This window comes from Pocillopora verrucosa, chromosome 3 (genome assembly GCF_036669915.1).
Source record: "Pocillopora verrucosa isolate sample1 chromosome 3, ASM3666991v2, whole genome shotgun sequence".
Taxonomy (NCBI): Eukaryota; Metazoa; Cnidaria; class Anthozoa; order Scleractinia; family Pocilloporidae; genus Pocillopora; species Pocillopora verrucosa.
Window position 1 is genome coordinate 9,912,219 of NC_089314.1, and position 70,987 is coordinate 9,983,205.

At 37.3% G+C, this 70,987-nt stretch overlaps 8 protein-coding genes and 2 pseudogenes across 10 annotated transcripts in view; 5 read left to right on the forward strand and 5 right to left on the reverse strand.

Moving 5' to 3' along the window:
• Positions 1-283: 283 nt before the first annotated feature.
• Positions 284-1,245, reverse strand: LOC131784143 (trace amine-associated receptor 7f-like; annotated as a pseudogene).
• A 4,560-nt stretch (positions 1,246-5,805) lies between these two features.
• LOC131784147 (adenosine receptor A1-like) lies at positions 5,806-13,979 on the reverse strand. Of its 3 annotated transcripts, XM_059100939.2 has the most exons (3): positions 9,827-9,912; positions 8,713-8,789; positions 5,806-7,420 (listed from the first exon to the last, which is right to left on the reverse strand). In XM_059100939.2, the coding sequence occupies exon 3, from the start codon at positions 7,411-7,413 to the stop codon at positions 6,325-6,327; it is 1,089 nt and encodes a 362-aa protein (XP_058956922.2). In that variant the 5' UTR covers positions 7,414-7,420; positions 8,713-8,789; positions 9,827-9,912; the 3' UTR covers positions 5,806-6,324. The 3 variants fall into 3 exon arrangements, with proteins under 3 accessions (XP_058956922.2, XP_058956925.2, XP_058956923.2); XM_059100942.2 differs by lacking the exons at positions 8,713-8,789; positions 9,827-9,912 and adding an exon at positions 13,909-13,979; XM_059100940.2 differs by lacking the exon at positions 8,713-8,789 and having other exon boundaries at positions 9,827-9,844.
• On the forward strand, positions 12,845-16,989 carry LOC131784144 (adenosine receptor A3-like). Its single transcript, XM_059100935.2, has 2 exons — positions 12,845-12,967; positions 15,876-16,989. Exon 2 carries the CDS (start codon positions 15,892-15,894, stop codon positions 16,987-16,989), a length of 1,098 nt encoding a protein of 365 aa, XP_058956918.2. The 5' UTR covers positions 12,845-12,967; positions 15,876-15,891.
• Positions 16,990-19,329: 2,340 nt separating this feature from the next.
• On the forward strand, positions 19,330-22,468 carry LOC131783674 (adenosine receptor A2a-like). Its single transcript, XM_059100437.2, has 2 exons — positions 19,330-19,519; positions 20,489-22,468. The coding sequence occupies exon 2, from the start codon at positions 20,514-20,516 to the stop codon at positions 21,477-21,479; it is 966 nt and encodes a 321-aa protein (XP_058956420.1). The 5' UTR covers positions 19,330-19,519; positions 20,489-20,513; the 3' UTR covers positions 21,480-22,468.
• A 3,064-nt stretch (positions 22,469-25,532) lies between these two features.
• LOC131784145 (tachykinin-like peptides receptor 99D) lies at positions 25,533-26,447 on the forward strand. Its single transcript, XM_059100936.2, has one exon. It carries the CDS (start codon positions 25,533-25,535, stop codon positions 26,445-26,447), a length of 915 nt encoding a protein of 304 aa, XP_058956919.2.
• A 7,017-nt stretch (positions 26,448-33,464) lies between these two features.
• Positions 33,465-46,386, forward strand: LOC131783672 (guanylate-binding protein 6-like). The gene is made up of 11 exons (XM_066163889.1): positions 33,465-33,532; positions 40,230-40,408; positions 40,851-41,008; positions 41,519-41,691; positions 42,376-42,571; positions 42,893-43,157; positions 43,823-44,118; positions 44,441-44,695; positions 44,950-45,072; positions 45,604-45,651; positions 45,999-46,386. Exons 2-11 carry the CDS (start codon positions 40,264-40,266, stop codon positions 46,299-46,301), a joined length of 1,962 nt encoding a protein of 653 aa, XP_066019986.1. The 5' UTR covers positions 33,465-33,532; positions 40,230-40,263; the 3' UTR covers positions 46,302-46,386.
• Positions 46,387-54,215: 7,829 nt separating this feature from the next.
• LOC131777017 (adenosine receptor A1-like) lies at positions 54,216-55,038 on the reverse strand. Its single transcript, XM_059093237.2, has one exon. It carries the CDS (start codon positions 55,036-55,038, stop codon positions 54,235-54,237), a length of 804 nt encoding a protein of 267 aa, XP_058949220.2. The 3' UTR covers positions 54,216-54,234.
• Positions 55,039-59,041: 4,003 nt separating this feature from the next.
• LOC131776973 (adenosine receptor A1-like) lies at positions 59,042-60,026 on the reverse strand (annotated as a pseudogene).
• Positions 60,027-61,839: 1,813 nt separating this feature from the next.
• On the forward strand, positions 61,840-69,179 carry LOC136279532 (neuronal pentraxin-1-like). The gene is made up of 3 exons (XM_066163474.1): positions 61,840-61,999; positions 68,220-68,415; positions 68,804-69,179. The coding sequence occupies exons 1-3, from the start codon at positions 61,840-61,842 to the stop codon at positions 69,177-69,179; spliced, it is 732 nt and encodes a 243-aa protein (XP_066019571.1).
• A 240-nt stretch (positions 69,180-69,419) lies between these two features.
• LOC131777008 (adenosine receptor A1) overlaps positions 69,420-70,987 on the reverse strand; it is a 5,108-nt gene continuing 3,540 nt past the window's right edge. Inside the window, exon 2 of the mRNA XM_059093229.2 lies at positions 69,420-70,987. This exon is cut by the window's right edge and continues 259 nt beyond it. Within this exon, the coding sequence (XP_058949212.2) occupies positions 70,164-70,987 (824 nt within the window). The 3' untranslated portion in view covers positions 69,420-70,163.

Below are 70,987 nucleotides of genomic sequence, written 5' to 3' on the forward strand. Positions count from 1 at the left end.
CTACATTACCATCATTTCACGCTGTTACTAACTATTACTTTCATACAGACGTCTGCCCAGCAGGAAACAACAAACTAGAATAATATAAGTCATTTCATTGCCAACTTTATTTGATGTTGTTTTTCAGTATGAGGCCACCGTTACATTAAGATCACTATCAAAAACAGCAAAGAATTATTGTTGTTAACATAGTTCTCAATTTCTTCACAGTATATCTATATAAATTAGATAGTTTTATGCATTCTCTATAATTAATAGACTTTGTAGTCAATATATACAGCTTTCATTTTATGTTAAAGAATTTCTTGATTGCATCCATCACTTCTCTCATGCGGCATATATAAACCAGCGGATGCAGGGCCGATGTAAAAAAGATAAATGTTACCGTAAGGGTGTACATAATTTTAGCATGTTCTACCCCTTCTGTACAAAACGTAAGCTTTACAAAAGCTGACGAAAACAACCGGGACATAACAAGCAATGATAAGAGCAACAATGAATGCCACGGTGCACGCATACTTTTTGAGGCGACAAAAATCATAGAGGCTTCTCTGAGAACCACGGCGATCGCAGACAGTCAGTTGGTCTATTTGGATCTGATGACGTCGCACTAGTACAAGTATTTTTATGTAGACTGTTACGATAACGAAGAGACAAAGCAGTTTAGAAGCCTTGATGATGAAAAGAAAAGTCTTCGGGTCTAACCATAATTTTGTTACAGTTATCGAGAGAGACAGAATCCACGAGAATAACACTGCTCCTGTGATACGCCTGTTGGTGATGACTTCCTTATATCGAAGGTGAAGGTGAAGCGATAAATATCGATCAATAGTCATAAAAGTCAGTATGACGAATGACGCACTAAGCGTTGTTTGTGAAGTAAAGTCGTAAGCCGAACGCAGAACACAATAAGATTCAAAATTTCTGGTGATCTCTGCTATTTTGAAAGCAACAAAAGCTGGCGCTGCCAAAAATCCCAACAGGAAGTCACAAAAGGCGAAACCATCCAAGGAGAATATTCGCTGGCTTGTGAAGTGATTTGGTTTTACAGAGAACGGCCACAATAAGAAGGTTTCCAAACGATGAAAATATAGCAAATGAAGAGTTTAAAACACACGCGATAACATTTACGATGAGTGTGGCCGAAGACTCGAAGATGGGAGCGGTGAAGTAGAAACAAGTCACCGAGGAAACTGTGTGCGTTTGATCCTGATTAAGCAAAGAGGAATGGAGGCGTTCATCGCATTATCTTCCCACGAACAGCACTATTCAATATGATTACCAAAGGAAAACTCCAGATTTCAAAACTACTTAGCTACCTTTATAAAATGCAGTCCTGCATATTGGTCTCAAAGTGAATGTTGTCCATATAATAGATTTCTCCCAAATCACGAAGTGCCTCTTGACGACATTGATTTATGGAATAAGAACTAATCCGTTTCACTCGGTCAGTTAATTATAAACAGGTGATTCGAGAACTCGTTTACGTAAGTTTTGATATTGTTTCTGGCTTAACCTGCTTCTTTTCAAGGAACTTTTACCACACGATTAGGAACATTAGTTTAATAGCTGTGACGAGAAATGATGGTTTTTGAGGTTTAGAGAGTTCTATTAATAAAATCGATATTTCTCAAATACGAAAATAATTTTCTCCTTCAATGAGTGAGTTGCCAGTAATCGGATCCTTGAGTTTGTGCAAAGGTTTTTGGGATCGCCACGGGGCAAACATTGCAGCTCGCTGGAAACATTGCAGCTTGCTGGAAAGAATGTGTGGCGAAAGGTTGTTTTGACATCCGCATAAAACGTTTTGGCGAGATATTATCGCTTTTTCACCGCAGTTTTGTCTTAGAGGGATAAAGACAATCTTAATACGAGGAAAGTGTGAGTTTTGTTAGAATTACCACGAAATATGTTATAAAACGTACCAATTAACTTCTCTCCTTGCGTAAGGTCTATTGTGAAATCGTCATCGCGTAATGGTCTTGACATAAATTATTACAAAATTGGGCATAAATCGCTAGGAAACAACTCATTTAAGTCTTCTCAGTTGTATTTATATATGTACAGCCTGTTTTCATACTTGTTAACGTATTAAATAAACGAATTACGACGTTATAAAATATACCTCCAGAAAGGAGAGAAGTCGTTGTCAGCAGGGATGAAAATGTTTTTTTTACCAAGCTGCTGCTCTCTGAAAGGACAAGATAAACGATGAAAATCATAAGGAAATCCCCAGGTCAGGAGATAGTTTGTTAGAGAAAATCCAAAGGTCTTTGATTTGCAACTTTCTTCTCGAACTCCTTAAAGGATCTTGTCAGGAAAAGCAAGATCACGGTAACTCCGACAGAAACTGTGGATATATGAAGCGACACATTTGTACCTACTTATCGTCAGGGTTCAGTTTTGAGCCGGTTATCAGCGTTGGTTCGTTCTCATTGATCACAATAGAGAAGCAGGTGCTTAATGACTTTAATGAACGACGATAATATTTAACGCCCAAGCACACCGCTCAATCTCCTGCTGCCTCGAGGTGGCTGTTGTAGTGATTTTTTGCATTACCAAGCTAAGCAAGGAGCTAGAAGAAGACTTAACACACGTCCAAAAAATGAAAAGGCTTTTTTGATTTATTTCTCTGCGATTTATATTAGTTTTTTTAAATTTCGAGATCTTAACGTGATGTCAAATTCGCAATAAATCTTGCGCGTAGAGACAAGTTTATCGGTAGATTCTACTACATATTTCATGGTTGATCAAACAATTCGAAAAACTTACGCTTCTCTTGTATCAGCATTACCTAAATCCATTTCTGATAAAAAGGTGGCAAAAAAAGGAATAATCTCTCTCCAAAATCGTTTCTTTGGACGTAGGAACAAATTCTCGCCATACTTTCCAGTGAGTTGCAATGTTTTCCCCGTAGCGATCCCAGAAATCTGTGCGTAAACACAAGGATCGGATCGGATTACTTTCAAATCATTCATTACAGCGCAAAAAAGTCGAGCACTTAACGGAAAACAATTGCTTGGCAAGGTTGTTGAATTATTTTTCCTCAACAAGGAGTAAAATCAATTTGGTGAAAAAAATTCATTTTTTCCCCAACGAGACGTGGGAAGTGGCTTGCGACGGAAGAGCATCCTTGCAGCACAAGTCTGACAAAAAATATGTAATGTAATTAGTTCGACTAAACAATTTCATTTAATTTATTTTAAATTATTGAAATTCATTTATTTAGTTTATCTCAAAGTTCTTTTATTTATGTTTTCCCCGGAAGGGACTAGCATTTACTGCAGTAGATTAATATTTTTACATCCGCGAACTTGTTACACGATATCATAAACAAGGGCATTATCACTTATGCATATGAATTAAGTGTCAAGAAGGATGTTGTGTACAGCACAAAAATCGTACCTCTTCTTTCAGGTAGAACAAGGGAAAGCAAAACGAAGAAGAAAGGAAAAGTAAACGAAACTTTATTGTCAGGTTTAAGTTTACTGCCTGTGTGAAGAAATTTTCTTAGTCTTCGTTGAACCACCCTGAAATAGATATGGCGACATGAAAATTTTCCCACGGGATGAAAAAAAAAGGGTGTTTACTTTAGTCATGATTTTTGAGCTACAAAATTCAGTTCAGGCTCAAGCTGAAAGTTCTGGAATTTTGGTCATATGGTTGGATGAAATAAATTTATCAAATTTATTCAATTATTATTATACCTTTAAAAATTGATTATTTCTGCTTGAGTCAATTGTACAGCAAGCAGGCACGCGGACCTGTTGTGAACAAATATAGGTGCATCCGGCTGGCGAGTAGAATTTCGTTGTTATTGTCATAAAGCTGGCAGTTTCAAGTTCAATTTCAAAATGTAAGGATAGTGAAGAAGGACTTATGGAGCTTTTACGACGGCCAAAAACGTACAGTGTGGGCAGACACTGAGAAAATTCGTTTGAATCATCTTCATATTGTTGCCTTCTGCAAATGACCAATGTTCAAATTAGAATACTTGTTGGGCAAGAATCCTTTAGGAAAAAAGCTATCGTGAATGAAACGAATATTGAACAATCCATTTTGATACAAAAGTTCACTTTTACACCAAAGCATAGCAAAGCAAAGTATACTTTGCTCTCTAGGAATAATACAAAAACAGGCTCTTCATGAACGTAGAATGAATTATGACACCATTTGTCGTATCGTTAATGGTGACTTTATCAATAAAGTTGCCATTTTTTTATTATTTACATCCTGTGTTACATTCTTATCGACTCACACGTTTACTTATGTTGGCCTCTCAAAACAAAAGCAATATTGGTGTATTTAATTTAGGTACTGTGTTCTTTTTTCGTTGTTGTCGTTTTTTTATGTGTGTGTGTCGAACTCTTCTAGATGGGATCTTTAATTCGTCGATACGTAGGTATCTAAAGAAGAGAATTTTCGTTTTGGGAGACGTATTTTACATATCCGTTGTTGACATGACGTAAAGGTATTTTAAATGTGTGACTGAAATAGACATTACACCTCAGACAACAATATCATTGTATGAAACAGGCGAAGGGCAATATCGATGACGATTTGGGTTAAGTTTCTCATAATTAACAGTTGCTGCATTGGATGTAAAAAATGAATCTGTCTCGAATTCATCTGTGTGTAGTTTCACTGATTGTTTTTAAAATTGGTAAATAAATAAAGACACTCAAAGTCTGGGACTGAAATCGTTGCCCCTCGCAAGACATTACAGCGTTTTAAAATATCACCTAACGGAACGATCGAACGACAATATCATTGACGAGTTCCGTTGGCAATTGTTGCAGTATCAATCATTGAAAAAAAAATAGACCTGTCTGGAATGATTTTATATTTTGATAGTGATTGTCTCATTTGCCGCCTTTCAAAAATGTGAGTTACCTTGTTTTTGGCGAGAAACCGCTCAAAGTTGGTCATCATTGACAAGTAGGAATTATTGCGAGCTAAGAGACTAAACTGGTCCTACTCCAGGGGAAGATGGTCTACCTCGAGTCATTTTTTTAAATTCAAAGTATCCAGCAACCGAGTGAACCAAATTTAAGACTCAAAGAGGCTTTTTTAAACTGAAACTGTGAGTGCACTAAACATCATTTTATAGGAATCTTTTTGCATTTGAACCAACATGGAGGAATGAAATATCTCAATTTAATCCTCTCTTGTTCCAGAAAATTAAAAGTGGACTTAAATTTAAAAATCCCAACGTAGTCCTTAGTCCTAATGATATAATTATCATATTTCATGACTTAAACTTCATTTCTTTTTGCGCACTTCTTTTCTTCTTCCCGCTGCTTGTTGGATTACGATGTCTAAAAAACAGTCACCTTCTTTATTTTCTCAAATACCTTTAATTTTTTGAGGAAGAAGCTCTATCGCACTGCACCTATACATTTTTGTCGGTTTTTAAGATTCAGCCGTCAAGCATAATATTTATCTGACGAATTGAAATTAGCTGAACCCATCTTATCCCCCCTCTCCTCCTTTGTTAATTTGATTTTAATATGTTACCAGGCCTGCTGGTAGACAGAGGTATTTAGTAATATTTGAAAAACGTTTAAGGAGCTACATAGGGTTTTTGACCGCGCGAGATTTGGGTGCGAACATAGGGCGAGCGTCAACATGCAAAACAAACATGGTGGCTCGATACGATCGTGCCATTGTCATCTGAAAAGGTGCGTGAAAAACACTTTAACTCTATACAGTTTTTATGTGATAAAATCCAGGGTTTCCAGAAATTTCTACCGAAATATTCATAAGCCTTCTACACCCGAAAAAGAGGTCAACCGAAAAGAAAACACCGTGGGAAAGATTGCCAAAAGACTACAGATTCGAAAGTCTACGCATGCTTAGATACCAATCTCAACGAAGTTCTATCCCATTTCGTAATGTTTTGCGACAAAGAAAATAGGGTTCTTTCGAGTAAGATTTATCGCGTCTCCTTCGTTGGAATTCCTAACGCTAATTATCACTCGCGATCGCCTCCCTTCGTGGAGCCTTAGCTTAATGACGAGAATCATTTTGATTTTATTGTTACTACAGCAAACGATACTCCGAACCTTGGTTATTACCTTTTGGCGCCCGCCAACATTGAGCAAAAAGCCTATGGAGTCTTAAGGCTGATTAAAAAAAGAAGTCGAAAAAGAAAGGTCCGTAGAGGCTTGGTTGGCTACACAGAATTTAAGCTGGTATAGCATGATTAAACTAGCTGGTATTTTTAAAGAAAAAAAAGAAACCTTCCCCACACAAAGTGTAGTTGCTTTTTCACAAACACCAAACATTCTCAAACGGTTTGAAATTGATAAATCTCACGCCTCATCATACGTTTTCAGCAGCGTGCAGTTTACTAGGAGAATATTTTCCCTTTTTATGCATCAGAAATAAATCAGCTCTCCTCCTTGCCAGTCGTCTATGCCCTGTTGCACCATAGCTGCTCTTCAACTGGCTTTCACCATATATGATGTTTAAATTCACCGCTGAGCAGGAGTTGACGAGATTGGAGACAGATGTCAGAGTGATCCCTGCCGCGTTTCTGACCCGCATGTTGCCCCTGGAACTCAAAGAACCGCTGCGGAAGACATTAAGGATAGCTCTACGGAAGTCTTGCATTCGAAATGAATACACAAGGGTGTTTACGAACGAATTACTATACTGAAGTAATTTTATGACATAAACGAGCCTGTGAGATGGGTTTTTGCAATAGCGGCAAAAATGGACAATTATAATGATAACCTCAAAAGGCATCCAAGTCACGATGAAAATTCCTGTGATAAGAAACAACGTTATAGCGAGCCTTTTGTCTTTTTCAACCCCTCTTCGACGTCGTCTTCGATACTTGATCCGGAGCCACAAAGCACTGTAGGCAGAGCAAGCCACTGTAAGCGACACGGACAAAGATGCAACGGTTACTGTGTGAACGACGCCTGAGATGAACTTAAATCGAAAAAACAAATAGAGGCAGCAGATGGCCACTGCCAGGATCCAGGTGCCCGATACGGCAACTATGTAACACTTCAGCGGAGTATAATGACGATACTTCCACGGCCAACCAACGGCATACAGTCTCTCGACAGATACGACTGCTAAGGTGAAAACAGACGCCATGCCAGAGACAATATCGCAACTGTAATAAACGGCTTGAATAACTTCACTTGTACTCCACAAATCTGGATTTACAAAATGGAAGATATAAAGTGGCATTGCCAGTGCCCCAACCATCAAATCAGCCACCGCAAGGGAGATGAGAAAATAGTGGGTTGGTCGTCGGTTAAGGCTTGTTTTTGTAAAAGCTGCAATAGTCACAGAGTTTCCAATGATTATGGTCAGCGCAATCAAACCAAAGGCTGCGGTTAACGCGATAGACTCTGCCTTGGTAAGGGGTGTCTCCGTATCCTTGGAGCTTGGCATCTCTGCACTGAAAAGGGGAGAAAAATACAAAAACAAAGATTAAAAAAATAGAAAATGGAAAACATAAATCAATTAGCCATTAGGAATTTCCCGATTTAACTCTTCAGAACTTTTTTTTCTCAATAAACTTTTGGGTCATTAGGTTTCCCTTTTTGACCTTAATGTATGCGAGTTGCAACATACGGAGTGGACTCTATTATACTTCATAACCAAGGCCTCTGAGACCTCATGCGGCTAGGTTTCCTTGGAGACCCTGAGCCAGTATTTAAAATGAAATATTCATCAAAAAAATCCAAATTTCATAAAATATTTTTTTAAAGTGGAACTTCCATTAAAAGCCACCTTTCTATAACGGCCACCACTGCGTTTCCTAACAAGTCACCAAAAACTATTAGAATCACGCCACCCCCTTTTTTTTTTGTTTGTTTTTTTGATAAAAATTTTTACACTAAACTTTAATTCACGCTTTCTCTGCTATTGCTACATTATAACTGAATCGTTCGCATAATTACAAACCGAAGCAAGCCTTAATTTTTTTTCGATAAGGATACGCCAGCTTAAAAAGTGACACTTATTCATGGCAAGATCTTTCGTCTGTGCCCTATATGTGGACGGCTGTCGTGGAGAACAGCAGACTTAATTAATTTTCACGACTTGAAATTTTTCAATTTTCATATTGTATAATGAGCAATGAAAACAACGCCAATGTACGTATGTGACCACACTGAAATGTTCTCAGCAGTCAACGAAGCCCAGGCTTTCAAGGGAAGCTTTTAACAACCTTACCACACGAATATTTTCGCAACATCTTAGCTTGCATTAGAGCACGCTTTCATGTGGGTTATTATTGAGATTCAGTCTTGTTGGAAGGCGTAAAAGGTTAAGCAATCGCTACACGTCTTTGCCTTTACAAAAAAGCAACAACAAAATTTGTGAGGTTGGTCTAACATGTTTTTAACCAAAATTTCCCTCGACCGATCATTGACAGCTGCTTTTAGCAAAGTGCATAAAATCTCAATTTTAGAAATTTTAAAATAATCCTACAGGATGTATATATCATATGATATTTTATTTGACTTGAATTTTTAAAAGAATATTCTGTCATCCTTGTAGCTTGCTTTGCAATCAGGTTGAAGGATTTTCTCTCCTCTTTTATCCCAATAGTATTCAGGAGACATTAACACGCCCGTTTTTCACATTTATCTCTTATGATGAATAAATTTCTCTCTAAGAGCGTAAAGTTACATTCAAATGTAAACTAAGGAACTCTGCGAGACAAAACACATGTAAAATACTTACAGGCTGCTTTTTTTTCCGCTGTGGTTTGGCTGACGCTTGTCTATTGCTCCAAGCTAACTTGTTGTTGCGGTGAGAAACTTATGAATTAATGAGGAAAATAAATAAACCATCAGACAGGTTTGTGAAAAAAAACTGTTGACTTTAAACCTGATCACACCTTTGTCTTTGCAGAGTGAAATTTTCAGCTTGGATAAAAACCAGAGAAATGCTGGAAACCGCGTTTTGCAATGCGATATGGGTTGGTCTCAACAGCCAATTCCTGAGCCAGCTGGTTCTCTTGTTTTTTTTTTTTTTTCTCCTTTTTTACCATCGAAACCTTTTAAACGTCTTGGTTTGTAAACTAACATAACAAAAGGTAATGAATGGTGTCGTTTTTTTAAATTTCATTTGCATTTTAATTAAATGCATTTTAATTAAATGCATTTTAATTAAAAGTATTCTCCGACGATCATCGTTGAATTTTCACCAAGCCGAAGCATAAGTGGGTCTCTTTAGACTTTCATCATTTGGAATTTCTCGAAACTGAACTTCAAAGAAGATGCATTTCAGAATATAAAGTCAGTATTCCAAGAATCAGTGCCAACAAACATGAATGAAAATGAATTTAAATGATATAGAGAAAACTGGGAATATTGCCTTTGCGTTGACTCTGTGACAATTTATGTAAGCAGAAGAAACTGAATGAAATGTTATAAACTTAAATTTGCCTTGAATTACTGAGTATTTTATTTCAAAATCAGCCAGTTTAAACTAAAAAGCAATTGGTTTACGGTTTTGTCCCGGATTTCACAGAATAATGTGAACTGATTTGAACACCAAAATTCAAAGGACGCAAATGTACATTATTTCAATGTGAAGGGAGTTTTAGCATTTCACACAGTCAGTGGAATAAAATTTTCCTAATCTTTAAAAGACTGCGTTCTAATGAAACTGTATTCTCATATTTGTAAGCATTCACTATATAAAGTATTGTCATTTCGCCTCTTTTACACAGAGAAAAAGTAAAAATACACATCATAGAGACTTATCTCAAACTTCTCTTCCAAAATAATTTCTTTTTCTGTAATTTTTCATACCGAAAATTGGAAGTTAAATCGAATAATGAATACGTTACCTTTGTCGCGGAAAATGATTGTGGGATTATTTACAAAGACTCTATATGTACAACTGATTCAGCTCTGTGGAAACCGAACGCTTAGTCTGGACATCTGAAAGCTCATATGATATAAAATATTGAAATTCAAATTTTTGGTAATTTTGTGACAGCGAAGAAAACGATAACTCTCTTGATGGGAAATAGTCGCCCACATTAATGAACAAACACTTCATTTCTATCTGTCAAAGCGGTAGAACAGAACCTAAATATGTTTAGTTTCTGAAATTTCACCATTTCAGAAGATAAACTTGTTCTAAATTCGTGTGATTTGTGTGGGCTGAAAAAAATACTTTAACATTTTAGAAAAGCAGTTTTAAGCTTGGTCAGAATTAGGAGAAACAATGGAAAAACAAAGCTATTTATTCAACCAACGCTTTTAGGAAGGAAGTAAGCGAATGCGTCGGTCCTCAACGAACGCTCAGATCGACATTGCCCGTTGTGAATACCCAATTATGTCAGTATCTTTTTGTATAATGACAGAAGCTTATGAATAACGTATGTACTCGGATATCAGCTTCGACGCAAGCTGAAGGACAGCGCACCTAAAAACCTTTCTCGTTGTCCAAACAAATCATTACAGGCATTCCTCAAAGAAACGATAAGGTAAAATAGGCGCAGATAAAAATAACACTTTATCTAAATACGTGCGTCAGAGCTTTGATGTGGAAAAAGTGTCTAGAGACGGAAAAATAATTCCAGAAATAAATACTTGGACCTTAAAATCAATCAATCTCTGTCTTTGTTATATTAGACAGGAATTCGAACATTTTGCTGAGCGAAGGATGTCTTAAGTATTGTCAGAACCTTTGAATAATTCATTTATAAGGTAATTTGTAATTGCCAAAGCCTTGAGAGCAACGTCAGTGTATCTGCCAATGAAGCTTCGGACGTTGCTACTGGGTAAGAAGCATCTGACCTTGATCTATGTAATAATATCTACTTCTCTGTATGTGATTTCAAAGATATTTCTAACCAGAGGATGCGTAGGCTCCAAATTAACTTTACGAGCATTCCATTGATGACAAGACAATTGAAATGAAGTCAAAATAAAGTCAAGTTCGACAGGCCATCATTTATGTGCACACATGCGCAAAGCTCGAAACTGTTCTAATCGGGTTGATCCAAGTATGACGTCAGTACCGAGCATAATTTTTCTCTTGTCAAACAAAGAAGCCACGTGACAGTTCTAACATGGATAGGATTATTGCAATAGTTTTTCCTTTCAGAAGAAATAATAATTATATAATAAGTCCTTAGCATTTTGTTGAAATGAAATGTCTTTGTTAGCATAATACATAACACAATAGCATTTAATTCTAGATCTTTTCAGATTCCCCTAGGAGGGGAGAAAGATCAGAATAAAATGGGATGGAATTGATAAGAAGCAAGGCCTATATCGGGGAATCATTTTTATAGCATGCTCTAATGAAAGCAAATGATTTGCACGGCTTATTTTTTTTAGGTAACTTTCGTTTTAATTTGTTCTCATCTATGATTCTGTGATTCCCTTTTCGCTCTTATCAACAGGAGTGGAAAAACGACCGATATTTCTTAACTAATAATCACATTAAGACTATCACTCATCACTAAGAATTTGCTATCTATCTATCACAAATGCTGCAATCTCATTGGCTACTTTACTGGCCATTTACTTCGTAATAGGTGGCGATTAACCAAAAATTCTTGGGTGTAAACAAAGTTGGAAAAAAACACGAGCTTTTATGTTTTATTTCATACAAATCAAAAGCTCTTAACTATTTTTGTATATTTTTAGATAACATTATCCTTACAGTCTATAGGAGATCTGCAACGACCATATTTATGTTATTTAACCCCACGTAAACGAACATTAAAGGATACTGGGGTTAATTGTACATAAAAATTAATCTACAATATATCATTAACCACACAGGAACATAAACTCACTCCATCCAGCATTTCCGAGTCTGAATATCGAGCCAAGATTGTTATATTTTAAGAATATATGCAAAACACATGCGCCAATAAACATTTTGCCGGTGACCCTTTATGATATTTTTTTCTCTCTTTTGTGCCACTTTTTTATGAATTCAGTGCGTTTATTCAAAAAGTGCCGACAATGTTGACACAGGTGAAGATTTATCGAAAAGTCTCATCTTTAGTGGATGTTTCTTCAATTTATGTTAATGTAGACCTATAATGAAGTATCGTCAAAGCGGATAACGATACATTTTGTATTTCTTGAGATGACTCAGAGGAAGAGTTTTCTTTTAACTGTTTTTCTTTTCCGATAACATAATCATAGTCCGATTTAGCGGCTTTCAAACGAAACCGCCGGTGTGAGACTTTGTTTGTTTTTGGTCTTCTGATATATTTGCCCCTAACAGATTTAGGATTCAATATACTTTCATTTGCTGGCCGGATTTTGGACGAAGATTACTGGAAAATACTTTTATGTTATCTATTTAGATGACAAACGTGAAAGAGAATAAACAAAGCCGTTTGAATTTAACCTAGTATGCAGTTTCATTGCTTTCTTGTCTAACCTAAACTTCCTCAATTATTGTATTATTTGATTGTTGTCATGTATAAACTGTGAATCTAATACCTCCTAAAATATTCAAATGCCCAATTTATCTATCTAAAGAACTTAAATGCTTTCATGTGCTTAAATTCTGATTTCTTTCTTTGGGTGTGTTGTTACACCCCTTGAAAATTAAAGATGATTTTTGGTCTCAGTTTTTTTTTAATATTATGATTTTTATCTGAATTCAATGTCGGCTTATTTCTTGGTAGGTAGCTCCACAGTTTGCAAAACGACCACCTGTCTAGATTCAAAGCATACAAACTCTGTTGTCTTTCGAAATCAAATAGCAATCATTTCATGTCAGTAACTTGGCAACGATGCCATCTAAATGGATTTTTTAGTCCTCAAAGTAAACACTATTGCAAAACAAAAAAGCTGAATCGAATAGAAGAAATCAAATAATCGGGGTAACACGGTTGACCTTTACTTAGGCAAAACGGATGCTTTCAGATTTCTCTTGGAGTGGAGGTTTTTTAAGGACTACCATTTTATCGCGTTGGAAGTCAATTATTTAGCTTCCGATTGACTTTGAGGTACGTATGGACATTTAGTCTATTGAATACTATACTGAAAAATATTGCAGAAAGCGTATTCTTCGAATTAATTTTTTCTTACTCTTAAGAAGTAAATTGCTTTAAACTTAATGTATTTGGTTATTGCGAGTTTAATTATCTTATGTTAAGATCAATATGGATTTTAAAGGTACTTACAATGGATGTATTTAGTAATGATAATTTTCTTCTATCATTGTGCTCATAAAGTAATTAAATGGCAGACTTTAAGTAGCTTGACCGGTTGGCAGATTGTATAAAATCTTTTATCGTCCACTGTTTTTAAGTTTGATGGCGCCCTTCGCTTTAACACGTATATATTTTTCTTAGTCCTATTTTTAACTTTCGACGTACAAAACCAGGACTAGAGATTATTATTCAAGGAAGTTTTAAATCTGACCACTGGCAATTTTGAATTTTCTAATCTGATTCGATGTCAAAATATCACGTAGGGCCATGATAGTACAAATTACGGAAATCCGCTAAAATGCTGGATATCTTGAGAACTTCAAGGAGAAGATGTATAAAAGCTGAATAAATTTAAGGCTGCCGGGAATGGATATTCAATTCCTAACGCATAAGCCTATGTACCGTGAGCCAGCAAAGGCGCCCATCACTCACTGTATTAAGATAACTGTTTAAATTTTTTTTTGTCTTTTATACAGCCATTTCCGTATGGTCAAAATAACAGCTAATTTGGTTCACTCAATAAAAACGAGGGAATAAAAAAAAAGAATAAAACTCAATGTAGCGATTACGACATTTTGAAGCTTTATACAAACAGAAACTAAGTAGTCCGTAATGTTCACCATGCATCTTTCTTAACAAAAAGTGAACCGATTATGGATCTCGACATTCTATTCTGGTTTTTATATACTGATTTTCTTTTCCCCATCTTTCAACTCTTTTAGCTCTCTTCTTACCTTAATTCTAGAATCCCTCTTTTACCTCTTCCTGTTGCAAGTTGCTATAAAATTGGTTGACGGGAAAATGAAAACAATCTTAGTGCGATTTTAGTAAATCGAATCTTGATAAGTTTTGAATTCGTGACAAGTGCGTATGAAACGCTTTCCTCCTATAACTTTCGCAATGGTAGACAGCTGCAAGCAAATATAATTTGTTTTATCTTTAATGCATTTTAGGCGTCTTGCTGATCTTAAAGTCGTCTGAATTTCCGCCTATAATCCATTAAAACGACAAATGCATTCGTGGAGAAACCCAAGCATCTACTTTCTGAAACGTAAAAGTTTGGCCCTCTGAATTGTTTTTTTCCGTTGCAAAGCCCCCTGTTCGAGATTTCTGGCTTTTAAGTTACAAAAGGTCAAATGATTACCGACTAAATCATTTTTCACTCTTTCTTCACAGATTAAAATGTTTAAACTCCCGTAGAGAAGGGTTGAAAACCCTCCCTGGAACTGTCTGACTTTAATTGCCACTTTGGAAATGAAAACAATGTGCGTTTAATATTGATGTATGTTGCCTTTAAATCGTATGCGACACGTTATTCAAAGAGAAAAAAATGCGGTATTCTTAAGATTCGATATATTTTGAAGTTCTCTCTTTTGAACACTGAGTTTGTTTTATCCGCCAATAAATTGAAGATGAAATAGCGCGTAATGAAAGTATGTACAATCGGTAACCATGTTGCAATTGAATTCCCTTCCGAAATGTTTTTGTCATTTATTTGTTTAAGAGTTGAAGTGGATCACATCTCAGTAAAAGCAATTATGAATTATAAGTATTACAGCTAATACAAAACTGAAACAATATATATCAATAATTTCATGAGCCGTTACGTATCCTCAGCAAATTTGAAACCTAAGCGTTAAATATATGTACCAATCAAGAACAGAGATATATTTGTAAATTAATAATTATACGACTGTTTGCCATGCTGCTACACCAAACTCACTAACGCAGAGGTAACCGATGGGTTTTCATGCTGTAAAAATAAAATAACTTGTGATCCAAAAGAAACCACTCTATCTATGACAGTGGTTATGCTGACGTATCACGGGTTTAAAATTAAACTGGTGGAAATCCTACCTACTCATTCCCAGTCGACAATTTATTTTAGTTAAAAAACAAAGGAAAGAACATAAAATGAACGGGGGGATAAAATATTTTGAAACAAATCATAAAATATTGAATCGATCCCACTGTCTTGCACATGAAGAAAAAAATGTAAAAGTGTCATTTTTGGAGCTGCAAAACTTTTGATCGTGATGTTTCCTAAGCTGCATAGTAAGTACGGACAGTTTTACGCAAACTTTGATCGTTCGCCTCAGAACTCTCACTGAAATGGCAAACTAAAGTAAACAACTACCACAAGGCAATTTAACTATCATGTTATGTAAGAAAGTGACCCAATAATACACACTGAAAATCACAATTAATATATTATCTGACTAATGAATATTTTTTGGTTTTCTGTGTTTGTTTTTAGTTCGGTTGTTTTTGGTATCTTTTCCATTACCACTCTTCAATAAAAGTAAATAAACATAGCATTTTGAATATGAAAACCTAATAATATCAGTCGTTAGGTACTTATGGTAATCTCACTTATGTGTAATATTTTCAAGCTTTCTCGACGGAAGCCGGCGAAGTGGTTGCTTTGGTGTAAGTTCATTAAACGGTGGCTGTGAGGCTTTCTTTCTTCCTTCAAAGTGTCAAAAAGCATGTTCTATTTAATAAGAACAAGATAGTTATTAAATTCGACTTCACTGCTACATGAATAAGTCTTCCGAGAATTCCCTGTTGAAATATCGGGGTTATTACTTGCAGAGAAACTTCTAAATTCAGTACAGTGATCTTGAGGTCTGTATCTCTACAATCGTGTTAAATTATCATATTTTGGAACAATGAATAAATTTTATTGCTCTTTTTTCAGACTCAATTCATCCCATATGGCAAGCTCTTTAGCAAACAGGACACAAGAAGTCATCTTTTCCAGGAGAGCAAACATTGCTTGGAGTACCATCTTTGGCTTTCTCGCTGTAATTATTGTGGCCGGTAATGCTTTAACAATTGCAGCGTTTACAGCCAGGCGACTTGTTCGTAGACGTGCTGTTTTCTTTCTGATCAGCTTAGCTATGGCTGATATGACGGTTGGAGCAGTTGCCATACCGCTTTACATCTATTTGAGCATTCAGAAAACCTTAACAAAGAGAGCTGTCCATCACATCTATGAAGCAGTGGACATCCTGTCCGGATTGGCCTCTGTGTTCACATTGGCACTGATTTCTGTTGAAAGGCTGTTCGCCATTGGGTGGCCTTTGTTTCACCGCACCCTACGTAAACGAGCCTACTTTTATTTTGTGGGTCTGGCATGGATTTCTGCCCTAATCATATCCATCATAGACTTGCTTTATCACTACAACATCGTGTCTTACCTCGCTACTCTGGACATTGTTCTCACTGCTCTGTGTACTTCGTTTGTAGTTACTTGCGCTGCATATTTGGGTCTGTTTGTTAAGGTTCGTTCTCGAGATTATAGTGTAGTTGGGAGGGAACAGGACAAGAGACTAGCAAAGACACTATTCCTTGTAACTGGAATGTTTATGGTCACATGGCTGCCTTTTCAGTGCCTTCTGTATGTGGTACACTTTTGCAAGACATGCCCCTTCCCTTCTCAAAATACAGTGAACTTCATTAAACTATTACAATATTTCAATTCCTTTATAAATACGGTTATTTACTCACTTAGAATGCCTGAATTCAGGAAGGCAATTTCTGAGGCTTTTAAAGGTAGAAGAAGTCATAATCCTAACAAAGATAAGAATATTTACCTCAAAAACCTTCAAGGAGACACACTGAGTGCAGTTGGTGGTGTTCTGGGCTCCTATTCGTCACTAAATCTACGCCTTTGTATGGGAACTGAAAACATCGTCCTATCAGAATTGAACTCGTCAAATCTTCGAAGGAAGTGTTTTGCTTTTAATAGCTCTAGAAATTTGAGAAAGAGCTCCAGCCGTAGAACTTTTGTAACTGTATCAGTAGTTTAAGCTCATAGTCCAACAGATCTTTCGCCTGTTACGATCACGTGGACAATAGAAAATGGTCGTGACGCGAAAAAAGGTATCACTCAGGGGCTGAACAAGATGAAATACGATTTCTGATTTTGACGCCAGTGGTGATTAAGTGAGAGATCACTGGCTATTAAAATGGTTTTATATTCGGAAAAAAGCTGAACACGAAGTCATATTTGTCCTTCAAGGTGAAGTAACCGTAACTTAGCAGTTCAGCCGAAGAAGCTCAATTTGGTAATTCTGTAAGTTCCATAGCGTTCTTTCCATTACCGGGATCTATTTCTTACAACATGAACAACCATTTTATGATGGACAAGGCCATAAGATAAAGTCATGAAATAGAGATTTTCTGAAAAGTAGCTTTCTTCTGCACAAAGTTGTATTTATTAGATATGTGACGTGGGCTAAATGTTCTCTTAGGAGCGTATAATTGTTTAGGAATGGCCGTTGTAATTGAGCCTTTGCGCGTGCGTTTTACATGTTAACTAATTCCAGAATCAATGTAATTTGTATCTTTTACAAATTTCATTTAAATATCATATAATATATCAAATCGACTACAGGTACGGTTAAGGTGATGACTTAAAGCTGAAAATAAATTACTATACAATGATTAAATATCGTATAATATATCAAATCGACTACAGATACGGTTAAGGTGATGACTTAAAGCTGAAAATAAATTACTATACAATGATTAAACCAATTATTTGTGCATGTAAATAGGATCAAGCAAAAAATTTAGAATAAAAAGGAAGGAGGGCTACAGAAGAAATTTTCTCATTTCTCACAAAATTCTACCACAACAAGAAAATATCAAGTTAAATGTCTGCAACAACCAAGTCTTCCTTCCACGTTGAAGGCTATTTGTGTTGCTTTTGTTCCAGTATCTCATATATTCATAATTTTATCTTACTCCTTTCCTACTTTTTAAACAGAGGTCAGCTAAGTTGCCCTTGCAAATTAAAATGTATCACCCTAATCTCGGCCAGGGAGTAAAGTGCTTTTCAATGCTGTCATCCTGCTCAACCATAAATAAACAGTCTTATTAATTATTATCATCGATTGTTCTGTGGTCAGGAAAGAAAGATAAAGGTTTATACCAATGTGCCTATAATTGTATAGATCTTTCCATGAATTCCATAACATTTTCCTTTAATTTTTTAGTGGAGAACGATGCAACTTTTATTTTCCTTCGTTTTTCCTCCGATTGCGGTATAATTGTATAGATTTTGCCATGAATTCCATAACATTTTTCGTGGAAAATAACGCACCTTTTATTTTCCTTCATTTTGCCTCCGATTGCGGTAAAAAACACCCAATGACATTCATTAGAGAAAATTACAAATAACATCCTGTGTCAGCGTTTCGTAGGTTGGACCTCGGTTGCAAAAAAAATGAAATGAAACAACGGGGCGAGAGGGGAAGAATTTCTCAGTTTTTTTTTTTTATGTTTTAACCGATTTTTCCGTGATTCCGGAGGGTTTTTGTCGAGTTTTCTTACCGCACTGCTTGGTTTTAGTACATTAACTTATGGCCGAGATAGTCAAAGGCGGTAAGCCACAGTGGTCGGGAGATCTTTTGAATGGGATAGATCAAATATTTGTTTGGTTTCAAATTATCATCTTAATTGATTGTATTGCAGAAGGGTGAGTCTACCAATTGAAACATTGCTTTTCAAATTTTATCTGTTGACAATATTAGACCCTGCGTACGCCAGTGACCTATTCCTGTAATTAAACATAAGTTTTTCAAAAAATTATATTCTTTACCGGATGGCATTATGTCATTTCCTTGATTTCCTTTTCCTTCCAATGTTTGTATTGTAACGATGGTTAGCACAATAAAAACGTTTTATGTTTACAGATAAACATCCAGGCGCTGTATAAAGGTCAGTATGAATTGTGTCTGGTGCAAATTCGTTTATTCAGATTAGTCAACAATGTATTTTTGACGCTTTCTGATCTGCACAAATGATATAGCTAAGCATTCTTAAAATCAAGAGATGGGAAAAATATTTCAGATAACATTCTCACATCAACAGTCAGTCATTGGTATATCCGATAAGTGAGGAAAGCTCTAAATTGATATCTTTTTAAAAAGTTTCTCTCTTGTATCATTCTATTTTTCATTAAAATTTCACTCCTACTCATGGAGGGATCTGACTTATTTACCGATAAGAATTTTCCTATACTTCTATCTTAGATCCCGTCATAAATAATTGCGATAAAAAAAAGGAAAACAAATATTTGTTCTTGCTGTGTAAACGAACCCTATAATCACCCATGCAGACTCGCTTCAACAAATTCACTCCATGGTAGTCTAACGATTCAGCTGAGCTTATGCTGATACTTTGGCCGTTTTGCGGCTCTGGAATCATTTCAGAAGCTATAGACCTTGACTGATGTGACTTATACACCTAGTAGCCGTTTGATAATGACGACAAGACGATGGATATAGTCTGTTTGAGCTGCTGAGCAGTGGCAAATGCTCTTAAATAACCCTGGTAGGATTTCATGTAAATCTTAAACAAGATATTAGCAAATCTTAGAAAACTACCCTGATCAAAGCCGGGAAAGAGGTATTTTAGGGCAAATTACAGATAGAAAAACTACAATTACTTCGTTGATCAATCATTCAGATTAAGAGCTCCATGTAAGAGGTCTGGAAATCGAAAATCGTACGAATCTCAGAGAAGCGAAAATTAGAGGGGGTCAAGCGATTTGGCATCGTTGACGTCTTCGGAAAAGACAATTCATTGTAGCTCACTTAAACCACTTGGGCTGAGTTGATGTTCTAGGACACCAAAACACTTTTCTAGCTTTTGTTTTGTAGTAGAGATTGAGCCCAGTATGTTTTTTTTGAACTGCATTTGAGAAGAAAGCGATATTTTAAATTCTCAGCTTATCACAGAGATCGCGCCATGTTTGAAAATTTGGGCGAAGTTCACCCCTTTTAAAACGTGTATGCTACTTACTAACATAATCGACATAATTTTCTATTCATTTTTTTTTTCTATCGCAATAAAAAATTGCGTGGGAGAGTAACGACAACAGGCAAAAAGTAGCTTGATCGAGTGGTGTGTCGATTCTCTGTTTGATTCCTTCTTCTGCCCTTTTTATTGATTGATTGACTAGATGATTGATGAATGCTTTTAAGATTTTTTTCTAAATGATTGTTTTTCTCCATTAATTGCTTTGTTGATCGATGATGCTTTAAGCTAAATATGTAAACAAAATAATACATTTTTTTGTTGTTATAACCTTGGCGACGTACAGCTTATGATATTCCGATGGATTTATATGGCATGTTTTTAAAAGAGCACATCGAATCGATGAAGTTTTTAAAGAAAATTTACTAATGGCATTTATTTTATTTATTTCCCATGTAACGTGGATCCAGAGGTTTTCTCCACAAAATCATCGAACAAAAAAAGCTAAGTCATTTTTACTTTCTTTCTCTCTCAAAATCACAGACATCAATTCACAAAAGGACTCACAATGGACTTCAACCAATGGAATATTATTTGGAGTATCTGCTTTGGAGCAATTGCCTTCATGATAATTATTGGAAACTGTCTCTCCATCATAATCCTTCTCAAGCGCAGGCTTCGCAAACGTCCGCATTACTTGCTGATAAGTTTAGCCATTGCGGACCTGTTGGTTGGTGTTTTTGCAATGCCTATTTACATGATCATCGTGATGTCTGGAAACAAATTTGTTACAGTGCTTGTTTTTGATTGTGTGGACATGTTCACTGGATTTTCCTCGGTGTTTACCTTGGTTTTAATTTCTATGGAAAGACTGAGTGCAATCGCGCAACCTTTGCGCCATCGACTGCTTACCTCACGAAGTTACATCTTTGCGCTGATAATACCGTGGATCCTGGCAGTAGCAGTGACGTCTTCTCGCCTGCTGCTACAGTTAGCCATCATAACAAAACAGCAGTTCCTGTGCATTATTATCTTGAGTTTATCGACCCCACTGTTCCTGTTGTGTCTGGCTTATTGCATCATTATGCATAAGGAAGCCTTACGACCACAACTAGGTTTCAGAGCAAGGAGCGAAGCCAGGCTGTCTAAGACAGTGTGCCTAATAACCGGCATGTTTATATTAACGTGGATGCCATTCCAAGTATTGGTCATCGTTATTCATAAATGCACTGTATGTAGCAAAAGCGTACCTGTGTCAGTGGTATTCTTAATTAAGCTTCTGCAGTTCAGCAATTCGGTCGTTAATTTCTTCATATATTGTCTTCGAATGCCAGTGTATCGAAGGGCATTGTCTGCATTGTTTCGGAGCTGCAATTGCTTTGTCTCCCAAACTCAAGTGCACCCTTTCTTTCGGCATCAAAACACTAATGTCACAATAATTTCCCTCTCGAGTTCGGTGTCTGTAAACCGCTGCAGGCAAGGACAAAGTGAAAACTCAGAAAGTATAATGGATACGCAAATAAATCAGATATAAATCTGTCTCGTTCGCATTGAATCTTAAGCTTAAAGAGCAAATTCAAAGTGTACTCTCCCAAACGATTGACATTGCGTTTTTGAAAATTTGAAATAACTGCTTAATTTAATCGGATCTTAATTATCTGAAATTATTTGAAAAGCGGTATAGATGCTTTACAATGTAAAGTCAATCTGGTCATGGTTAGAATCTCAAGCTTCAGAAGTAATTAAGAGATAATGTTGACTTCCTCTTAATTTATTGAATTACACGTTATCGATCCAAAAAAAATGGCCTTTTTACAGCAGGAGAGGAACTTTCTAGCTCATGACGTGAGTCTAATCTGTTTATCAGGTGAGCGAGTCAAAATCTAATTACTGGCACCCCCCTTAGTAGCTGGCGAAAATATTGACTTAGCTGATCGCGAATATTGACTTAGCACTTTTCTACACAACTTCCAATACTTAAGTTCATTCCCGGCCTATTGCGTCAATCTTTTTAAAGTTGTTACAAGTCTGAACTGTCATGATAGCCTTCGTACAGCTGCCTTCAACCTTCAAAAATATTTATCTATTTGTATTTTTCTACTTCGAAGAGGACAATCTGTAATTACCTTACAAGATTTCGACGTATATTACTACTCAGCTAAGAATTCAATATACTGCGAAGAGGTGCATCTTTGATTTTTTTCTTTTTGGCTAAGTTTTAAAGAAAGATATGTACATAAAGTAGAATAACACATGAAAATAATTATATTGCATATGTGATCACTGAGGTATCATACGTAAACAACTGATCCGCCTTAAACTTAATCTCCATTTCAAAATAACTACTTTAGGTCTCCTCATGGGTCTATTGTTGTAAATAATTATCAAAATGAAAATAATATGGCGAATGAGAATGAAAGAAACAGATAAGAATAAAAGTTATTGAGAACATGTATGGAAGAATAGGGAACTTCGTGCCTGTGATCTTCAGCTCTTGTTTATCTTATAAGAATAAAATACTTAATTCGCGGATCATTTCACTGATTTGCCGGTTTTTTAAGTCGGTGATTCTCATTTGTGGTTGTAAAAATGAAAAATATGATGGAATGGGAACAAGAATGAGAAACACTAACGTATGCACCAACACACGAGAAACGCTAATGTATGCACCGACACCATGGCAAATGGAGACAATCTGTCGGTAAGTTCTGAGGATCATATGATATAAGTATATGGAAGAAAACAAAAGGGGCATAATTTGATAATCAAACCTTAGTCCTCAATTTTCACCTTCACATTCCTTGCCGTATTGACGTTTGTTCCAAAATATGGGATAGACATAAGAACTTTCAGCTTTACCGCAGTGGCCTCGCTTTATAATTACATGAGTGCGTGGAAATAAAAACATGCCACACCACTGTGGGCGGAAGGGATAAACATGTAGGCAGGGTTCAGTTATTAGAATGTTCTTAGCTCTGCCGAGGTTAGTGTCAAAACAAGGAAAGTTAGTAGAATTTAAAAAAAAAACACATACTTTCAGCATGCCCACAGCTGGGGGTTAACTACTTTAGTAAATGGAAACCAATAATAGCCCTCCATTGTAAGACTCTTAGAATGGTGGAGTAGCTTTTGCTGAGAATAGCATTGAAATAAGATGAGTTGATAGTGTAAAGCAAAAGCAAGCAATGTAATCATATTCACGAAACACGAACGAAACCAAAACAAGGGAAGTTGATTGATCCCATGAAACAAAGGCACGCAGCTGCAAAGCTTCGTAATGACTTAAGCAAATGGAATCTATAATAAACAATAGATAAAAATGAGGGAAATTCTTATCTGTGAGGAACTTCCCAAAATTATTAATTATGTGCTGTGTGATCCTTAGCTAGGCCGATGCATGAAATTTAATCGGTTTAAATTCACTGCAAATCTTGACAAGAATTGATGATTTGTGAATGTAAACGCCGCCATTTCATCGCGACTTATTTCCATTTTCAAGGAAGTTCCACTTGCTTGCATCACTTCACAGTTTAATTGAGGTGAAAAACAAGGCAAATGCTATTTCAAAACAAGATGATGGTTTCTATAGAATTTAGATAGTCTATAATACAGATGACGTAGTAGAGTGTTTCCTCAGTCTGCTATTTATATCATAGTGTAAAACGTGTAAACAAGGAACAAAGGGCTTACGCTTGAAACATTAGCTTTGGAAACTCTTTACGGTGGCCACTTTTCATACCTCCACCCACGCAGCAACAAAGCCTCTTGAGAACTTACCCCCTTTGTTTATCTTAGCCATATTATAATGATGGGCTAGTTTCTGAGACATTTTTCCGTTTCAGTGTTAGGCAGCACGTACGTTCACTATATTTAGCCCCCTCTGTAATAATATATTAAAAGATTATGCTTGCAACCCTGAATATTCTAATGGCAATAGTAAGTTTAGTCAACACTATGGGGATTTGTTTCAACGATGATAACAAGAAACCAATGCTTATAACGATTTCATATCCTTCAAAACATAAACCCGGCTTACTTGTAATTGTGAAGTTTTGCCTTCAATTGAAATCTGAATCAGAGATTAGGTACCATTTTACTTCTTGACTTGTCACGGCATGCTTTAAGGTTAAAAGTACTTTACTATTTTCCCCTGTGCTTTTCCAAAACATTGTTTGTCAGCAGGATATATCTCAACAAGCAAAGAACTATCGGTGATACAGGCCGAGCCATCGTGTTCCTTCCGGCGACGTCATTTGCCTTTTAAAATTTTTTTTCTAATAAAGGTTAACTTATCAATGCAGAAATGATTCTTTCCCTTTAACTTTGAGAATCGTCATATCAGATAAGCCATTAAAAATATTGGTATTGCTTTCAGTTTTGTGGAGTAAAGAAAACCTTCCTAACAGTAAAAAAATATATTGAAAAAATTGAGGGAAAACCATTTAAAAAAGAAAGGCAAACGAAAGATGACGTGAGCACGACTGCTAAGCCCTTCAAAACCTTTTATCCTTCCGTATTGGCTTCAGTATGTGGTTATCGCCCGCATCACGAAAAATTGCTTTTAGATTACCTTTATATTTCAGTTCCTCGTATCTGTGGATGCTTTATCAGTTTTCCTCCATCAGTAAAGATATCGTGCTTCAACTGACTCCCACGTTTAAGGTGAGAACTTTTACTCTATGATGGCAATTTTCTCCTTCTTGATTTAGATTGAGTTTGTGGTTTAGATTTTTATCTCGGCCATAACTATCCTTAAGCTCATTTCGGATTAGTGTCAGGTTTTCATCCGCTTTCAAACCCTTTAAATTTTGCCCCAAGGCAAAGGGTGAACCACTGCATTAAACTGAACATAAGCCTCAACACAAGACGAAGCTACTCAAGTTGAGGTTATCTAAGGTTAGGTGCGCTATGTCAATAATTATTAAGTTGAAATCGTAGGTTAGCTTAGAAGCAATTACACTAACCTCTCCCTATAGTTTGTTTCTTTTCCTGAAGCAACGGCAAATACAGAAATAACTTTGTAGAGAAGATTAAAAATCAATTTGTCAAAGGAACGATTTGTTCAAAAAGGAATTTTACACGCTGACGGTGAAAAATGAATGAAAATTGTACTTCTTAACTTCATATCGATAAACAATTTCCTACTAGCGATATGTTTCTTTCATATGTAACGAACCCCTGAAACAAACAGCCGTGCAGTCATTTGATTAAGCACGCATAAATCAAAAAATCTGTATCGCGTGGATCAGAGATGAAAAGAGGGAAGAAAAACCAACATTATCAAAAACAAACTTACGTATAATAATGATAGATGACAGTATTTGAGTGACTCTAGATTGAATAGGGCTTTTACCTATCTTACTTAACGTTGATTTTAATTCACTTGCCAACCTTCTCCATTTCCGGCAGACAACAAAATGGCAAATGGATTCTCTCCCAATTACCAAAATAACATATCTCTAATGGGCATCAAAACTTACAAACAACGGGTAGGTCTTCTCTCCTTACAAATTTTTGTTGTGTCATGATGAGTTAAAATAATTTTTCCTCCTTGTTTCAGGAATTGCTGCCCAACCCCGCGCTGAAGATGAACTTCAACAAATGGAATATATTCTGGAGTATATGTTTTGTATCCACAGCAGTCATAATAATCATTGGTAACTGTCTCTCCATTTCAGTTCTATTGAGACGAAGACTTCGTAAGCGACCTCATTATCTACTTGCAGAATTGGCCATTGCTGATTTGTTGGTTGGAATATTTGCAGTACCTATACTTATGATAACATCTGTCTCGAAGGAAAGAGTTTTGTCACGTTTCATCTCTGATTGCGTAGACATGTTCACAGGTTTTTGGTCAGTATTCACCTTGGCCGTAATCTCTGTTGAAAGGCTTTATGCTATAGCACGACCTCTCCACCATCGACAGCTCTCCTTTAAAAGCTACATCATCGCTATGGTAATGCCATGGGTCTTCTCTGTTATCGTGACATCAACGAGAGTGTTACTTTATTTTAGAATCATGACAAAACATCATTTTGTAGCTGTTATGATCATTAGCTTATCGACTCCGTTGTTGATGTCTTTTATCTCCTACGGCATCATCGGGAATTTGCAGGCTTCCAGACCACAAAGTGACCACAGAGCTAGAAGTAACACTAAGTTAGCTTATGTACTGCTTTTGATAACAGGGATGTTTGTTGTAACGTGGCTACCGTTCCAAATTTTGGTTATAGTGTTAAACGTCTGCATACCCTGTAGGCGTATCCCTTTTGCGGTTGTATACGTAATCAAGCTTCTCCAGTTTAGTAATTCTTTCATCAATTTTATCATCTATTGTTTAAGGATGCCAACTTATAGGAACATAGTTCATGAAACTATTTTGAGATTGAAATGTAGCCTTAGAAGGCAACGGCAACTTCACCCTACCACATTCAAGCAATCAAATATCTCACTTATTTCCTTCAACAGCACACTCACTTTACAAAACATAAAACGTTTATAATATGAAAACAGTCTAATAAGATTATATTGGAGGATGGTGAACTTACTTTAGCGGACTCAAAGAGATAAACTGGCAGACTGTTAATTACTTTAACTTTTTGTAACATGTAAAAGGAAGATGCAAAGAAAAGAGAAAAAAAATTGTTAACTGTTTTATTAAATGCACATTATAGAAATGACAGTGTAGCCCACAGATCGTCTCTCTGGTGACAGCTTCATATTTTTATCATGTATTTCTCACTGCATATAAAAACAAAAATGAAAATAAAGCTAGAGCTAGAAGTAGCATGAGGTTATCTAATATGTAGCGTTTCTAACTGGAACTTTTACAACATGACTGCTCTTCAAAATTTCATTTGTCCATTTAAGTAGGTGTATAACTCAAGAATCTCACATTTGCTGTGCTGTACTGGACCGATTTAGTCCATATTTCCTTTGCAAGCCGTATCAGTGATTGTGCACCAAGGTAACTGTACATAATCTGTTATTACACGGATCATTTTTTCGGCGCACGATCAGCAATAATCCCTTTTTCAGTGCCATGGCGACTTATACTTTTTGTTGAGCCAAGGATTAGCAAATGGATAGTACCTCAGTTTTAACACAGGTAAATGTATGACGTTAATATTTCTTCATGAGATGGTCATTTTAAAACGTAAGTACCGAGCAATGTTGAACCACGTCACTAATCCTACTGAAGAAAAACAACCCATCAAAATAAAAGAAGAACTTCCAAACTGAAATGTCATATAAGAGGGGAAAGGGTCCAGATAGAAATACAGACAACAGCAGAATACTTAATCTGAAGATCGCTTTCACATCCAGAACATTTACCCTCATTTTAAATTTATGCTGTAATGCTAAAAATAGAGAAAGACGTTTTTGGCCTTGTCACGAGCCAGTCTCCATGAGGAATCGAACCTCAGACCTTTGGATTCCGCGCTCCGATGCTCTACTACTAAGCCACAGACTCTACGGTGAGCGAGGTCTGACGGAGTTCATATGACAAGCGGGTTTACGTCAAATCGCCCGAAAGTCATCTCGCCCGAAACCAGAGTCATGTTGCCCGAAATTCATGTCGCCCAAAATCCTAAGTCGTGTCGCCCGAAATTTTATCGAGTGTTTAAACTTGAAGAAAAGTAACATCCTAAGTAAATCACAAGGAATAAACTCGTAAAATGTTGACTCGTGAAACTCAGGTTGTTCGTTTCGCTGTTGTTTGATATCACGGAGATAGTAATCTAAAATAGAACACGAAAAAAAAAAAAAATAGTAGTATCAGTTACAGTATAGTTCTAACTGTTGTTGTTTTATCTGTTGTTTTTATCCTACATACTGCTAAGACCAACAATGTCGATAGCGTCATGTTGACTGAACTTTGTAAATAGAATAAGAGAGATGGAAGTCTTGACCTCGGTAAAGAAATAGAGAAAGATGTCTTTTGTCTTGTCAAGAGCGTGGGACATAGAAAAATTTCTGAGTCCCCAGGCCATTCAGAATTTTTTTCTATTTCTATTTTATATATTTCGTTACCGAGTTCAAAACTTACGATCTCTTTTATTCTGTTTACAATGCTAAAAATGTTCCACACTTGACCTATGAGCTGCTACATAGAACAAATGAACATTAGAAACAATTTATCCAAGAAAATTCAACATAAAAAGCCAAATGAACAACAACAATAAGACATTAAAAAAATGCTTGAATATTTCCACATTTTCAGTTACTGATTTCCAATACCGGCCTTTGAAATCCTTTACTGAAAAAAAAACCTCTTTTTTATTCATCGTCCTCGCTCCACCAGCCTCACCTCATATCTCTTCATCGTCACTAAAACTATAGAATCCTACTGAAAAGGTATGTAACCCTTTGCCACACTCCTTTTTTTTTGTAAATCGGAAGCAAAATACCGAAAACACGTGCATGAAGCACGTAAAAACAGTTAAGATTTCATAAATCTTACCTCTTGACAGGCTTTACTAGTGATCCATTGCTATAATATCAAATTCCTATAGTTCAAGGGAGTGTTTCAGTATTCCATGATCTTGTTGAACGCCATCACTACAGTAACGAAAAACACTATGGGAAAGCGTCGCTTTATTATTATTTTTTTTTTGTTCTGCTTTGCTCCATTTTGGTTTGTTTTGTTTTGTTTTTTTTTTTTGGTTTGTTTTTTTTTTTTACTGTGAATATATCAAAATCATTTATGTGAACTGCAGATAAAGACGTGAATATGAAAGCGATCTTCGCAGTAATGAACACTACTTGAGTGATACGTTCAAAAGGATAACGCTCTCCAAGAGAGGATGAACTTACTAGATTGTCAAACACTTTCATACTGACAGACTTCATAAACAAAACACTGAAATAGTTAAACTAATGCGACAATTTTAAACTCTGGTTATTTCTTTATTCGTTTGCGCAGACGGATAATCTGTTCTATGCGCTACTCCATCTCATTTTGCAGCTCCAGCATTAAAGAAGGCAAAAAAGGCTAAGCAAAAATCGCTTAGATCTAAACATGTGTAAGTTCGTAGAAAATAAAGAATTTTCAATTTAATTCCGGAACCGTGTGGATTAAGACAGCATCAGTGATGATCACGAAATATGCGAAGACCCTAATCAATCATTTAACCCCACCTCTGCCTTAAATCCTTGCTCGATAGCGCTCTAGCAGCCCATTACTTCAGCAAACGAAACTTGATAAGAACTAGATATCAAGGTGTTGATGCTTAAGGCCAAGCAGTAGCTGCTTACAGCTGTCCTTTCTTAGCTGTGAGTTTCGTTCTTGCAAGCTGTTCAAGCCATTTTCCATGTGCTGATAGCTTGCTGATAGCTTTATTAAAAAATCCATTGCAGCCAAAAGGCTGGATTACGGACTGTATAAATGTTTACTTAATACTAAATACAAAAAGAATAAAAAACTAAATAAAAAAAGATTAAAAAATACTATATATGTACATTAAAATTCATGAACGGAAGAGCAAAAATACTATTGATATATATTATTGTATATATCATACGTAATGAAATTTAAGAAGTAGCCGCATCATACATGATAAAGCCATAACGAAATAGCCGCGTTGTACATGATAAAACTATTCTTCAGTTTATTTGTTCTGCAAAAAGGTACGTTAAAAGCGCGATTTCTCCTTAAGGCTACGGTACTAAGATTAGATGACGGTAAAAGGCCATGTAATTTGTGGCAGGTGTTGTCTTTGATCTCACTGAATAGGCGCTCCGTCATCAATTGGCGCCGTTGGTAGAGGGTGGCAATATTGCACTCTTTTAGAGCTTCTTGGTAGCCTAAAGCTGGGAAAATTATTCTAAGTGCACGGCACTGAATATTCTCTAGGTCTTCAGAGAGATACTTAGGTAGACCGTTGTGGCAAGCATATTCAGACACGGGCCGGATACACGTAGTATAGAAACAAACTAACTGCGCAGGATCTCCTTTTGCACGCTTAAGTTGACTTAACTGATAAAGCCTGGCGAATCCTTTTTTGATAACATTTTTGCAAGGACGGCAGGCTTGACGTAGCCTTCAACGACAAACTCTTCCCCAACTTTAGAAAGAATTGGGGTCAGAGAAATGGGCCTCAGGTGTTTGTTAGCATCACTAACAGGTGAGGTCTTCGGGAAGGGTGTAATGTCCGCTTCCTTCCCCGAAGTTGGAAGTCGACGCTCCAAAAAGGAAGAATTCAAGATGTCTGCCACTGGTGCAGCCAATAAGTCCGCGTTTTCTTTGAGTACCAAGAGGGGATTCCATCAGGTCCGGATGCTTTGTTCGTGTTAAGCGCCGATAATTCCTTGAAGACTGAGACTGACGGGGAGGTTCTTGTTGGTGTACGTACGCGTGCGCGTGTACATCCGGCATGGCTAGGGGGGGTGAATGCGCTTATTGGTGACAACAAGGCGTCATTGATAACATTGACCAAATGTTTAGGATCTTCCCCCTCGTCAGCCAGGTTTGGAGGTCTGCGATGGGGCTCGCGCGCTCGACTTTAGAAAAGCCACTTAGCTGTTTGATTTCCTTCCACCACTGGGCAGGCTTGCAAGCCTTGAGATCTTTGACTTTGGCATCGTAGTACTTTGCTCGACACGCTTTCCGATCTCTGTTCACTTTATTCCGGAGCTGATTGTACTCGGCCAAACTGTTGTTGGTCAGTGCTTTTTTCCGGCGGCGAATAAGGCGTTTACGAGGGTTATTCATCCACGGTGCCTCATTCGCTGATACCGACTTTTCTTTCAGGAGCATAATTCCGTCCATACCGGAAATAATAGCTTCTTCCATCATCTGCATTTTCTCGTCACATGTATCCTTGTTCTTTACAAAGTCGGTGATGTTAAATTTTTCTAAGTATGAGATCAAAGTGACCCTGTAACTTTCCCGCTAGTCTCTTGTAATGATGGATCGTTTTGAAGGTTGTGTTTTGTTTTGTTTTTTGTTTCATCAAATTCCGGCAAAATTTACTTGATAGCGACTATGAAATATACATGGTGCGCCTACTTGTCGCCACCGTTAACTGGCATAAATCACTACAATTTGCAAAAAAATCTAACATAACACTCTTACCTTGTTTATTTATGATTTTATTAGCTGTTTCGATGATCACGTTAATTACCACATTCTGGCCAGATATGAGTTCCAATTTATTTATCTTCTCTATCTTATTACATCAGTTGCGTGACAAGTGTGACACAGAAATTCAAAGATGAATCAACCTCCGAAATAACAAGAGATGGGGGTTTTTTTTTCCTCTTTATATGACATCTAGAAAAACCTTTCAGGAATTACTGCATTCAGAAAACTAAAATGTCCAGATCCATCGATGATTCCTTTTCCGGCTGAAGTCAAAGTATGGTTACAATAGTCAATTTGATTGACAAGTTACATATTGGTTTAGCTAACTGATCTGTTTTATAAGCGTCTCTCTTACATGCTAAAAGGGAGATTTGCTGTTTATTAAATCGTTTGCTTGTGGGTTTAGTTATCGAAAAGACCAAGTCGTCCCCTTGCGTGATTGTTAAAGAGACACTTGCGGAGTTGCAAGTTTTCAGATCCAGAAAATGAAGTTGATCTTGTTTTGTCGCGTGCCTGCATCTTCGAGACACCAAAAGATATCGATGATTTTACAAATTGCCCCACTCACAAATCAAATCTCGGTGTTGGGTGGAATCGTGGTTCCAATAGCAGATTTAGGGTACGAAAAGAAATGTCCGGCCATGGTAAAGGTAGGGTTAAGTGGATTCCAAAAGCTGATAGGGGAATTGGCAAGCGTGTATCACAGATATTACACAAGATGTCTGGAAAATTCGTACAATCTGGCTCCGGTAGGTAGGCTACTTACCACCGTGAGCAAAATTACGCGTGACGTCAGTAAACTTAAACTTAAGTTTCGATTGGGAATTGGTCAACAGGCTACCAAAAACCTGTTACGCTGGCTATCATGTGGCAACCGTTATGAACTCATTCTTGTACAAAACTCATTCGGATATCATGTAGAAGGCCCCTAAAAGTTCCTATTCCCAGAGCATCACGCTTTGCTCGCCTGTCTGAATACTAAAAATTTCAGTAGCGTTGAAGCAACAATCCGCTTTTAACTGCTACGCTGCCGCTGAAACAACGGTTAGTGAAAAAAGCACAGATTTTAATGTTTTCAATTCAACGTAAACAAAAATCTTTATACATGGTAAATATTCACTTGCGTCGGTATCAATTATTGCGTGACTAGCTTATGATATAAATGAGGGAGGGGAAAACACAACGCAAAACCTTGGCTCCTGTCAAAAAGTAATCCCCAGGCGTAATATGATAATCGAAACGACTAATAAAATCATAAATAAACAAGGTAAGAGTGTTATGTTAGACTTTTTTACAAACTGTAGTGATTTATGCCAGTTAACGGTGCATGGCCACAAGTAGGCGCACCATATATATTTCATAGTCGCTATCAAGTAAATTTTGCCGGACTTTGAGTTCGTCTCAAGATAGAACAACACAAATACACAATAAAATTTTTACAGCAACTTAATAACCATCCTTTGGTCCTTTAAAAGCTTGAAGCTCAGTAGATTTTGTCATATCGGTCATTGTTAAAACTGTCTTTGTTTTGATGCTACTTTTCGACATAGGAAAAGTATGTCAGACAAAAATATTTATTTCAAAATTTGTTAACAGAAAGAATCTTACAAGTTGTGTGACCTCGTGTAACCTCATGTAACGAATGTACTAGACCTACGGTATTTCTGTGAACATAATCCTTTGTTTCATCAAAGTCCGGCAAAATTTATTTGATAGCGACTATGAAATAATACAAAAAATGAAGAAACGCCGCGGCCCAGCGCTAAAATTTTGACATACAAAAACTCAGTCGAAAAACCAATTAAAATTGTTTGTACGATAGAGTTAAAGCTCCATTAACAAGTAGTGTTTACCATTACAACCACCTCCCACCCCTCCCTGCGTAGTAACAGTCCGTCTCACACCCCTCCCTGAGTAATAACACTCTGCCTCCCACCCCTCCCTCAGTACTGATAGACTTCATCCCACCCCTCCCTCAGTAATAATGGGGTGCTCACCCCCTATAAAATGGTCCAAAAAAAAAATAGTCTAAAAAATGGTCCAGTCCATATTTTACCCTACGCCCAGCTTAACCTGAGAAAAGCAATTACCACAACAACAATAACATCAAGAGCAGGAAACAACATCAACCCCATATATAACAACAACAGCAACAACAGAAAGGCAAACAAAAATGGATTGAACAAAGATGTCCAGCATTTTGTGATAAGTAACATTCTGTGGTTGTTAAGGACACTGGCCAGAGGGTTCATTTGTATGAAATTGATAATTGATTATTTTAATAATTTCAGAATGATCCTAGATACGAACATAGCGACAATGTTTATCCATTTGTTTATGTTTCTATTGGTTTTGTAATCGGACCTTTCAGCGTCACCACGCGCATTAATTTAGAAGCGAGTTTAGCGTCATTTTAATCAGTTCTTCGTAAGTTTTTGAGTAGTCTTGGTGAACTTTCGTCATTTCGTTTCTTAAACCTTTGGCACAAGCGTGACCAATATGTAAGTACCTTTGTAACTTTATTTTCCTAAGTTAAGTTTTCCAGCATTAGACGAAAGTCTACAAACATATATTTTGTTCTATTGCCGTATTTCCAATTGATACGAGGTTTAAAGGCCAAAATTGTATCTGATGCAAGTGAACGCCCACCAATTATATAAGAACGATGGGCTGCTAACCAGCCACCAAAATTCCTGCAATTTTGTACCGAAACTTTTGTGCTTTAACGTAATTTGTCTTGGTTTATTTGCATTGTTCATTGTCATTACACACGATTTTTGATTATGTATTTCGCAACATTTCACCAGATTGATTGAACTTCGTCGTCCTATTGTTTCAGTTTACGATTGATTGATTGTGAGATCGATTGTGATTTTGATCGTTGATTGTGGTTTGTGGTCGATTGCTTGCAAGATTAAAGATTCGCTATTCTTCAATCTCGATCTGTAAAATAGCCCCCAAACACCTCGTTAACCGCGTCTTGGAGCGACACCCCTTGGTATCTTATGGATTAGATTCTTTTGATCGCCATAGGCGCTACAGTGGTGTTGACCGATATTTTTGTTTTGATTTGAACTAGACGTTAACCAAGTTACTTCGAGATATATTTATCTAGGATCAGCAGCGAACACTGCTGAGAAACTTATGCAAGAGAATATGAATACCTTACAATCAACCTTTTGTCCTCTTTGCTTTCACTTTATTATTAAGATTATCATCCTCATTTTTGTCAATAATACCATGATTATTTTTTCAGTATTTATTTGAAGCTAATCCATTTCTTTTTCAAAAGGTCCTTAACAATAAATATACGAATAAGAAGAATTTACCTCAATTTTTCTGGTACAATCCATAACCATATGCCCATAGTCTCTGGGTCCAGCTCATATCCGAGGGGGGAAACTTCGCCTTGATCAAAAACTTTACTCAAGATTGTCCTTTTCTACATGGACCGACAATAGATACAACACATACCGGACCTACAAAAAAAACCCAGATCACACATTAATAAAGCATGTTGTATCCAGCTAAAATGCTACATGCATAGGCACGAATCACTCGCCCTACGATAGTCCATTTGGCTCCGTAAAATCACTTTCAGGGTAATGACTATTCTATGATCATTCTCAAGCAATACAAAACTTACCTTTAACGCTCCTCAATCGTTCCAGGGCAGCATTCACAACATAGAGGCTGGTTCTTTCTTCTTCTTCGTCAGTGCTGTATTCCCTCGTCTGCTCATCCCATTTGCAGTTGTTTGGGAGGCAAATGGGAACGGCGCAGTTTTCCGATATTTGCAAGTTTATTAAAAAGACATCAACTGCAAAGATTGTTTGTTTCTATTCCCCTTACACGATTTTGTCACCCAAAGCGGTATTTGTTTTTCCTTTAAATTGAAATTAAAGAAAGCGTTATATTGGATGATTAATGAAACAGAAACATAGGAATATGACATTTATCAGTTCTATAAAGTGTCTGCGAGTAATTCTAAAATTTTCACATTTTTAACGCGAATCCGAGAACTTCATCTTCTTGATTCCTTGTAAATCAAAGGGAAATTCTTGGCATCTAGTGTTGTCGAGAGCTCTAAATTTCAAAGCTACCGTAGTTCTTAAATGATGTATTTGGGTTGAGAGAAAAATCACTTTGCTCCTGGATTGTTTGACAATTGCATCCATCCTTCGAGTCATTCTATTCACTTATCATGTTTCCTCGTTGGGAGAGAGAGGAAAGGTAGTCTTTGGCAGACTCAACTATCGTAATCTGCATTTCAAAACTAACTCTAAGAGAGGTCTTCTTGATTAGTGAACACGTGAGCTGTCTGTGCGATGCAAGTCACATTTGCAAACCTCAGTAATTGCTAAAATGGTTAACTAATGACTTTCGTCGAAAAATATTAAAAGGATTCCAAGAAAGTTCTGAGGATTTGAATTAATTTGTTCCCAAATTAAAAACGAAAGCAACCTCTCGTGATTGTTTCACCTTTACTTCCGCTTTATGCGAAACTTCGAAGTTCATTTCAGTTGAAAACGAAATGTTTATGAAACAAATTGATTCCTCCTAACCAGAAAACGTTTAAGTAATGAAATTTCTCCCTGAGTTCGGGGTAAATTGAAGCAGAAAGTCTGGTCCATGCGAAATGAACGAATTCTCAGTAATGTTTACGCAAAACGGAATAGTGTGATATATCTACAACCACGATGCGAAAGAAATCAAGATTATTTCATTCAACGGTAATATTTATCTTCCTTTAAAACCCTAACCATGAGTTTCTCAGAACTTACTGTTACTAACATTATTGCACGTCTAACAGACATAAACTATATTCAAAGTCACGATCGAAGAGCTCTGACTTGAAATATTTGATGCATATTTTTAAAACAAATTCATCGCAATCGCACAGAAAAATCCTCCAATGAAACAGCTCACCTGTTACTTGACTTAAACTTGCTTACATCGAAATATTTTATTCGGAAACGAAAGTTTTCCGTTTAAGCCTTTGGATCTCCAAAGAAAAGTGATCACGCCACCAGTGCATGATAGACGCATTAACATTTGCTATTTTTAGCTATTATCATGTGTCCTCATGTATTTCGGGGAACTAAGTACCTTTCGGCGAATTACTCTTTCATAAAGCAATACTATACATGCATGGTCTTGGAGAGTGAAAGTTTTCCTGTTGACGTAGCTGCTACCTCGTCATTATTTCAAAGGGCAACGTTTCTTGATTCATTTTATAGCAAGAAACTCCCGAAGCGTGCCGTTTGATTCGCTGCTGTATCGGCGAGTAAACTGAGGTAAGTTGAGGCTCACCAATGTGGCCTCCTTCTTAAACCTTAATGCTCCCGAAAAGTGCGTTGGAGTAAAAAGTAATACAAAAAAAATTTGTTCAAGGTTTAATAAGGTCAAAATTGTTTTAAAATCTGATTCGAGTCGTGAAGAATACCTTTTTCTAACTGTGACAAGCCAGAAATGAATGGCGAAGTGAAAATCAATTTGAGGTACATAAACACTATAACGGCCGTTTGCAAGAAAACCTCTCTTGCAATCATCAAGATTTATTTTGTTTTCCTTCGTTAGTAAATTACAGATGTAAAATGCCAGCACAGACCCCTTTAGGAGGATATAAATCTCATAAAAAGCATCAAAGATGATAGGAAGAAACTGAAACTATTTACTTCTCTTCTGTCCGTGAATTCGTAGCAAGTACTGTTCTCAAGATAGATGTGAGTCTTAGATATACCTTAAAAAGAACGCTTTAAATGGATCGATCGCCAACGAAAATTTCAAAATCTGGTACAACAAAAGTTGTGTTCAGTTACCTCTTATCCCCTCGAGAAATCCAGTCGATTTAAAATTCCCAAAACCCGAAAACCTTCCGAGGAGCCAAACCATAAGAGATGTTTAAACATTAATCGCCGAAAAGATCTGTTACGCAAAACTTAGAATAGATATTCATTGATGTCCTTGTCACGGCTTTCGGCTTGATCCCACGTAACTCTTGCAAACAACAAAATAGATTAGATTTAGGACAAATGAATCCTATCTTTGCATCATTGATTCGAGTCAATTTGACAATTTTCGGTCATTGTTTATTGCAGCAATGGAAAAATAAATACACAGTTTCCGTTTGACGCAGAAGTCGCAAAGAAAGCAAATACTTTTACGTATTTTGGCTGTTTTTAATTGCTTCAATTATGCTCAGAAACAGTTTTTCGATGGTTAAGTGCCGCTCTCGCTAAGAGCAGTCCCCTCGACTTCCCGTCGAAAAAGGTTTCCTTTTATTTTTTGTCCATGAAAAGGGGTTAGGACACGTGTTTCAAAAATAGTTTAGTTGTTCTCTAGATCTCTTCCTTATCGCGTCGTCACTCTCGTGACACCCCTGTCCACCCGTGTGGAGTTTCACAGATTTTCACAGATTTCACAGATTTTGTCGAGGGCACAGCGACTGCAATAATATTGACTCCACTATCTTGCTTAAAGTTACAAGATGTATTTAGTTAGGGTCGGGACGCACTGTACTGACAAACTATGTTTGGCCCTACCAAAAATCTGGACAAAATTTGTCTCTGCCAAATTTTCAATTTGTTAAGCGTGGGCACACTAAGACACAGCAAAATATCTGTTAACCACATGTGTCAATCACGTGAGACAAGAGCCTCTATCGCAAACATAGCATGCACCATCGATGAGACACTTATAAAAATAAAGCCTCCAAAAGAAAGCGCTGTCGAATACTTAAGCCGATAAAAATCTAACAGTATTTCGCCCTGGAGATGGAGCTGGAACGTAAACTTGGGAACCGTAATAGTTTTATTCTGAGTAAGAATCGTTATGCAGCATACCGAGGTATGAATCTTCCACCTTCACAGTTTGATTGCCGCGCAATTAAGAAATAATTGTGGCGGGCTTTAGATTGAAATACTCCGACTAAAAATAGAGATTAAATTTTCTTGATTGACATTTTCCTTCAAATCATGGCCTGTAAATTGACATATCTGTCAGATTTCACGCCTGAAAAAAAGAGGTGTCCTGCTTCGAGGCAGGACGACGGCGTCTCTGAAGTTTGGTAAGCCTTGACATAATTTGATCAATCTAAAAATCACCAGGCGCACTTGTCTCAGGGAACTGGTGACAGATTTTTTCGCAAAGTAAACGAAAATTTGCCCAGTGCGTTTGGGCCCTTGGTTCACAGACTTCGACCTTAATTTGCATATCAAAAAATCACCAATTTGCACGAAAGAATTCTCAAAATGCAGGCGTTTATCGGGCTAAAAAAGTATATCAGTGCATAGTTTATAAACTAAATAGGTCATCGAAACTCGCGGGTATATCTCTAACTATCATCCACCAACATCTTAAAAACAATACAAATCCATTTGTTTATTCTATTGCGCTCCTGTCAAAGATTATTTGCGTAATCAGAAAATTGACCAAGATTTTCCTTTGACCGTTCAAACTTCGTTTGTTTATCTTCTACGTTGAGGATTTTAAGTTTATGGAAAATAGATGCCAAGTCGGCCGTAACGCTCGCGTGCTTCTGTGACTTACAAAGTAAACAAAGATGATCGGAAGGCGCCTTGTCAATAATTTTCGTTGAAATATCAGGTCATGAACTGCGCACTGTGCGGAAAAGATCAGAATTATTAAATAAAATATGCACTCTGGTCATTACGGACCTATCGCGTAGCTTTTAAGCCTTTAAGCGACGCGATACGAAAAAACTTATTGAATACATCTTCTAACTTGAAGCAAGATAGAATTCCGTGAGCTATATTATTTCTGTCGCTGTGCGCTCGACAAAATCTGTGAAATTTACGCACGGGTGGTCTAGTCGAAAAATCACTTTTGGCTTGTGGCGACGCAATAAAAGAGAACTGGAGAACAACAAAACTATTTTGAAATATGTGTCCAAACCCCTTTCCATTGGTAAAAAGTTAAAGAAAACATTTTTTCGACGGGAGGTCGAGAGGACCGCTCTTAGCGAGAGCGGCACTTAATTAGCTTTGCATCCAAAGTAGATTTTGATCATGTGAATGTTCTATAAAATTTCCTTAAACACAGTTCGCTTCGTTTTCAGAGTTTCTGGTTTGAAAACACGAAGGTACATTGTGTAATAGATCTTTCCTGAAAGTCATCAAGCCTTATCATTTTAACATTAGAGAAAAGAAACACTTATTGTCTAAGTATATTTATTCACTTATTTTAACGTCAAAAGTTGGAAGCTGAAAGCCAACTTCTACTCATTTCATTAATTTCAGTCTCATTTGATGCAAAATATTATTAACTTCAGGCCAGTAACGGTATAAACACACCTGATATGCCATGTTGACTCACCGATTGAAAACACTTATAGTTATCACTAACAAATCACTATGTAAGCCTGGCATACTATTAAACATGATGTCATGAAATATCTGTAAGCAGTTACTTTCGCAGCATAGAGTTACGTAAGCCATCGCTCAGAATCCAAAATGAGATTTCTGTTGTATATAACCGTCAATCAAAGCGAAAGTTTTGAGGTTGTCTCCTCCGTGTAAAGCAAAAAGGAATAAAATAAGGTAGAAGTGGTTTAACTGACTATAAACCAAGTAGGTTAAATCAATATCGACACCAACTTTGATATAACTTATGGTTGTCTCTTGAATGACTCAGCCCAAATTTTCCTTTATTTAACCCTCATGAATGAAAATTTACTTAAGGGTAGAAAAGTGTAATGCAACAATAGGTGTTAAAAGGTAGTTTTAGCTTGTTACATTTTAGCAAAGGTAATACCATGATTTCGAGTGGAATTTGGTGCTAATAAGATCAAGTAAATTTTTCAAAGACAACAAAATTGAAATTGCATGATCCTGTAGGGCAAGTGCAATTTTTAGTCTTTGAAATATTTACAAGTGCTTGTGACATCAAATTGCAAGAGAAATAATGTTATTACTTGCTACTAATGAACGTGAAAAAACATTACAAAGTCAAGAGAGAAGAAATCTTAAAAGTGTGCGCTCTATTGGCTATTTGAACTGGTGTTACAACTTTGCACTCCTCGTGTTACAACTTTGCACTTGTGTTACATGAGGATGCACTCATTTTTAGCCAATCAGAAGCGCATGTTTTTTTCATTTGCATTATAGTCAGAAATTTTCCACTCGTTCAGTATTTTCACACCAAACTTGACATAAAAACCTTGGTGTTATTTTGCAGACAAGATTAAAGCTTGCCTTCTTTTAAAACCACAATGTCTGAACAATGTGCAGTTCCCCTTTGTCTCCCGAACAACTGTAAATGGGACAAGCAGACAGGGGAGTACAGCAAGAGCGCTGGCCCCAGAGAAAGCCTTTGTGTTGTTGACGTAGCCATAGAGAGGCTCAAGAGCATCAAAGGTAGAGTTATCATTGCCTAGAATACAGCAAGAATTTATTACTGAATGTTTCAGTGTATTTTGATAAGATGATTTACATATCGAAGATGACAACTTAATAACAAAAGAAAAAGAAAGAAAAGAAAAGAAGAAAATGAAACGAACCAGACCAAAAATAAAAGAGAAATACAAACTGCTTCAGCTATTTCCGATTTAAATTAGTCTCAGTATTCTCCATACTGTTCCTAAGACATTTCCTAAGGTGCTGACAAGGAGAATTTGTTTAACAATCAAGAGCTTCTTTAGTTGGTGATCATTTCCTTTATTCTCCTGACCTTGATGTGTGATTCAGGGGTGATAATGAGAGGAGAAATTAGATGAAGGTCCCTGTATTCTCTCATCGTTGTCTCTCGTTATTAAACTACGGCCAGGGTCAACAATACCTGCTCTTTTTTTTTTTTCAGGGCCAGTATGCGTGGTTTCAATCGCTGGTCCTTATCGCAAAGGAAAATCGTACATCCTGAGTAAAGCATTCGATCAGGGAGGAGTGTTTCCTCTTGGAGTTTCTCTAGATCCGGAAACCATGGGAATTTGGATGTGGATTGTTCCAGATAAGTTAAAGGTATTTAAGAGTAACATCTTCGGCGACGAAAAATACCCAAACTCTTTAACTACCGATTCAATCGGAAAAATAGATAAGAAGAGCAAAGAAGGATATGCAGGAAATTCTTAGCTTAAAAGTGGAGAAAGTCAGGACACAAACCTACACCGCCGGCGAGAGCGGATCGTACAGAAACATAACTCAACATCTGTTCCTGGGCTTTAGATATGCACTACTACCTGCAAAACTTATGATGGTTTTTCTTTACAGTCTTTTGAAATTTGGCTGTTTGAATAAATAGCATTCGTTTGCTGAGGTGAATTTAGTTAGACAGTCCGTTCTTTCGTCACTATTTTGTTTGATCTACCATAATATTTTTCCCAACTATTTTTATCTTAAAATTAACAATTTAGTTCAATTCTTTCTGATGTAATATTGAAGGTAACAATCTAAAGGAAAAAAATTAAGGTAAACGTTAATTCCGTTTCCAATATCGCACTATTTTTTATTTTCTTTGCCTTTTCTGAAAAGGACTCCAATGGACAGGAGTTCACAGTGGTTTTGCTTGACTCTGAAGGCATAGACGCCGTGTCAAGTGGTGAATCGAACGATCACTGTATTTTTACACTGACCATCCTTCTGGCTTCGGTACTGATTTACAACTCTGCTGATGTACCGACTAGAACTGATCTTCACGGACTAGAGTATCCTTAATCAAAGGTTTTGCTTTGTGAACCTTTCAATTGATGTTTAGCAGCTTCAGTATTGCCAATTATTAGATGGAGTCATATTGATTGAGTTTCTATGGAGAATAAAATACCAACTACATCAGTAGGTCAAAGAAGTGTAATACTTAAGTTTGTTATTTAAAAGACGAAAGATTTTAAGCTCAGTCGTCGAATAAGGAGCTTTGGAAAAAGATATCAGATGTCTCAAGATAGACAAATATTTTTTCTTTCGCCACGTTGGTGCTAACACGGATAACTTCTAAATTTTTAAGGCCCACTTTTCATATCGTGTTCGCCATGAAAAGTTTTTTCTTTGCATAATTTAAATGACAATTCTAAGTCTCTGTTTGAATGTCCTGCGAATTAAATTGGTTTAGAAAAGATCTTTGACCTCCTGCAACAATGTCTCGGAAGACAGAAATCGAGTGAAGTGTGTGAATTACCAAAATGTAAAGTAGAAAAAAAAAAACAGAGAAATTACTGTTACTCAAGATCAATTAGACACTGAAATCCATACATCGTCTAAGTAAAGATTATAGATATCTAACAGATCTGGATTTCAATATGGGAAACGTAGCTTTGTATTAACTACTTGTTTAAAATTTAGGTTGGATGATTGATCTACCACTTTTTTCCTTGAATCCTTAACATTTATCACAGCTTTATCGTGAAACTCTCTCAGCGAATTCAGTTTCGTTCGTCAGCACAAACGAGTGATTCAGTTAGTGGAGAAAGTGTGCAAGCTGATACAAATCAATTTCGTAAAACATTTCCCTTCTTCATTTGGCTGCTGAGGGATGTTTTTCTGTGTATTCCAGGGGACTGTAACAGTATCAAGGATTTCTTCCTGTCAAGGGTGGGTTTATAAAGTTTGTTTTCAAGGATAACTTTATGCCAATTTGTTCGAAGGTAACTGATTAATAAGTGTTTTGTCATTGAGGCATAAATTCAACTTTTACTGCATAATACTTGTACTGGATAATGCCCTGAAGGAAAACTCAGGATCGTTTGCATAAGTTTCATTGTTTTAACAGATTGAACAGTGGAGAGAGGAAGGAAAAGTACGCGATTTCGAGCTACAGTGCTCATTGCGAAGAATTGCTCGTTAATTTTGAAGTAAAGCTGTCATCTTTCAATACCGCAGAAATACAACTGTCGGTAGTTTTGTTGCATCTAGGTTTTCAAATTCGACCATGCTTCAAAAGGCGACCAATCACATCAAGTGGCAGAGAGTATCTTGAATTTCTTCCCTGGGTTTGACGTTTTCAAGCTTCCTCAGCCTTCATCAGACCCGGAAGTGTTATTGAACCTTAACAGAGACGAGGTGCAGCAAGATGTGAAAAAGTCATTTTTCCAAGGAGTTCAGGAGTTCAAAGCACTGCTTAGGTCTAAGCTATCACCTAAGCGCAGTTTTAACGATGGAGAATACGTAACTGGTGAAGGTAGGTGGATTCCTCAGCCCTCTTCCCCTTATCCACCCTCCCTCTCCCCCCCCCCCCCTCCTACGTCATGAATTTACTAAATCCATGCAAAATAAATTGAAACTTTCTAATGAGCTTTGGGCATCAAGGGAATGGACGTAGTGCACTGAAATGACCTTTCACGGCCCAGTTAAAAATCCAGAGCAAATGCATAATCAGATCCTTACTTGATAACTTATTTTCAACGAAAAGGCCTTGGGAATTGAATTGAGATCATTTCGTTCAGGGTCATTCATGTCAAGTAAGAACACCTTTCTCCCGTTTATTTTGTGACTTTACCTTATATTGAAAATAGTCATCAGTAAAATTGATCATAGATGCAGATTTCTTTTTTAGCGCCTGATGTCCAGAATTTCTGATTATCAAAAATAGCTTTGAGTTTGAATCTTTAGAGTACCGCTCAGAAATTCGCATTTTTCATAAATCCCAAAAAATCTAAGATTCTATCATGTAACTTTTTAGAATTTGTGCAAGAGACGAAACTTGACATGGAAAACCCGCCTTTGTGAGACCCGTCAAAGATATTTAGTAACCGTAAATTATTTTTCCGTTTGATGTTAAATACGCAAGAAATTGAATATAAATTTTTAATAAAATTAATTATTTTTCTCTCTTTAAAATCATAGCTCTTGCAGCTCTCGTTAATATTTACGTTTCTGCCTTGAACACTCCTGGTACAGTACCCAATGTGCAGAGTGCGTGGGAGAGCTTTGTGCACACTAAGTGCACTGAGACGAAACTTGCCGCCTTGCAGGTGTATGAAAAGATAATGACATCAGAGCTAGATGGTTCACTGCCTTGTGGCAGCGATAACATTCGTCAGGTTCAGGAAAGAGCTATTGAAGAAAGCATGAGGATTTTTCAGGAAGAAACTGTCGGAGTTTCCGCCTCGAGTAGCGTGAAGTATTTGGATGAGCTCATGGTAAGACTTCAACATTACAGTGTTATTATGAAGGTGCTGATTAAAAAAATTTCTAAGAGAATGATCGAAAAAGCTTTTGATGGTTAAGGGATATTCATCCTCGGGTAGTTTATTAATTCGATGGCGTTTTTAGTACACGCGTAGCAAATCTAGTTGAGATATATAAGGGTTTTCCAAGCACTTTTCAGTATTTAGTATTGCCTCAAAGGTTCATTAGCGCGGCTCCTGTCAGGAACACTCAGTATTTTAGTTTCCTGAGGACGCCTACGTTTCAGACTAAAAGTACGACCTTATTATGAAATAAGCATCGTTATTTTTTTAGGAGAGTATGAACGAAGGGTTGAAACGATGGCAAGATGAGAACAAACGATTAACGAAAGAACAATGCCATAAACTGCTGAGGGCCTTAAAAAAAAAACACTTGGACCCCATTCTGAGGGAGCTAAGCGGCAAGGATGGAGCAGCAGTCAGCTTTGCTCAGATCATTGGTGGCTACTCAGCAATTGAACAGGGATTTAATCGTGACGCAAAGGGAGCCAAAGACGTTTGCGCTCAAGTGTTTTACGAGTTTCATCCGGTAGGCCAAGCTGAGCCAACCAGTTAGAGCTGTCCATCAATCTGAAACCTTTTTGTTTCTCTTTATAAGGGATTTAAGATTTGCTTATTTGTCAATTTTTTCTCTCTATCAGTATTGAGGATGATCACTCTCTTCTTTGCTTTGTTACCAAAATTGTGTTTTCATTAACGAGAAAAACAGAATGATGGAAACTTAAGTGAAGGTTTCTCCGTGAAGCCATATCAGTCATCTAAACCATTATTTGGACATTGTAGGAAATGCAGGCAGAGATGGAGAAACACATGGCATACTTGCAAAAGCTGAAAGACTTCGACGTGTCTTTGGCTTTCGAAAAACAAGAAAAGGCTCGTTTGGAGCAGGAGAGACGACGAATAGAGGTGACACATTGAATAACTAGCGAAAGAGATACTATTGCCCCCGCACATACCTACAGGTTATATGATTATATCTTCATTTCAATCAGTCTCCCTAAATTTGTTTTCTTACGTTTGAATCAAAATAATTTGAGGGTAAATATTTGTCGAGCGTGGAGTTACAGTCAAGCAGCTCAATGATAACTGTTCAAACTAGCCTCAAGCGCTGGCGCTAGCACCTATCTCTTTCTTGCAGTATGAAAATAACTCAGTTTTGGTTGCTCAATGCGTTCACACCCAACGAACAGTAAATTTTGTAAAGCTTTAAAGATTATGTGTATTATTTAAAAATTTGTAATTATAGTAATGACGACTTAAACATATTATGTAATAATAATGATAATAGTAATAACAATAAAGTGAATAGTAATGGTAAAAATAGGGTTCATGCAATATGCAACAAATTCCACTGCGTTTGGAGCAATAGTTGGTTCTCGCAATTGACCTATTACAACCTATATCAACAATGCATAACGATCTATGATTGAATTCTAGGAAGAGAATGCTCGGTTGGAAAAGGTGCGGCGTGCGATAAACAAAGAGGTGGGTTTCCTCGTATCTGTTTTTTTTTTTTGTTTGCTTATTGATTTATTGGGTAGTTTTGTTTGTTGCCATTGTTGCCTTTGTTTTGTTTCTTTCATTGTTTTTTATTCCTTGGGTGTTTCTATGAGGTAATAAAGTGTTAGCACATCACCCATGATCACTTTTTCGCGGTTTGCTTCCATATTTGTTCAATACTAACACCATTCTATCAATGTCCCTATTCCAGCGCCCACCTAAGTCTGATTAATTGCCATTCATTACTATGCTCCAGTTCAATTGAAAAAGTGAGTAGAAATAAGCTTAAAATGTTTCAGATATCAATTTGTGAATTTCGTGTTTTGTTGTAGATGGAAATTCTGAAAGCTAAGCAAGAGGAAGACAGAAAACGCTTGGAACAGCAGATTAGAGCGGACACGGAAGCCTTTGGGGAGCAAATAACGAACATAATTAAAGCAAACATGGAAGAGCTGCGAAAGGATCGAGAGGCAATGGTCCAGCAGAATCAAACCGTTAAGGAGGCAATGGAGCAGATGCAGCAGTTAATGGAAAAAAAGAATGACCAATTTGTCGAGCTACAGAAGCAAATTGTTGCTTCCGCAAGCAGGCCACCTCCTCCCCCACCGAAGAAAAGATTTTGTGTTATTTCGTAAAAACACGGTCAGTTTACCTTTCACATAACACCTGACTCCGAAGATTTAACTTTTCTTTTTGTTCAAAGGGGCTGCTGATGGTGAAATAAGCGACTATAACCAAGTAGCGGGCTATAGAAAGCCTGTAAGTATCAGTAGACTGCCATCAGGTTATTTCTATTTAAGTTACTTGCCGTTATTTCAGAAGTTTATTCACTTCTAGAGATCTGTGAATTATATCTATGTTATAACTGACTTGACTACAATAAACTGGTGTTAAACCAAAAAAGTCTGCATGGTTTTATAATGAAAATCTTAAATCTTATGGTATCATTACTTTGGAGGTATTTGTGCGATCAAAAGGGGAAATGAGTTGGCTTGTGTGGCGGACGTTATAGAAGACAGCTGAAATTCTTCAGAAGTCCAGCACTGGTCACCGATCAAATTTGAAACTTCTTTCACTTGATTGAGGCTAGGAGATAACTGCATCATGCTATTAGAAGGCTTATCGCTAACTAAGGACACAATAAGGAGTCGCATCGAGATGACTTTTTAGGCAAGTTATGGCTAACAGATATGAAATGTCTATACCAGTTCTTCGGCATACCTCAATATTGTATCCGAGAATATTGCTTGAAAATGAAAGGCTTTAGGGCATTATGTATGTATATAATAATGATTATTATTGGACTGAGATGACTTCAACGCGTGGGAAGATCTACAAACTCTTGTACAACTGCAGGAAAACACCCTAAAGAAGATAAAAAGTTAATGTATTTGTATTAATCAAAAGGCTAAAAACCATCCTAACAATAGAGTTGTAGCTTAACTTAATGAAGGCAATGATCCTCTCTTAGAGAAGGTAATTGTATTCTCCTCTCTTTCTCACGGTCTGTTAGGCATCACTGAAGAACTCCATTATCTCATTGATGCTTCAGTAAGAAGTCGCTCCAAAGCTCTAACTACAGGCTCCAATGTTTTATCAATGTAGTGCATGGAATCACGGGTGCCTTCAGGCCAAGCCGTGTTCATCGGGTAAATATCAAGAACAGGAATTCCTGCCTGACACATAGCATCTGTAGCATAAGCATGGAACAGCTGATTCTTCTAAATCGTAGACAAAGTAGGCAAGCAAGGAAGAGATGAGACAAATTAAGCAAAATGTTATAGACAAATTTGAAACATTCATAGTTTATACACGTAATACTCATCATCGCATTCCTCAAACCTATGATTTTTCAGTTGTTATGGCAAAGTTTTTGATGACAAGTGTCAGTTAGCATTCTATCACAAAGTCCTCTGGAAGACGAAATTGAAACAAATGGAAAAAAATTGGGATACTAACCATCCATCGTTTTACATGCCAAACATTTACTGACGCAATCGTCTTGAATGTGTATCCCTAGTTTAAGGACTGATCATTGTCTACCACCTAGGGTGAGGTGGGGGAAGGAGTTCGGAGGATTTTTGGTCACGGTGTCACGGTAAAATTTACCCGATACCCCCTTAAGGTTTTGTAAAATTCTTAGGATTCCCCCTCTCACTTGCACTTAATTGGAAATCACTTTTCTGGGTCCCCAGCCCCCCCCCCCCTTTTATGCTATGTTAGCGACGACTGATCCCCCTTGCGCTCCCCCTGAAAACCATATGACCCTCCCCCCCACCTACGACAAATGAAGACTGGTCCCTTTGGTGACAAAGTTTTCTGATGAGGGTTGCTCAGTACATTTGCTTGACCCGTGCGCTTACAAATACGTCCTTTCGCTAGTCAGCAAAAGAGACTTGATTATGTTTGTGATGAAGGAGTATACTATTCCAACCTGTGTTATTATTATAGAATCTCCTTTCGGTGTAGTTCACTTGCGGGAAAAAGTCTTCAAAACGCTCCACCTCTATAGAGGTGTTACTTCGCCAGATGGAAAGTGTCCGGCTACTCAACATGCCTTTATTCTCAGTACCAGTGTCCCTCCTTAGAAACCCGATAATGCCATCAATCAGCATTTGGTAAGCTGTAAAGTCCAGCGATAGTGAGTAATGTATACCGAAGTTAAAAAAAAAAAAAAAAAAGCTTTGATGCCCTCTCATGTAGGGGTTGTCCAAGACTCTTTAAATCTCCTTGTGAGCAATAGCCTGGTTGAAATCTTTATCATTGTTCCCTTTCCAGGAGACCTGCAAAGATACACAATGAGTGCTCGCGTCTTCCTTTCAATTTTACATAAAACCAAGGAATAAAACTTCAAAAGAATACGAGGACAAAAATCTTTGATGGAAACGTTAAAAAAATCTTACCAACAGAGAGACGAGCTAACAAAAATGCCGAGAAAAATTTAATCGTTTGTTTCTAATTTAAATCTACTTTGGCAAATCAAAACCATCACAAAATTCTCGAACATGATTGGTTATCATCAGCCCGATTTGAGCGCTAGTAGGAAAGTATAGGCGTCAAGCTTACAGTCTACGTATCATGCATGTGTTATTGGACAGTACACGTCGTGTGCGTGCGCTGTTGTCAAGAATATCGCCGAAGTAATTGTTGTTTTTTTATGAAAAGTAAAACCGATGGCTAATTCGTGTCTCAAGTTTTGTCATAGTTTGATAAATTGGTCACAAAATTTCTTGTCGTCCAGCTCTGCCCGTAATTATACTCGTAATAAACAAGTCGACTCACGCTTTGCAGTCGTCAGATTTCGTGAATCATTCATAAGATCTCAACCAAGTTGGATCCCACTCAATCTATTACCATCGCTAATTTCAAATTTGAAAAACTTATGTTCCCACGGTACAAACTGTTTCATTAACAAAACAAACAAACAAAGGTAAACAAACAACTAGAGAGCAGAAAATAAAACCTGGTTTAAGTGTATTATCAACATAAGGTGGTAATTATACGATTGATGCACATAAGATACGTTTCCTACGCTTCTTGGGGTTGTCCTAAGCATATTTTACAAAATAATTTTGAGGGGCTTTCTGAGTGAAAAAAGAAATACTTGGTTATAAGGATCATGAATGTTTTCCCACCAGTCTTACACTTTGCTTATGATCCTATTTTCCAAAAGAAAAAAAAAACATGAATCTGAATGAAGCAGCTGAATGAATGAAGCAGCTGCGAATGCAAATAAGCGGAATTGGGTTCAGGAAATGGAAAGCGCCTCGTCATTGGGAAAAACAAAACTAGCAAACTACACCAGCAGTTCTTTCACCTTAAGATGAAAAAGCATATCTCATCAAGTACAACTGTTTAAAATTAATTAAAACTTGACACCTAAAACTAGAACGAGGAGCAGCAGCAACGCAAGTCCAATTTACACTTTGCTAAATGATGGATCAGACACACACTCTTTTAAAGAATACATTACAACTATGTTTTTAATTCTGCTTTATATCCTTTCCTTCTGACTCATTAGATTAAAAAATGGTAAAGGTACTGTCTGACACAGCGGTTTTTTAAGTGCACGAGGCATTCGTACACATTTGTTTTTTTGCTTGTGCGTTTGTTTATTTGTTTGCCTATTTCCTCTTTCTATATTCGTATAGCTCGGTTTTCCTATTATGAGAGTTCAATTTTTTTTAAACAAGAGAATGAGTGAAGACAAAATAACTAGAAAAAGCACCTGCTTGTATCACGGAATCCTCAAGGGATAAACATTGACGAATGATTTACCAAACTGAGACAACTTCATGACATTAGAAGCTAACGAAAGCCACCTCCAAGAAGACATGCAAAATACAAATATAATGTTCTTCATCTGGTGCGAACACCAAATGAACTAAGTGATATAAAGTAGTCCTCATTAATTTTAATGATTTTTTTTTGCCAATTTTTTTTGGTTTGATCCTCTGCCTGCACTTAGTTCCTTCCCTTTCAGAAGCGCATGTTCCTGTTTGATCGCAAAACATTACCGTTTAACTTTTGAGCAAGTGAGTTAAACAGGATTCTATCACTTTTATCATTTTTGAAATGTATACTACAATTTGAGAAAATGCATGTTTTGCTTCGCGAAACAAACAAATCTATGCCACTTTAATGCAGAGGAGGTTTAACTGAGGTTTTGTTTTAAATATTATTTTACCGTTAACTTAAGTAAGTATCAGTGACATATTGAGTAACTAACATAAACTACAAAGTGAGGGCAAAAGATGATTTGATAAAATTCCATCCACTCTTGAACTACACCGAAGAATAAAAAACATAGTTAACACCGCGAATTAAATATTGTGGCTCTAGGAAACAGTGCGAGATGAGGCAAAAAGGTACCGAAAATTCGAAACTTCATTTTTAATTTACCTGATTTATAAAGAGCCACTTCAGTCTTAATTGAGAATCTCCAAAACATGCAGTGACGAATTCATCATTAATGATTATGAAGAACAACCTGTTACCTTAACTGAGAGTACAATTTTCAATTAGATTAATGACATTTAGATGTATTTTTTATTTTATTAATACCCACTCTTGGCCTCAAACAAGCTCTCTCTCTGGAGACCGGCTTATAAGAATTAAGAAAAAAAAGTGCCTCTCTGTATTCCGGAATCCGTAAGGAATAGACAACGACGTCGACATTCATTAAAGAGTTAATGAACTGCATTATCTTCATGATATAAAATACTAGGTAGGGCCAAGATCAAGTCCCGCAGAATGAAATTATAATGTTTATAGCCTGATGAGGACCCCAAGTTGGAAGGAACGTTCCCGTTATTATAAACAGTGACTTTACTAATATCTTGTTCGGATCGTCTTCCTGTTCTTCGATCGGAAGTCTGTCATGTTGTTTTCTCCACATGAGGACATAAGTGATGATTGTTATTAGAAGGGAGATGAGGACAATGTGTTTATCATCATTAAGAAGACCAACGGGGAAATAAAGCGGAAGTGAAAGAGCAGTTTTTTTGATAGTAATAAGAGCAAAAGAAAACTTTCGTTTAAGAAAGATTAAAGAAAAAACATTGTGCAAACCTAATATTGCGTTATTTTGACTACCATAAAATACTTCGCCGATCAAATATTTTAAATTTGCGAGGTCCAATTATCGGCAAATATGCGGAGTTCCATACATTGACAATAAAGTTGTTCTCGTAGCGGGTATCCTTCAATTAAAAAAGAAACTGATCGAGCGCTATTTGTTAACGCAATATATAATTATCACAGTTTCAATTCGAGTAAAGGATGGTGACATTCAAAGCGTTTTGTTTCCCCATACAGTTCTTTATACTATTGTTAACTTTAAGCGAAGCAAACTACTGGTAAAGAATAGGAGGAGAAAACACAAAAAGAATGAACTAAAATGCCGAAAGTTGAGAAGTAGCAAAGACAACGACAATTCGATGGCTTTGAATTGAAAGAATTATCAAAATGCAGGCGTTAATCGGGCTAAAAAAGCATATCAGTGCATAGTTTAACCACCAATGAGGTCACCGATTGTCTCAAACCCGCAGGTATATATCTAACTTTCATCCACCAACATCCTAATTACAGGGCCCCCTGGCCAAATCGTAGACAAAGAATTAACGAGATACATACCCGTAAAATTTTTTGACAGTAAAATAAGGTGTTACGAAAGAAAGTAGAACCATTGCAAGTAAATTAAAGAAATTATAGTACTTGAGTATGTGATGGAAACCCCCCAGGTGGAGTATATGGGTCATTTTTTGCTGGGTATGTACAGCCGGCTCCTCAGAACCTCTGCCGTATTTTGGCCTATGTTGTGTTAGCCGTACTTTTGAATTTCCCTTTTGTTTTTTAATACACTGATATGCTTGTATTTTTTTACACGGATGCGATAGAAACTAATTGGAAAAGCATTCCTTGAAATAGGAAGTCGTCGTGTGTTTTAAGCGAAAAAGATCGTCAAGTGATCAAAACAACACCAGCCAGATTATGGTCACGTGCGCGGAAACGACCTGTAGAAACCGATCATATTTCATTCTTACCATCAAAACAGTCACGTTTGCATAGCAAAGTAACAAGATGAAATGACCATAACGAGAAGACCGAAATTGGCGTAGCTGCCGAAACGTCGGGGAAAAAACTCTGAAACGAAAGAAATAATGCTGTGAATTCACATTTCTTCAATGTTATGGGTACATGTTTCCGTGGAAATTTCCATGTCGACAGCTTGCTCTGTTACTCACAAACTCTTCTTGATTCTCGTTGCTCCTCGTTATGTTCAGCGCATGGACGATTAAAAGACCCTTCAAATTTGGCCTTTAAGTTGATCATAACACTAATATGCAACATTCGAAGTCCATTTAAATTTAGGAAATGTCGAAACAACCGTGGAAAGACAATAAACATCCCAACGATCGATGCAATCACAATAGCGCCAGGGCTTAGGACTTCTTCGGAAGGATAGATCTCGAGTTTGGAGCCGACTAATTAAGACCAATTATGAAGAGTTCACGCTAATTTGCATATCCAAAAGTGCCCACAACAACTCGTTTCAACGCTATCGCGTATCCACGAGTTAAAAACAACGCAATCCAAGTGTTTGCTAAATTACGCTGTGTCAAGGATCATTTGCATAACTCTGAAAATTGGAGATCTCCTTTTGACCGTTCAAACTTCGTTTGTTTATCTTCTACGTTGTGGATTTTAGGTTTTTATAACAACTGAATGGAGAATAGATGCCGAGTTTCGAGCCTCAAATGATCGGAACGAAACAAAATAAACTTGAACTTCAGGATTTCGCTGGATAGATGGTAGTACTTCAAATGACTCGATACGTCGTCCTGGCATTCTACGACAGAAATCAGGGCTGAAATACTCGCAGCCACTACAATCTTTGCTTTTCGCAAATCATGTAAACATTTCAAAAGATAAAATTCTCAGTAAAATGCAAAATTCTTCAGTTCATTTTTACTTTCGATTATAATTCGTTACATTGACCAATTTTGGTGTATAACATGGGAAAAATAGCATAAATACGTTACGCAATACATCTAGCTGGGTTTGTCCGGTTGAGTTTGATGATCGCAGGGAAATGTTGAGTTTGTCGCCATAACAGCGTAAAATCATTAATGATGAAAACAAATTCGTAGAAAGGAGGGCTAATTCACTGCGTTCCGTGTGCTAATCTTGGGAGAAACTGCAAGAATTCTTTCAGAGTTTACGCGTGTTGTTTTGTGAATAAAACGGTAACGTATATTTTAACTTGTTTATGTGGCCTTTTAAGCAACGCGATGTGTCTGTAGTGACCCGAGTACCAAATTTTACTCTTTAATTTTGGTCTTCTTCACACTGTGTGTATTTCATGACCTGATATTTCAACGAAAATTATCGATCACCTTTGTTTACTTTGTAAGCACGCAAGCGCGCAAGCGTTACGACCGATCACTTTTACACAACGTTTTAGTGCAACTCGGCATCTATTCTCCATCCACTTGTTATGAAAACCTGTGGAAAAAAATGTAAAGTTTACACTTTCGATCGCTGTCCACACGGGCGGTCTAGCCGAAAATGATTTTTGGCTTGTACATGTGGAGACGCAAAAAAAACAGAGAATCAGAGAACAACTAAACTATTTTTGAAACATGTGTCCTAACCCCTTTTCGTGGGCAAAAATGAAAAACTATTTTTATGACAGAAGTCTAGAAGACCGCTCTTAGCGAGAGCGGCTCTTAGTAATGCGAAACATGACCAAAACAATTCTTTGTTTATAGAAATATTAACATCTGTTGTCTACAAAATGTTTTCGGAAAACCCTTTTATAGGTCCCCTTCAATGTTTGTAGTTCACCATCATTATTCTTCCTTCAAATACATATTCTCTTCTGAAATTTAAGCTGAAACAATCAACCGAGTCTTAATTCTTACACCACAACTTTTTCAAGCGTAACAAATGTACTATTCTTTCAATTTAGTATTCTTTAGACGCTCATCGACCATCCTCGCTCGTTATCTCCTGTCTGAGATCACTCGCTGCTTTATTCACGAATAAGGCATCGATTTCCTCGGCTTAGAGGGTGCAAGGAAGAACTACCTGTCTATATTCTGAAATCCTCAAGGAGTAGATGATAACATTTGTAAATGAGTTAATAAACTGTAATATCTTAACGATATGAATCACTTTGTAGGGCCAAGATCTGCAAGACTTGCAAAATGCCGATACAATGATCAAGACTTGGTGTGGACTCCAGGTTATGAGGGAAGCTGCTGTTAAAATGAACAATGTTTTCGCCAATTTCTTGTCATGATTGTCGGCCTGGTATTCGTTCTGAGGTCGATTAGGCAGTTTTCTCCATAATAAAACGTAAGCGGTGGTTGTTATGAAAAGGGGAGTCAGGAGAAATGTGTTCGTCAGAATTAGAAATTCCGAGGAGGATATAACCCGGAAGTGATAGAGAAGTCGAGATGAAACTCCTATCAAACCAAATACCCATGGTATTCCAACAACGCAAATATAGAAACGTGATGTCAACAAACAGTGGCGAAAGGGCCATAACACGGCGTGGAGTCTTTCTACTGAAATGCTAGCAAGGGTGAAAATAGACACCATTCCTGTAAACATATCTACGCATTGAAACAGGAGTACCAGCAATTCCTCTTGTGGATGGATACCAACAGCAATGTACAGAGGAGCGGATACCGCTCCCACGCATGTGTCCGCGATGGCTAGGCTTAATAAAAGGTAACGAGCGCGGTTTAGAAGTTTCCGTCTTAGGAATACTGAAATGGTTAAGAGGTTACCCGCGGTTACTACTGTAGCGATCAATGTAAATGTAACAGTCCAGAAAATGTTCCAATCAGAGGAGAAATCCATCAAGCAGGCTCATAGATCTTTGCATGTGAACACAAATATAAATTTTTGCATGGAACTTAAGCTGATGCTCCCTTGTAAGTCCGTCAGATAGACAACATACACGTGTTCAGCACATAAATACCCAATTCCTTCTTCACCTAGTATGACATCTCGGCAGTTGCGCACGTTCAAACCTGAGCTTGAAAGCGTGAAAGCGTGAAAGCTTTTAGGACCAAATCGTTATTCAAAGCCTTCAAATAAGAAAACCAGCTTTCTATTCATGGTAATAATTATGGATGAGCTCATCCACGCGGGTGTGGAAACACTATATAAAAAAAGTGGTGGACAATTTGCCATCTGCTTTAAAGATCCCGAGGGCCAACTGAAACGTTAAAAAATGTTTTTGATTAAATATAGAAATAGAAAAGTGTTTTGGCTCTATATTTTGTTTATACCAAATTATTTAAATTAGGATTATCTCATTGGATCCGCATGATCCAAATCCATAATACTTGAAATTTTTTTAAGTGTTATTTCAGACTTCGTTTTAATTAACTCGAGAAAAATAAATTTCTATGACATCAGGGGAAAAATATGACTCGATTACTTCCTCACAAAGAAGGTGTTCAATTTTGACAATGTCACAAACTTCGAAGACTGAGAAAACTAAGCAATACAGTGCATAATGGCGACAAGTGTATCCCCGTTTATTAATTCAACAAGGTCCTGATCTCCTTGTAACCTTTACACACAAAGTTCGGTCGGGAAAGGAGTCAAATACAATGGAGTGAAAGAAGAAAGTTGCCAATTTATGTGTATTTATTTGTTATGTCCGGTTCGATCGTTTTTCGTGTTTTGTTTTGTTTTGTTTTGTTTTGTCTTTTTTCAATTTACAAACATCTGCCCTCTTATGCTCAGACGACTCAGTGTTAGAGATGATTGAGGCAGTGAAACCTGCCATACCATCAAGTTTATTGATGGACTAGAAAAGAGAACGACATCATCTGTATTTGTCCATGTCGCCATTACAAGTTGAAGGGTATCTAACACACTAATTAAATGTCTCGAAAAGACTACAAAGGCGATGTTCGTTACATCGAGTCAGTGGACACCAAGTGATAAAGAAGGCGCTAGTGAGTCCTATGTAATTCCTAAGGAGCTACTATGGTGTGAATCTCTGTGTACGCACGTGAATACATGATATCAAAATGCAGTTTTAATTCAGCTGAAGCACTTTCAAAATCAATTCGAAAAAAGAAAGTACTATAAAAATGTTTTCTTAATAACCCGCACCCCCTAAAGAGAGTATCGTTGTGAGCGCTATAAGAATAAACTGAATAAATCGCAAGGAAAGTTTCAAAAAGCGTACATTGTATGATGAAAAAAAAAATTTTCAAGGTGACGATCTCTTTTGTTCTTTTATGCCATCACAAAGGTTGCAAAGTACAATGATCGTCCGAGGGATTCAAAGTCTTGTAGCTCTCCATTAACTATACCAATTTTTACTTCACGCATGCAATGCATTAAAATCCTCGTTTTACAAGTCTGGCAAAAACATTAATCGGAATTAGCATATCTAATTTTAAAAGGGAAGACGTTTCATCACTGCACAGATATTGTGTCCTGACCGAGATAAATTTTGGTTTTAAGACAACATCAGCCATTATTATTAATGGACAAATGTTGCATCAACAAAGGCAACAATATGGAAATTCTCCCCGAATAATCTTATTGAACAGAATTTCCGATAAAAATACATTTATTGCATCGCAAATGAATCAAGGATTTATGTACACCTCTAAAATACAGAGGTTTTGTTTAAACTTTATTTAATACTCTTCGCACAAGAAATATTTGCATTTCTCGGTCTTTGGCTTTAAGAAGCCCAACCCGGATATAAGCTGGAGGTAAAAAAGAAGTCGATACGAAACTCCCAGCATACCAAATACCCACGGGATTCCAATCACGCAAGTGTAGAAACGTAGCGTCGTGTTCGATGGCGGAGAGACCATAAAATGACATACATTCTCTCGAGTATGATGCTGGCAAGAGTAACTATAGACACAAAACCGGTAAAAACGTCTACGCATTGAAATACGAGTAGCAGCAAAGCTTCCTGTGGATGGATACTAAACTGATTAAGTTCCCAAAAATGTGCCCACAATGGCCAGGCTTTAAATCAAGAAACGAACACGCTTCAGAAGTTTCTTTTTACGAATATTACAATGGTAGCGCTATTGCTAACAGTTATCACTATCGCTATTACGCTATACGTTACGGTCCAGAAAACGTCCCAGTGAGTGGAGAAATCCATGAAGCAGGCTCTCTGATCCTGAAATATGAAAACAATACTCGTACCAAATTTGACCGTCACAGAACTTGAAGCAAAAACATTTTTGAAACAAAAAGTGCTTGGTAAGTCTTAAATAGCAAGTTTCCGCATGTTCAGTTGGCATGAATAACCATTTTGGCATCGGTGCACGTAGGAATAACTTTCGCTAAAGGAAAGCGCTTGAACACAAAGTCATCGTACATGGCCCTAAATATAACCAAGAAATTTTTATACAAAGGTACATAAAATGATATAAGATTAGCCCATCAGCACGGCTGCTGAAAAACTAATCTACACAAAGTGAAAAATTTGACGTTTACCTCGCCAAAGTTTGAATGTGCAACAGTTGTGATAGTAAAAAGGAACAAAAAAAACTTTTAGCTTGAGATAGCTTTGAGAAAAAATGGAGCGAGACTTGTAATCTACTGCGTTTTTTTCTTCCAAAAAAAGAAGTTCACAAATAAAGTATTTCAATTTGACTAGGTCTTATCACAATTTAAAGAAAAAATGTTGAATTCCACATACTGATGATGACTTTTTCCTCACGGATGAAAAATAAATGTCTTCTTACAAGGCGAGCGCTTTTTCTTCGCGGCTATATTTCGACATCCTTATTTCCATAAAAAACGAACTGCTTTTGAAAAAGAAAGTGTTTGATTTAATGATAATGTTCTTCATATGGATTATACTCAACGGTGTTAAAAGTTGACATGATGGTAGTGTTAGATCTTTGTGCTTGGAGTAAAATGATCCCTAGTTCTCATTAAAAATACAGTTTGGAATTCAGTTCTGAAGCGCACTCCATATAAAGTATACCTTTTCATCAGTGTTATTAATACTTTAAAACGTGAACGTACTTAAATTAAGAATTTACTTGGCTAGCGTTCGTAATATATTCATCGTGGTGTATCCACGAGTTCAGCATAGTGTCACTTTTATGAGTGGTGGCTGATAAGTCGCTTTAGCAAGCCTCCACATGTTTAGCGCAATAAAACATTAATTTTGCAAGGGATGGCGTTGGACGACCTACTTATCTGCAAGAAATATAAGTAGAGGTTCAGTTTTAATTTGGCTGAGCCCATCAGTTATGATCAGCAGGCTCGGACACACTACATTTAGCGAACACTTTTCAATCTGCTAAGTCAGACTGAATCCCTTGGACGATCATTGTACTTTGCAAACTTTGTGATAACATAAAAGAACAAAAGAGATCGTCAGCTTGAAAACTTTTTTTTTTCATCATACAATGTACGCTCTTTTTTTTTCTTTTTTTTTTTCAATAATCCTTCTTTCTTATCTCTTTACTTATCTGCTTTTTTCCCCACCTCAGCGTTGTTTACAATAGCATTATATATACACCTGTATTATATTCTCTACGAATCCGTATAATTTAAAATTAACAATATTTGTAAAGGTAATAATGAGAATTTTCTTTTCTCCTATTTCGTTTGCGTGTCTGTTCTGTCGCACTTTGTAACAATCGTCGCACTTTTTAAGATAACTGTTGCATCTTGTAGTACTTGTGCACTTTGTAATAACGCCTGTCGCACTTTGCAATAAAAAAGCTACAATTCGCTTGCTTCACGCCTCAAGTTTTTACCTTTTAAGTTCCATCAGTGCTGTTCACTACTTTATAATTTACAACATGATTTAAAAAAGCTAATGGAAAAAAATCAATTTTTCGAACCGAAATGTACCAGACCATTTTCAGGCAGCCTCAAAGAGTTATGTCTTTAGCCATATACTTCGCGCTTTCTGACGTCACATCCTAACACCAGACTTGATTGATTGTACCACTTAATATTTGCATGAACAATAAGATCTTTTTAGTTTTGCTTTCCCTCTCTTTGGGATCTAAATTGGATCACAGGCTAGAGGCACAGGAAAGCAGTGTCTGTCTGTATTCCTGAAACCTCAAGGAGTAGACAATGACATTGACAAAAGAGTTACTGAACTGAAATATCTTCATGATGTGAACCACTAAATGGGCATACGGCGACCGTCTGCAGGATATGCAAAATGAAAATATCAGGTTTATAATCTGATGTGGAAACCAGGTTAAGAGGAACGTTGCCGTTATAACAATCAATGTTTTAGCCAGTTTGTTGTTTTGACTGTCTGCCTGAATTTGGTTCTGAGGTCCATGAGGTTTTTTTCTCCATATCAAAATGTAAGAGGTGGTTATTTACAATAGAGGTGTCAAGAGAAATGTGTTTGACGTAACTGAAAGCATCAGCGGGGATATAACCTTCAAGTGATGGAGCAGTCGAGATGAAACTCCCAGCAAGCCAAATAACCACGGCAATCCAATAGCACACGGGTAGAAACATGACTTAAGCGCACGATGGCGGAAGGGCCATACGATGGCGTGCATTCTTTCCAATGAAATGCTAGCAAGGGTAAAAATGGACACCATTCCTGTAAAAACATCTACGCATCGAAATACGAGTACCAACAAGTTGTCTTGAGGACGGATACCAACAGCAATGTACAAAGGAACTGATAAGGTTCCCACAAATGTGTCCGCCATGGCCAGGCTTAACAAAAGGAAACGGGTGCGCTCCAGAAATTTCTGTTTTATAAATATTACGATGGTAACGAGATTACCTGCAGTTATCACCGTCGCCATCAAGGTAAATGTCACTGACCAAAAAACGTTCCAAGTGGAGAAATCCATGAAGTAGGGTTAGAATGATTCCGATATGCAACAATGAATAAAAAGGAACACGGAACTGAAAGTTCTGTTCCTTTGTCCTTTTTCCTTTGTCAACACACACACGCCTGGTTCATACACAAACAATTCCTTATTCAAATTAAAGATTCAGACGTTGTGGCAGCAATATATGTTGAACCCTAACACTTTGCCATCTGCTTCTTGAAACTTGAAACATCCCGACGGATGAAAAAGTTAACGTTGGCCAGCCTTTGAGACTTGATGTAAGAATAGAAAAGTGTTTTGGCTTCAGATAACCTTTGTTTTTTTCGAAAACGGCACAAAATTTTTACTGAAAAACCTTTTTCACTCATTTATTTTTTAATATTTTTCTTCTTTTTAAACACCTTTATTTTAATTAGGATTATGTCGTCGAATCTTTATGGTCCAAAATCATAATGTAATTTTACTATCAAAGACCGCACCATAGTTAACTCGAGCAAATTAAATATCCATGACTTCAGGGGAAAAAATATGACATTGTTAATTCCACAAACAGGAAGGTATTCAATTCTGAAAATAATTTTTAAAGACTAAGAATAACAGTGCATGATGGTAACAACCCGCTTGTTTATTCAACTAGATTCCAATCTCTTCTAACTTTTACTAAGATAGGTTGATCTTCAAAGAAGTTGAATACTATGGAGCAAAAAGGTTTTAAACTTATGTATATTAATATTCTGTGTTTGGTTTTTTTCTTCGCAAATGTTCAAACACCTGGCTTTTTAATTCGTAAAAATAGTGTTAATGACTACCAACTTCCCGACAGCTCAGTTTTGGAGATCGTTGAAAGAATGAAACTTGCTTGAGCATTAAATTTATCGAAGAACAAGGGAACGATGTCTGGTTCTCAAATTTTTTCGTTGTCATCTCGAGTTATATAGAGTAATTTTGATAAGTATTAATTTTAAAACGTCACGAAAACATGGCGTGTTCATAAAATGGAATGGACACCAGGTGATAAGGAAGGCTCCCGTTACAAGAAACACTCAATCAAAAATATTTTCCTACTCATTTTTTCGATTTATTACGAGAGATAAATATGGGATCGGTTTTTGTGCTTCAACCAAATTTCTTTAAAACCATTAGCGATGGAGGAAATACGACGTAAATTGACGACAAAGCACGATGAAATCGAGTAGACCTGTATTATGAGATGTAATTTGTGTAAATTAGAATCGACATAAATTATTACTTTGCCGGCACGGAGCGATGAACTGGGTTTTAGCGTAGCGCGCTTGGGACCACGGTTAGGGGGTTTAAAATAGTGACTAGTTAGTTATGCGTGTCATTCTACGGTCGGCCTCGCCGCGTCATCTTGCTTTGTTTAGTTTTCTCTGGTTTTTTCTTCGCCGTGGCCATGGATGAAGCTAACGTTTTCTAGCATGATTTCGAACAGCAACAAAGAACTCTTATATCAATGTAAGGCCCTTATTTCAGATTCTATTTCAGATCTTAAGCGTGCCAACGAAGCTACGGCTTCGAAGCAGATGCAGGTAATCAAAAGGATAAAGCGTGACCCTGTTCCGCAGTGTAACAAGAGGAGCAACGAAGATCAGTTTAAAGCCCGTAATGCTGTAACTGAAGCCGTGGAAGACGCTAAGGCAGCTTTGGGGACGAAGCTAGGCGAAAAATTAGCGGAACTGGCGCAAGATAGTGCGCTCAATTCAATACGCAGGGCAACTGAAACAAACGATAGAGGCTTGTAACCAAAAATAGAGTTTTTAGCTTTGCATGCAATAAATAAATTAGGGAAATTGGGTAGAATAACCCAGTCATGAATAAAGTTACTCCAGTGAACTCCATCAGAGCAAAGCACTGGCCAAAAGTGGGCCGACTTCCAGATTGGAACAACGAGAGCTCCCTTAGCGCTGAAAAGCTTCATGTGCCTGACAACTTTGCACCTCAAATAAACCGGGGGACAAAGCCAGTTAATGGTGAGACCAATCTTGGGAGAAAGTATTCACGCCACTCGAGCCGGGTTGATAAAATCTGGCATTGAAACACTGAACTTTCGCGTTATACGGGCAAACAAACCTATCACTATCACATGTATGAGGACCCCACAAGTTGTCCAGGTCGGTGATCAATGAACTTGCTAATATCATCTGCTGCGCTGTTTAGATCTCGTGGAATCCACTGCATATAAATGCTTACACCGTTAAGGAGGCAGGTTTGGAAAATGCCCATAGCTAGATTCTGTAATGCAGGAACTCTGGAACCGGAGTTGACGATACGGACAACATTCTGATTATCGGTGAACCAAGTAACCGACTAAGCCTGTAAAACTCAGTGAAAGCTTTCATGGATAAAGAAACAGCAATTGGCTCCCTGAAAGAGTAGCTTTAAGATTTCTCGAAATCAGACCAATTCTGATAAAAAATTTTGCCTTTGAACTCGATGAAACTACCACTGGCTGAAGCGGATGCATCCGAATAGACGATCTTTGGAAGGCTTAGTCCTATCAAGCCATGCAAATAGGAATACCGTTGAGGCTTGCCACGTTAGTTCTCCAGAAAATCAACTCAGTCAAACTCTTATATGAAAGGTGAACGTGAGAATTCCAAGACGACGCACAGTTGATCACAGTAAAAAGATTTCTGGTCATAAGGCGAGAGACATTGCCCACACAGTTGGTAAGTGAAATTATTTTCCCGCAAACGCTAGCAAGCTCGCGCAGAGATATGAACAGAAGAATCAGACAGTATTAAATTTAAGAGATCCTGCAAACTTGTAATCCGTTCGTTAGTGGCGCCAATACGAAAAGTAGCCGTATTGATAACGGACCCGAGCCACGAATTAACCTGGGTCGGTTCCCAAATGCATTTGGATTTGTTCGCAAGAAAACCTAAACGGAATAAATCGGCGTGAACTTGTAAACTAGCAATCTTAGTATTGTTGTAGCCGGCAGGACCCGACGCCGTCGTCTAGGAAATAACAATCCGCTTGGCTTCTGATCTCCTTTTCTTAACCAGAGGCTTGAGCAATTTCGTAAAAAGATAATGCGCTGAGCTGAGGCCAAAAACAAGAACAGTAAATTCAAAAAAACCCAGTAGGGTAAATTTACGGTGGTCAGGAAAAATGTCCACATGATGATAGCCCGACCTCAAATCAAAAGAAGGCATGTAATCAGCTGGACACAGAGCCTCCTTTAAGACGCTTAAATCTCCACACCTAAACTTTTGCTTGAAAGGAATTGATGAACGTGACGAAGGTCTAAAATGAGACGCTTTTTGCTAGATTTCTGAATAGAAAGGGACAATGGATGGATGATGACAGGCCTCTCAGAAACTTAACCGGAAAACTATTTGAGGGCCTTCAACAGATAGGTAGAGTTCGCCAAGGGCGTGTTGGGCGTTCCCGCTCTTCCTGTCGGTCCCATGGATTATGCCCTCTACCTGCAGTTCCTTCTACAGTCATCTAAGTCGGCGCCTGCTATCAACAGCGCTTTTTACGCTCTCAAGTGACTACGTCAGATGGCAGGAGTGGATTCTCCCACCCTAAGCCCCACCGTTATCTCCGCGAAGGAGGGAGCTCTTCGTCTTGTTAGCCAACCAGCCTCTCATAGAAAAGAACCCCTTGAGGTGACCCATCTCAAGCAACTTGCTGATAGGACTGACTTTGGCAATCTTTTGCAATTAAGAAGCTTAGTTATGTTCGTCCTCGCCTTTTCCAGCTTTTTCAATAGTTCAGAATTATGTCTCATTCGTAGTAAGCATTTTCAGTTCCGTTTCTAGCTATATTACTATTTTTTTATTGAGAAAAGCAAAACAGATCAATTAAGAGAAGGACGTTCTGTCGTCATCACCGTAACCCATTCGTCTTCTTGTCCTCGCTACCTTCTAAGGGCGTACATGAGCAAAGCCCATGTAGCCGGGAATTCTGACGAGTATCTTTTTCATCCTATTTCGTCTTCAGGAAATCGTAAGCGTTTAGTTTCGATTAACAAACCTCTCAGTTACCCTGCATACGGGGATTCCTTTAAGAAGTCTTTTTCGGATATTGTACCTGACATATCAAAGTGTAGTACTCATTCCACGAGATCAGTAGGAGCTACTTTGGCAACCAATTCAGGCGTCTCGGAGAGGAACATTCAGAGTCACGGTCGCTGGGCTTCCGTAGGAGCTAAAAACATTTATGTTATAGACTCGCTGTCTAGCCGGCTTTAGGTCTCTAAATCTCTGTCCCTCTGAACTTAAGCCCTTACTTTTACTATGTAGCATGGGTCTGGCTGACCGACGCGCCCATGCCTCCAAGTGTTGTTTTGTGTGTTCGGTTGTGTAGTAGAGACAAAATATGTAATTTCTGTAAATTAGAATTGACATAAATTATTGTTTTTCTAGCACGGGGCGGTGAACTGGGTTCTAGCGTAGCGCGCGTGATACTGTTGTTAGGGTGTTTGAAATAGTGACTGGTTAGTTTTGCGTGTCATTCTATGGTCGGCTTCCCCGCGTCATCTTGCTTTGTTTAGTTTAGTTTTCACTTACTCTGTTAGCCTTAATCTCGTTAACATCAGTGGTGGTCCCTATCTTTCTCAGCTATTTTACTATTTTACATAAAAAGTATGTAGCATCTCGTTTTCTGCTCATATTCATGTTATTAGGCTCTATTTTATTAGTTTTGCCTTATAACCCCAAAGGCGACGCCATGGCATAGGTTGGGGTTACACGGTCCCTATTTTTTCGGGATTTACGTGTCCGGCCGTGGCGTGTTTTTAGAATTATTGTAACAGTGGAGTTTGTTCACCTGAGTTAACAAAGTGTATAATGAGCCTGGCTGACCGACGCGCCCATGCCTCCAAGTGTTGTTTTGTGTGTTCGGCTGTGGGCGCAAAATCTGAAATTTCCAGCGACTCAAGGACTCATGCGATTGCTTTGACGCTTATGTAGAAAGTGATGTGGGTATGAGAATTCGAAAAGCCGCAAAAAGGTGACACTTCATTCAAGAGAGTTTCCAGAAAGGCAAGGAATTTATTGAATCGTGGCAGCAAGCACTGCCCAAAATTTTAACCTCTTCAGTCATCGATTCTTTAAGGGTGACGCTTAGTAATCGAGTACTCCAGCTTTATAAAAGACTACTGGAAGACAGGGTGAGCCCATTCTGCAAATGTGCGCAAATGCTGTCGTGGAAACCGAGGTTTGAACATGATTTCAATTGGCGTTTGAAGTCAACTGGCGCGTGCCGCAGATTTCTATGGTTTTGAAGAACTCGCCAGGCAAAAACGACCAAGATGAGAAACTAATCAAATAGTAATTCTTTAAGGATTTATGAAATCGAGTGCATATGCACATGCATAACTCAACACTCGTATTATACGGCTGTGGGCGCCCCAAAGACTTCCGGTTAAAAAATATTCATATTCAGGAAGTCACATGACTTTATTTTAGACCGGTTTCGGAATTTCCTTTTCAAAGGGGATAACACGAAAGTGTATTTCTTTTACTCCTTCAAGTCAAGTGGAAAAGCAAAAGTTCTTAGAAATGATAAAAGCTATTGGAGAAAAAGAAAGGAAAAAAACAACAACAACGGGAGGTAGCTTAACTTACGCACACCTTTTATTCGAAATCTATTTTGAATTTTCTACCGGAAGTTTTTTACTCATCTCGACAAGAAAACACCATCCTCAAGAACTGAACTCTCGCTAAAGTAAAAAAAGAGACAAATGAAAATAAAAGAACAAACCAATAAGCATGAAAATAAAGCTTTCCTTCCGTATCATTGATTGATAAAAGGCATCTTTAAGCCTTTTTATCAATTTTTTCACTTAAACTTATAACAGACAAAAATTACAAACATAAATTGATTTAACACTTGGGAAACAAAAAGAAGTGATGATGAATTTGCATTAGACATGAAGTTGTATTCAGGAGCACATTGGCCTATACAACATACTCATAACGACTTAGGACTAAAGTGAAAAAAAAATGTTATATCGTAAGTAATTTTAATTGATTTTCGAAAATTCCAAAATTAAAATTTCTTGAATGTCCACAATTCGTCACTGACCATCTAGGCTTCATTCTGTCGAAGAGTTTATAATCTCTTAGCCTTTTTCATTAAGTGAAACCATTGTTCAACCAGTCTGAAATTTTAAATGAAACCATCGAGTTGCCGATTTTTTATACAATGCATAGATCCTAATTCATTGACAATTGCGATGGTGCAAATAACTGCGACCAGGCTGTTTTTACTTCTACTTTCTCGAATTATTTTCAATTTTGAGGCTGCTTGCGGACAAGAGAGGAGTTACACTGATGGGGCAATAACAACTCGAGTAGGCTTTAGCCTTCAAGGAAGCGTTATGAAAACGCTACGTGTCCCAAGTATTATTTGTTGCACTCAACACTGCTTGAAAGAGTCCAGGTGCATCTCAACAAACTTTAAGTTTCTGAAACATGAAAGCAATGGGATGTGCGAATTAAATGATGCAGCTCTTTTGGCCAAGACGAAAAATAAATTATCTCCAGAGGAAGATGTTATATTTTCGCAGTATAGTATAATGAAGGTAAGAAGACCTTAGTGCAGGTAACCAGGAGATATTTGTGGTTTGAGTAAGAGACACAAGGCAGCTTCCCTCCGGGTCGATCAATTTAAATCGAGATCTCGCCTAAAAGCGCCACCAGACTGAATATTTTCTCCAAAATGAGGATAGATTTAGCGTAATAGAGTTGCCTGACATGATACGGCTGTTAAGCTCATTAGTTTTTTTTCTGAGTGTATGATCCATCTTTATTTCTTTTCCGCTGTAGAAAGTCCATCAAGCCCAGGAAATCCAAAACAAGGAAACCTACCATGGTAACTTTTTTACACTGAGTTGATGTTGTAATATTATGCTTGTGCATCTAAAGAAAGATTCGCAAGAATCACTTTTGAAACAGTTATTCATTAAATAAATAACTGTGCTGCGTAGATTCTTGTTCGGGAACAAAGGCGTAAACAGAGAGAGAAACTTAATGGATAAATTTTGGACGTGTCGATGGATTTGGTACTGTACTAATTGGGAACACTGTTTAAAACTAAAAAAAATCCAAATAAGTAAAGAAAAGTGAATGCAAGTCTCGAGAGTCCCGACCGGTGGGAAGTGGACCAATTGGTTATTTAACTTTGAGGTGTCGCGTGGTAGTAAAACTTACTTCTCAAAACACAGTTGATTGGCCGGGGGTGGGATTAAAAAAAAAAAGGAAATTCCAGCCCCTAATTAAGAGGCGGACTGTCTCCTCAAAGATCGAGGGACGAGGAGAAAGCGAAGTCACAAGCGGAAGAGGCATGCGCAAAGACACTCAGATGCGTCAATCATTAGCGGCTTTAAAGATGGGATAGATATGATTTTTAGCTTCAATTAGATAAGTTTCATAATTGTGACACTGAAAACACGTTGTGGCTTTGCTACAAATTAGCCAAAGATTAGTTTATGATCATGAGTTATCGTGTCAAGACTGTAAGTCAGTTTTGTCATTTCTGGGTAAATCAAATCATAAAAGATAACAATGAAGACACCTCTAAGCTATTGAAATATTCAATCGTAGTTAGTCACTCTGGGCAGTTTGAAACCAGATAGAATTACGACTGATAGTTTCCCTCCTTTTCGATTTGGGACCAATTGCTTTGATTTTTAATGTAAGTGATATTTTAATTTCACCACAAAGGCAAAAGCTGCAAAGCAGCGAGTGAATATTTGAAGAAGTTTGCCATCGTTTTGTGTAACTCTTTTTTAAATTTCTAAAGCCATTTGCACCGACAAAAAATATTCTGTTAGATCGTAATATTGTGTTCAAAAAACAACGCATAAAAACTGAAAGAGTAATACCATCTGACCAAAGGATTCTTCAGATCAATTGAAACAGGTCATTTTAAGTTAGCAATTACTTTTACTTTCGGATGTGTTTCGTGTCGTTTTTATTGAAACAAACTTACCCTTGCCTTAGCCCTACATCTATTGTGCAAGTTAAAAACCTTCTCCGAAAAAAGCCGCACATAACCTTGGGTAACACGGATATAACGTTTAAGTTGGTTACCCTTTATCACAACGACTCCTTAGGTCTAGTTTCTGAGGCGTAGTTCTTTCCATTACACCAGAAACGATGAGAAAATGAATTTTCCATTTCTTATAGATTTTCTGCTTAGTTTCAGATTTTTCCCTGGAATTTCCATCTGCAGCTGGGTTTAACGATTCTGTTATCTTGCCCGCATCAATTCCAAAATTACAAGCATTCACAATCTGTTTTTGGATGAAAACAGCTGACCGAGACAATCAGGGAACACCATTTAGTTACGCAGTGGAAGGAAGGGAAAATGAAATTGTTTTGAAAAACTACAAGAACTTCCGCATCCAGGTCTCGAACAAAAGTCCGGGGTGAGTATCACGGCAAGCCTAAAACAAAAATGTACAGCAAAAGTTTTCTCCGGCTCTCTTTTCTTGTGATATGTTCATGGATTATTTTGTTCAATGTGTATTACAACCTCTTGTCTTCTGAGATTCTTGTAACCGGAAGAAGAACGGAATGAAAAATGAAAGCATATCAACGAAAATTTTGAACTATCAATAACCCGTTTTCCATCGTGAACGCGTTCCAAGAGTTTATTTCAACAAAGTAGCGCATTTGTATTTTGCTTTTCCATTTTTTGATAACAACGCTGCAATAGGGTCTCACATCGATTAAATGTTTCACAATATACTTCGACTAACCAATAACTGCCTTATTCAAGCCAATGTTCCTGTAGATTCTTTTTTTTTTAATCAGCGCAAGTGGTATATCTGCAAACGATGGCAAATGGCATCACATCTGCGTGACTTGGGAGAATAATGACGGTTCATGGAACCTTTACAAGGATGGGGGTTTGGAGAAGGGAGGAACAGGCTTAAAGGCAGGTGCTGTGATTGATGGCGACGGGATCCTTGTGCTGGGGAAGTTTCAAGGAGATCGTTTGAAAGAGAAAAACTTCATCGGTCAGATCGCACATTTAAACATCTGGAGTCATGTTCTCCCAAATGCTGATATTACCCGACTCTCTCAGCTTTGTCTCTCAGGTGAAGGGAACGCTGTGAAGTGGTCAGATTTCAAAAATGGAGTCCATGGAAACATTAGTGTGATTGTTCCGTCGCCATGCAGGCCATAGTGTCCCAAATTGCCAAGATGTCTTGATTGAAAAATGTGCGTATGGGAAGAACTTCTATAGAAGCTGCACTAACTTTGCTTATTCTAGGTCTGTTAGATAATTACTGGTAAAAGCCGCATTCTTATTTGTTTTTCCTCATTTCCCTATTTTCATTTCTAATAATCCTGTTATGCTTCATAACTGCATAAAAATCAAAGTAGTCTAATCAAAGCAAATCAGTTTATTTTTACTTCTGTGGTTTGTTCATTGCTTTTACTCTTAATTAGGTAAAAGTTAAAGTAAACAAATTAATTCCTGACGTCTGAAGAAAAAATTCCCTCAGAAATCGAGATTTTGTCTAGGATTGGATTAATTTAGCTGTCTTCAAGGCGGCAATATTTAAACTATTTCTTGAATGTTTATGTTATCATAATGTCCTTCTTCGTGGCTACAGATATATACTTTTATATTTTTTTCGCGATTTGACACTTAATGATTTGAAGTACCTGCTAGCCCTGCCAATCTGAGGTAAGATTTTGATAATCAATTATGTTGATGAAATATTCATCAAATGATGGCAGAACATATGTCACTAACTAAATAATTGTATAACAGTTCTATCAAAAAGGTAGAGAGGCGAGAACGTGAGCATGAAGCAAAGATCAGTTCATTCTTTTGGTACTAGGTATAGAGATGATAAATGTATGATACGATTCTAAGCTACACTAACTCTGTTGTCTGTAAAAGATATTGTAGTAGTGTTTACTCATTACAGCGCTCAAGTTTCAATCAACAAATCATTAGAAATCGGAAAGGCATAAAACAACATCAGATTTTCAAAGAAATTCCATCACATTTAACAGGAGGAAATCTAAAAAGGGGAGGTCTCCTTTTTGTCCATATTGCCTGTGAACGGTGAAGAAACCAATCGTGGGATAGAGGGCATAATTTTTTTTTGAAAACTTTATAACGATACATAGCGAACTCATTCTCTGTGATTTCAGTCTAAACGTTCCTTAACAGGCCGTTAGCCATTGTTTGATTTCCATCCATAGAACTCACTTCTACAGTCTTGCTTAGTGAAGACGATGAGGTTTTATTCGAATTTATCAGTGGGCTATGCAGAGTCAACCGAGTTACAGACGTAGAGCTGTCGTAAGTGATTTCTTTTAAGTGCATATCGTTGACTCCGCTGTGGGACGAAGACCGACTAAAAATCTCCTTTAATGCTTCTTTAAATTCCGGGATTCTGAAACTATACACTGCTGTGTTCATAAACGAGTTGCTGTAATGCAATAGCTTAGTAAAGAACACAGTGTTCACGGAAAATCTGCACGTCTTACAGAAGTGGACCAAAATGAAGACGAGCTGGAATGGAAGCCAAGATACGACAAAAATGGTAGTGATGAAAAACAAGGTCATGCTTAGTCTACGCTCGACTGTTAAATCCTTCGCGTTCTTTGCGCTGTTGTTTTTCTGATTGATTTTATATATGATAGCTATGTAAGCAAAACAGGCAACAGACAGGGACAGCGACAGGGAAAGAATTACTACAATGTAAAAAGCTTCTTTCACAATCCGCAAGTAAAATGCGATACTCACGGCGGCAACGCTTCCAGAGAGACCCCACGTGGCTGCGATACAGCAGAAGTAAGCATACCTGGGAATTAAACGATACTTGAAAGGGATGGATACAGCCAATAGTCTTTCTATAGATACAATGGCCAGTGTGAAGACAGACGTTAGTCCTGAGAGAATATCCACTGTAGAATGAACCATTGGCATGGTAAGGCTGCTAGTCCACATTTGTGGATTCACAAGATAGGAGA

Coding starts and splice junctions, on each gene's coding strand:
- LOC131784147 (XM_059100942.2), bottom strand. CDS start 7,413: ATGCCAAGCTCCAAGGATACGGAGACACCCCTTACCAAGGCAGAGTCT.
- LOC131784144 (XM_059100935.2), top strand. CDS start 15,892: ATGGCAAGCTCTTTAGCAAACAGGACACAAGAAGTCATCTTTTCCAGG.
- LOC131783674 (XM_059100437.2), top strand. CDS start 20,514: ATGGACTTCAACCAATGGAATATTATTTGGAGTATCTGCTTTGGAGCA.
- LOC131784145 (XM_059100936.2), top strand. CDS start 25,533: ATGAACTTCAACAAATGGAATATATTCTGGAGTATATGTTTTGTATCC.
- LOC131783672 (XM_066163889.1), top strand. CDS start 40,264: ATGTCTGAACAATGTGCAGTTCCCCTTTGTCTCCCGAACAACTGTAAA. Junction 40,409..40,850: donor GAGGCTCAAGAGCATCAAAG/GTAGAGTTATCA, acceptor TTTTTTTTTCAG/GGCCAGTATGCGTGGTTTCA. Junction 45,073..45,603: donor AGGAGAGACGACGAATAGAG/GTGACACATTGA, acceptor ATTGAATTCTAG/GAAGAGAATGCTCGGTTGGA.
- LOC131777017 (XM_059093237.2), bottom strand. CDS start 55,038: ATGGATTTCTCCTCTGATTGGAACATTTTCTGGACTGTTACATTTACA.
- LOC136279532 (XM_066163474.1), top strand. CDS start 61,840: ATGAATAAAGTTACTCCAGTGAACTCCATCAGAGCAAAGCACTGGCCA. Junction 62,000..68,219: donor GGGGACAAAGCCAGTTAATG/GTGAGACCAATC, acceptor TTCCATCTGCAG/CTGGGTTTAACGATTCTGTT. Junction 68,416..68,803: donor GTCTCGAACAAAAGTCCGGG/GTGAGTATCACG, acceptor TTTTTTAATCAG/CGCAAGTGGTATATCTGCAA.